The 60,948-nt window shown below is 39.1% G+C and overlaps 6 protein-coding genes, 1 long non-coding RNA gene, 1 other non-coding gene and 1 pseudogene across 9 annotated transcripts; 5 read left to right on the top strand and 4 right to left on the bottom strand.

Annotated features, from left to right (window-relative positions):
• Positions 1-1,729: 1,729 nt before the first annotated feature.
• On the bottom strand, positions 1,730-23,312 carry LOC133713689 (uncharacterized). Of its 2 annotated transcripts, none has more exons than XR_009848196.1 (5): positions 22,960-23,312; positions 22,783-22,846; positions 22,526-22,706; positions 16,637-16,891; positions 1,730-1,807 (listed from the first exon to the last, which is right to left on the bottom strand). It is a non-coding gene; the product is annotated as an uncharacterized LOC133713689 (long non-coding RNA). The 2 variants fall into 2 exon arrangements; XR_009848197.1 differs by lacking the exon at positions 1,730-1,807 and adding an exon at positions 16,197-16,467.
• TRNAT-CGU (transfer RNA threonine (anticodon CGU)) lies at positions 13,436-13,507 on the bottom strand. Its single transcript has one exon. It is a non-coding gene; the product is annotated as a tRNA-Thr (tRNA).
• LOC133714397 (uncharacterized) lies at positions 19,693-21,685 on the bottom strand. Its single transcript, XM_062140506.1, has 2 exons — positions 20,587-21,685; positions 19,693-20,266 (listed from the first exon to the last, which is right to left on the bottom strand). Exons 1-2 carry the CDS (start codon positions 21,683-21,685, stop codon positions 20,142-20,144), a joined length of 1,224 nt encoding a protein of 407 aa, XP_061996490.1. The 3' UTR covers positions 19,693-20,141.
• Positions 23,313-27,650: 4,338 nt separating the features above from the next.
• On the top strand, positions 27,651-32,201 carry LOC133715170 (uncharacterized). Its single transcript, XM_062141559.1, has 3 exons — positions 27,651-27,905; positions 29,345-29,688; positions 30,089-32,201. The coding sequence occupies exons 1-3, from the start codon at positions 27,713-27,715 to the stop codon at positions 31,976-31,978; spliced, it is 2,427 nt and encodes an 808-aa protein (XP_061997543.1). The 5' UTR covers positions 27,651-27,712; the 3' UTR covers positions 31,979-32,201.
• Positions 32,202-33,635: 1,434 nt separating this feature from the next.
• On the top strand, positions 33,636-35,338 carry LOC133718710 (polyketide synthase 1). Its single transcript, XM_062145577.1, has 2 exons — positions 33,636-33,931; positions 34,136-35,338. The coding sequence occupies exons 1-2, from the start codon at positions 33,754-33,756 to the stop codon at positions 35,125-35,127; spliced, it is 1,170 nt and encodes a 389-aa protein (XP_062001561.1). The 5' UTR covers positions 33,636-33,753; the 3' UTR covers positions 35,128-35,338.
• A 9,531-nt stretch (positions 35,339-44,869) lies between these two features.
• On the top strand, positions 44,870-45,838 carry LOC133714569 (uncharacterized mitochondrial protein AtMg00810-like). Its single transcript, XM_062140703.1, has one exon. The coding sequence runs from the start codon at positions 44,870-44,872 to the stop codon at positions 45,836-45,838; it is 969 nt and encodes a 322-aa protein (XP_061996687.1).
• A 1,391-nt stretch (positions 45,839-47,229) lies between these two features.
• Positions 47,230-48,994, top strand: LOC133718713 (polyketide synthase 1-like). Its single transcript, XM_062145579.1, has 2 exons — positions 47,230-47,517; positions 47,721-48,994. The coding sequence occupies exons 1-2, from the start codon at positions 47,340-47,342 to the stop codon at positions 48,710-48,712; spliced, it is 1,170 nt and encodes a 389-aa protein (XP_062001563.1). The 5' UTR covers positions 47,230-47,339; the 3' UTR covers positions 48,713-48,994.
• A 279-nt stretch (positions 48,995-49,273) lies between these two features.
• Positions 49,274-58,262, bottom strand: LOC133714566 (cinnamoyl-CoA reductase CAD2-like; annotated as a pseudogene).
• Positions 54,398-56,122, top strand: LOC133718712 (polyketide synthase 1-like). Its single transcript, XM_062145578.1, has 2 exons — positions 54,398-54,685; positions 54,892-56,122. Exons 1-2 carry the CDS (start codon positions 54,508-54,510, stop codon positions 55,881-55,883), a joined length of 1,170 nt encoding a protein of 389 aa, XP_062001562.1. The 5' UTR covers positions 54,398-54,507; the 3' UTR covers positions 55,884-56,122.
• Positions 58,263-60,948: the final 2,686 nt, after the last annotated feature.

Raw genomic sequence — 60,948 nt, 5'->3', positions numbered from 1 at the left:
CGGTTAGATTCTCACGAATCGCCTTCCGAATCACTATTTCACAATTATACGAAGATCCAACGGTCGGATCTTCGCCCATGACCACACAAAGCCACTGGGACAGTCATAAGATCAACATAACAAAACCACAAGTCCATCGGACGGTCCGATCTTCACAGATCACAGATCATAAAATTCATAACTTAATCATACGATATCCAAAAATTGCGTATAATATATCGAAATGATCGTATTGAAATATAGAATCTGAAAATGTACAGAAACCATATTTTTGATCCCCGGAGGTGGCCGGAAAGGGCCGCCGGAGTTAGTGGCAGAGCCGCCGCCAACCACCACCAATGGTGTCGGGGCCGGGCTGCTCTTCTTCCTCTCATCATGCTTAACAACTTTCATAACTAGCACGAAGTCTGAAAATGACCGGAAGGGGTCGAAAATTACCTTGAACAGTATGAAGGTGGCCGGAATTTTCCAGAAACCGGCGAGAAACTGCAGAAAACGGCGAGCTCCAATTCGACGTAAAAACGTCAATTTAAGGCTTCGATTCCTTCTGAAGAGTTGTTAAGAAACTCAAGAAGAACTCACTGGTTCAAGAATCACAGAAAAATATGGTCTGTAGCTCGAGATATACCGATCGAAAGCTTCTGTGGTCGGAAAAATTCCAAAATTTTGCAGAATCCGGCAAGGCTCGATTTCGACGTCAAAGCTTCAATTTCAGGCCTCGATGCCTTCTAGAGAGTTGTTAATAACATCAAGGGGAACCCACTGGAAAAAGAATCAATCAAAACGATGCACTACAGCTCGAGATATACCGATCGAAAGATTTTCGTTTCGGATTGAAAACTTACCGAGCTCCGACGAACGTGAAACCGGTCACTCTAGGTGCAATCCTCCTAGTATGATGATCAGCAGGTTGAGGGGAGTTCATGGAGCCAAGGATCGGAAGTTTTGGTGGCCGGAGCTAGGAGAAAACCGGCGTTGACCAAAATCGAGCTTAAATCGGACCGGGCTTGCCGCCGCCGCTACAGGCCGCGCCGCCGTGAAAGGCTGCCACAGACAGGTGCGCAAGGACCATACGAAGCCAATGGAAGAAGTTTGGTGAGGATCGGTGGCCGGAGGAGGAAGAAATCGTCGATCGAAGTTTTGGAGGCGATTTCCGGCGGGGAACTAAAATCGCAGCCGATTTTCCAATTTTGGAAAAATCTGTTTTTATTTTTGGAAATTTCCAAAATGGAAGCTTTATACTAAATTGGAAACTTTTTCAAAAAATCATAACTAATTCATACGAACTCCGATTTTTGCGTTCCATATATGCACGCGATCGTGTCGACGAGCTCTACAACTTTCATGAAGGAAGTTTTCCCAAATTCCATACGTATAAAAAGTCGATTTTCGCGTGCCCCTAAATAACGTACGTTTTCGAAAATTAATCGTTCGAACTAATTCCACAACTTCTCAGAGCCTCGTACTCGCTCCCACTATTGTGAAATCATTTCTAAAAATCCACGGAAATTAATTTGGATTTTTCGGGGTATTACATTCTGAACGTGGAAATTAAAATTTCTCTGTGGAAAAAAAAAAGGAAGGAATTGATTGTCTGAATTCTTCACTTCAATTTTCTACAAAAGTGCGTTTGGATGAGAAAATTATGAAATCCGTAGAAATTTATAAATGATGGAATTTTTAACTCCATCAATTTAAAATTCCATTAATTGCAATTTCTATTGTTTGGCAAAGGTTCCTATCTAGACTTCTTCGAACCTCGTCTTTTTCGCGTTTTCTGTCCATTCTGTCCACCAGGATGATCAAGCTTCACCAATAAAAATAAGAAAGTCAGCTACGCCACATTTAAGAACCAACTTCTCGTTCTTGAAAAAAACAAGAAGCATGCACGTGCAATGAGAAGGAGAGTAAAGACAGATTTTACAGACTCATGAACTTGAACTTAATCCTTACAAATGATATTGCTACAATATATCACCTGAGATTCTTTGACAAGAGAGACGCAGCTAGACACTCCTTCGATTTGAGAGTAGAATACACAGCCTCACAGAAAACATTAAGATTTTCTAGTCTCTTCTCCATCTCTACGCGATTTTCTAGCGGACAATCTCTTCTCTACAGTATCTAACGAACACTCTACTTCTGTCAGCTGTTTTTCCTTGGCTTTCCTATATTCATCATGCTCAGCTTGCATCGTGTCAAAAATATCTTTTAGCTGCAAACAAAGCTTCAAAGTTAGCCTTAAAAATGCTGGTTTTCATTTCAAACACACCGAAACATATATGTATATGTTTAAAGAATCCCTAAAGCAAATTTAGCGTGAGAGATTGCTGATAGAGTGACTAAAGTAGAACACAAAAACAATTCTCATATATCAACATATATCATACATTGAAACTAGGAATCTGAAACAAGGAAGTCGACTTCTCCTCACGTTTCAAGGCATTGTTCAGATCGTTGAGTTCCTTTTCAAATTCAGATGTTTGGACCGAATGTCTTCTGATCAGCTACAACTCTTTCTTTTGTCCGTTCCATAAGTTTAGATTTGTCAGGCCACCACTGTTTCTCCTGCAATAGCTGCAACATTTCCTCTTGGCATTCAATAATCTGCCGCAAGCATTGCATCAGTTACTAAGTACGTACTCAAGGGTGATAGTTTACTAAGTACGTACTCAAGGGTGATAGTTATTACATATAATCAGATATAATCATAAACCTTGTTTTTAAGCTTTGAAACCTCTTCGTTCTTGCTTGACATCCTGTGTCACGCCCCGAATTTTGAATAATAAATTCAAATCCGAAACATGAATAATTACAATTACAAAATCCAAATCTCGAAACTTCGAGTTCATTATTACAATTCACTCTCACAAGCAATATTGTAAAGCTCAAATGAGCATAACACACCTCACAACGTACAATTGCTGTAAAACTCTAACAATTGCTCTAACCGCACGATCACCGTCCTGGTTCTCCTGTCCTGTAGGATTACCCGCTACACAATTGGAATAGTGTACCGGGAGTTGCAACAACACAAAACCCGGTAAGCTTTTGACAGCTAGTATGAGTAAACAAGAAAGAACTGTTGATTTATTAAATTACAAGACCACCACAAACCCACGTTACTTTCTCACTCTCATATATATATATATAGACACTTATGAGTTACTCTCAATTTCCCCCATAAGGTCACTCAATATTTGGCAGACAGACTAGAGCTCTAACTGATCGTTTCCACCTACCCGGCGCGAGAGCGTGGTTCACGATATAATACTATTCAGTTCCACCTACCCGGCGCGAGAGCGTGGTTCGCTGATAGTATGCCATGGTCACCCCGTGACCTATTGATCTCCACAGATCACAACAATTTATTGTTCCTCAACAATAAAACTCAACATCTCTCTCAATATATTGTTTCACAACAATAAACTCAATACCCCTCACAATATATTGTTTCTCAACAATAAACTCAATACCCCTCACAATATATTGTTTCACAACAATAAACTCAATACCCCTCACAATATATTGTTTCTCAACAATAAACTCAATACCCCTCACAATATATTGTTTCTCAACAATAAACTCAACACAACTCCAACAATACATATTATTTCACGTAATAATATATATACAGACATTCACACAGGAATGTCTAATACACCAACAATAGTTCATATGATTGCAAAATAAAGCAATTAAATATATTGGGTTCGTAATATGAACCACGTGAGGTTTACTCACCTCCAATTCCAGCTGCGTCTTCTAAAAGCCACATATCCATCTGAATCGTCCACCAACTCGATTCGTCAATCACCTAATCAGATACTATCTTGACTTAGTAAATTACTCATAAACCACACATATACTGAAATCCAACGGTCGGATTCTAATTATATGATGATCCGACGGTCGAATCTTAATTTAATGATGATCCAACGGTCAGATCCTCACGGATCGCCCTTAGGATCATCCTCCAAAATTATAATGAAGATCCAACGGTCAGATCTTCTTGAATCGTCCTTACTAACATCTTCACAAAATTATACGAAAATCCGACGGTTAGATTCTCACGAATCGCCTTCCGAATCACTATTTCACAATTATACGAAGATCCAACGGTCGGATCTTCGCCCATGACCACACAAAGTCATCGGGACAGTCATACGATCAACATATCTAAATTTGAAGTAAAACCGATGGTCAGATCTTCGCAGATCGTAAACTTAAGATAAAACGTAAAAACGTTAAATAGTAACGTAAAAACGTAAATCCACTATTTATCAACTTTTTCTAACCTAACCTTGTAATATATCAAAACGCTCGTATGGATGCGTAGAACATAGCCTAGATAATAAAAATTCAAAATATGGTCAAATGCGCTGCCACAAGCGGTGGTCAGTGGGCGGTCAACGCGGCGGTCAACGCCGGTCAACCACCTCAGATGGCAAAGTGACCAACTACAAACTGGTTCAAAATGAAAGGGTGATCGACTTCCATACCTGGAGCTAAGTCTGGTTTGGCCTAGATCGTCCTAGATCAAGCTTGGAAGTCGGATTAATCCTGTGCGTCCGATCAGATTTCAGATTAAATCAGGGACGTCGAAAAAGTCAAACCATGATCTAGCGTTCTATACACAAAATCGTGATGAAAGGCTTACATGGGGATGATCAGGGGGAAGAGGAGATCACGAAAATGGGAACGATCGGCCCATGCAACGCCGGAATCGGGGATTTCCGGCCGGGTCGGGTTTGCATGGCTGGGGTGTCTTCGATCTCCATCTGGGGGCAGCGGCGGGGCAAGGCGGTGGCAGGGAGCGGCTGGACGGCTCGAGGCGACCTCGGGGAGGGCCGGGTCGTGGCCGGAGGACGAGCGACGGCGCCGCTGGCGTCGGGTCGGGTCGGCGGGTCGGCAAGGGTGGGAGGGTTTTGCGCGAGAGAGAGAGAGAGGGGGGGGGACTATTCCGCAAAAATCAGATTTTTTTTCGTCCTTAATGAAAAAAATCAGATATTTTTCCTATTTATAGAAAATTCCCAATTTTCAAATATTCATAACTTAATCATACGAACTCCGAATATTACGTTCCACATATGCACGAGATCGTATCGACGAGCTCTACAACTTTCATGAAGGAAGTTTTCCGAAATTCCATACGTATAAAAAGTCAATTTTTTGAGACGCTCCTAAATACGTACGATTTCGAAATAAAATCGTTCAAACTAATTCCACCACTTCTCCAAGCCTCGTACTCGCTCCCACTATCGTGAAATCATTTCTAAAAAACAACGGAATTTAATTTGGATTTTTCGGGGTATTACATTCTACCCTCCTTAAAGAAATTTCGTCCCGAAATTTGAGCGTAAGTCAATTCCTCTCGATTAAGGTTGACCTAACCATAGAATCTCCATCTTTTCCAAATCTGTAGAAATCTACAAAGCCACAGCCCCTTGTATAAAAATACATTCCTATGGCCACTAAATCCTTTCATCACAATGTAAATTCACAAAACAACTGCTCAACAACACTCCACATCACATACACAAAATCGTCACATGGATCATCTCATAGATCCTCACATAGATCATCACATAGATCTTCACTTAGATCATCACTCTGTACTGGCATACAAGCACAGTAAACATTCCCACAAAGCATTTTGCTACTCAATTAGCATCACGGTAAATCTCTATAGTAAAACTTAAGCATGCACTATTCTACACAACAATAGAGATGCATCACTCAAAACAATTCATCCCCAAAAGCACGCCAATAAAATATGTCACCCAGCGATGATGACTTGGGCTTGCTCAATCCTTGGGCTAAGCATTAGGGCTGGCCATTTGGGCCGAAGAAACCGAACCATCCAAATTTCGAACCGGCCCAAACCAATTTGGGTTTAACATTTGGGCTTACTATTCGGGCCGAACGATTGGGCTTAACATTTGGGCTTACTATTTGGGCCTACCATTCGGGCCGAACAATTGGGCCTACAAATCGGGCCGAACAATTGGGCTTACTATTTGAGCTTACTATTTGGGCCTACCAATCGGCCCACCAACTTCCAGCTCGGCTACGGTATGAAATTGTACATACCGTATATACGTATGCATACCGTACAGACCGTATATACGTATGCATACCGTACAACTGTATATACGTATGCATACCGTACAGACCGTATATACGTCCGTATATCAAGCATATACGAGATCCAAAAATATTTGTAAGAGGTAAGGTTCGAACTCCCGACCTCGAACACGAAGGTTTTGCTCCCAACCACTGAAGCAAGAGTTGCCTTCATTAATATATGCTCACGTGTTATATTTATTATGTCATAAGCGACATAAATAAAATAACGGGGAAGGCAAGGTTCGAAACCTCAACCTGCCGCACGAAACCTTTTTTCCCCAACCACTGGAGCACAAGCTGTGCTTAATATAATGTGTACCAATGTTATACTTATTATGTCATAAGCGAACATAATAAAAAAAAACGAGAGGCAAGGTTCGAACCTCTGACCTCTTGTACAAGAGCCTTGCTCTTCAACCACTAGAGCACCAGCTGCTCTCGTTACTATCCATGCAACTTCTTTTATTTATTCTATCATAAGCGATAGAATAACAACAAACTGTCGGTACACTCCACGTGCCACGACACGTCTCTTCCGTGATTTACGGAAAGCAAATCACTTTCGGCTAAAGCTGTCTGCCACAGCGTCTCGAGGTTCGGCCTGTCCCCTTACACGCTCTCCACGCGCCAACAACTTTTCCGGGTTTTCGGATGACTTTAATCCAACGCGTAGATTGAATCTCAGAGATCGTCCATCCAACGGTGGAGATCTGCTCACCTCGTTCTATAAATAGGTGCATCCTGGAGAAAAACTGTTCACACCAAAGAAAAGAAATTTTCCCCAGCCATTCTCTCTCAAACTCTGCAGCCTTCCTCTCGAAACTCAAATCCTTTCTTCATCAATTTCAATCCTTCTCTTCTGATCTTCTCTCCCATTTGAAGATTCGATTTCATCTTTCCTCTGAGAATCTCAGATCTCCAATCACCAGTTCAACAACTCCAATCCTTCTAACAAAATCTCCCTCAAACACTAAACCATGTATTCCTCGATATTCACATCCTCTCACCTCATGACCCAAGAGCCACGAACTCTGCAACTAATGGAGCTCCAAACCCCGCAACAAATGGAACCACAACAACAGCAACCAACAGAGGAGGGAGGAAACACCCAAGCAGCTGGAAGTAGTGCCAACATGGATTTCTGGCGAAGCCGTACCAGATGGATTCCTACTCCAGAACAAATAAGAATCCTCAAGGATCTTTACTACGTCAAGGGATTTAAGTGCCCATCTACAGAGCACATTCACGAGATCTGCCTCCAGCTGAACCAGTATGGACATGTTGAGGGTAAGAACATTTACTTTTGGTTCCAGAACGTCAGGGCTCGAGAGAAGCAGATGAATAGGTGTAATCAGGCTGCTCCAGTGCCCATGGGAACTAGTTCTCTTGGTACTGGTGGATCCATCGATCTCAATTTTGGGTCCACTGGTTCTACTGGTGCTGGTGGATCCATCGACATCAATTTTGGGCCGGCTGGTGGATCCATTGACATCAATTTTGGGTCCACTAGTTCTACTGATGATGGTAGATCCATTGATCTCAACTTTGGTTCCACCTATTCTACTGGTAATGAAGGATTTCTTGATTTAAATTTTGTTTCATATTCTTCCTCACACTTCAACACTAATACCAGTACAACTCTTTTGGCACAACAGGAGGACAAACATCCCTGCAACAACGAGGAGGAGATCACCAGGAGGTTCAAACTCTTCCTCTGTTCCCCGTGCACGGCGAGGACGTCTTTGGTAACCTGAAGGCTACTTCCGAGGAAGGTAGCGCTTTTGGTTACTATTCTGGTGGCTCAGGCGGTTACCACAGTGGCTCAAACGTTTCTCTTGAGCTCAGCCTCAATCCATCTGGAGCTGCTGACTAGGCTTAGTATAGCATAGTCCTCGTTTTCCTTTTTTTTTTTTTTTTTTTTTTTTTTTGTAATGTAAAATCAATAAGATGGTGTGCATGTTTTCTTTTCTTTTTGTTTAACCAACAACAACACCAAGGATCGAACCTTGGTCACCCAATACTATTTTCAAAACCATAAACAACTCTACTGCACACATCTTTCATAATGATGCAATAAAAACAATCACTCAAAACCTAGCAATCAATTTAGTCACACAGAGGTCAAGCTAGTATCCTCTGAGTCAAACCAAACACAATAATTTCGTCGCTAGAATTAGGGATTAATAAAGCTAAACACTTCCTGAGTTAGCTAGGAAAAACCCACATCTTTAGAGTTACACTTACAACTCTAAAAAAAAATCTCGATCATTCCATCTATCAATTGCTTCAACAAGCAATATGTACCATCTTAGCATCTACTAATCGATAATGGTACAACACTCAGTATCTCACCCACAAATCACCTCACTGCTCATTTGGTGGTAAGTCAACATCTAGTGGGTCAAAATTCTGTGATTATAGCACTTCACACTAACCACGTCATAATCCATAATCTGTCCTCACAACAGTATCTGGTCTCATAAATTAGTTATACAACACTAGCACTCCTAGAGTTGAAAACAACGTTATTACCTAAGCTCATACATCAACACAATGTCTCTTCACAGTCAATCCTATCACGAGGTCATATCAATCTTTCCATAAGTCAACCATACACAAAATCCATCATAGTAACAACAAATTATGCATTACTACTCAACAATAGTCAGTGAAGCAGCACTCCACAATAATTTCCAATACCATCCGCAGACCTCAAACCACACCCCGACATTTAGCTAATATATAGTAGCTATCCTAAACACCAAACAACTGTGCATGAATGAATGCTCCATTATAACACAATTCCATCACTAAGCAACCAATAACTGCTAAGTATTCTTCAACTCAAAACATCTGCATATCCAACTAATGGAAAGTATCACAACTACTAGTCAAATACTCGTAACGACTTTAGATACAAGCATTGGTCAAACACCATGACCCCAACAACCAACGACTACAATGCACATAAGGATACTGTTTTTCGTGGAAACCATCCTCAATAACTCCACCAGAGTTTAATCCAAAGGTTCCCATTCCTCAAAGGTTATAACTCAAAGAAGCTACACAAACTCCACCACTTCACTTACAAAGTCAACCTATGCCATGATCACTTAACATACTACCCTTATTAAAGGTAACATAAGTATCTCCCATATTACATCACTACACTCGTACACCAATATAGTCTTGAGAATTCTGTCTCATAATCTCTCACACTCCTATCATCTTGAGTTGGTGAGATCAATTCTCTTTTCAACTATTCCTAGGGTCTCAATCTCTTTCACCATTTCAACCCAAGAATAACATCCATCACATCAACTACAGGTAGACTAGGCAACTCAACCTCTAATGCCTCCACCTCATCCTCAACTGTCTCCATAGAAAGATCCTGTCCCTACATCAGACTCGACCTCTACCTCACCGACTCATCAGAGTTAAATCCAGAGGTTCCTATTCCTCGAAGATCACAACTCGCGGAAACTAAACTTATTCTAATACGAACTTAGTAGACAACTCTACCGTCCTACGGACTTACACGTTGTCTAGACCCCATACTAAGACATACCCAATGATTATACCAGTACCGAAGAGTATATGATGGGGATCCGCTGCAGACGGGCCATCACTCGGGAGGTACTGATTATCACCAAATATGTACCTTACGCTCTGATACCAAACTGTCACGCCCCGAATTTTGAATAATAAATTCAAATCCGAAACATGAATAATTACAATTACAAAATCCAAATCTCGAAACTTCGAGTTCATTATTACAATTCACTCTCACAAGCAATATTGTAAAGCTCAAATGAGCATAACACACCTCACAACGTACAATTGCTGTAAAACTCTAACAATTGCTCTAACCGCACGATCACCGTCCTGGTTCTCTTGTCCTGTAGGATTACCCGCTACACAATTGGAATAGTGTACCGGGAGTTGCAACAACACAAAACCCGGTAAGCTTTTGACAGCTAGTATGAGTAAACAAGAAAGAACTGTTGATTTATTAAATTACAAGACCACCACAAACCCACGTTACTTTCTCACTCTCATATATATATATATATAGACACTTATGAGTTACTCTCAATTTCCCCCATAAGGTCACTCAATATTTGGCAGACAGACTAGAGCTCTAACTGATCGTTTCCACCTACCCGGCGCGAGAGCGTGGTTCACGATATAATACTATTCAGTTCCACCTACCCGGCGCGAGAGCGTGGTTCGCTGATAGTATGCCATGGTCACCCCGTGACCTATTGATCTCCACAGATCACAACAATTTATTGTTCCTCAACAATAAAACTCAACATCTCTCTCAATATATTGTTTCACAACAATAAACTCAATACCCCTCACAATATATTGTTTCTCAACAATAAACTCAATACCCCTCACAATATATTGTTTCACAACAATAAACTCAATACCCCTCACAATATATTGTTTCTCAACAATAAACTCAATACCCCTCACAATATATTGTTTCTCAACAATAAACTCAACACAACTCCAACAATACATATTATTTCACGTAATAATATATATACAGACATTCACACAGGAATGTCTAATACACCAACAATAGTTCATATGATTGCAAAATAAAGCAATTAAATATATTGGGTTCGTAATATGAACCACGTGAGGTTTACTCACCTCCAATTCCAGCTGCGTCTTCTAAAAGCCACATATCCATCTGAATCGTCCACCAACTCGATTCGTCAATCACCTAATCAGATACTATCTTGACTTAGTAAATTACTCATAAACCACACATATACTGAAATCCAACGGTCGGATTCTAATTATATGATGATCCGACGGTCGAATCTTAATTTAATGATGATCCAACGGTCAGATCCTCACGGATCGCCCTTAGGATCATCCTCCAAAATTATAATGAAGATCCAACGGTCAGATCTTCTTGAATCGTCCTTACTAACATCTTCACAAAATTATACGAAAATCCGACGGTTAGATTCTCACGAATCGCCTTCCGAATCACTATTTCACAATTATACGAAGATCCAACGGTCGGATCTTCGCCCATGACCACACAAAGTCATCGGGACAGTCATACGATCAACATATCTAAATTTGAAGTAAAACCGATGGTCAGATCTTCGCAGATCGTAAACTTAAGATAAAACGTAAAAACGTTAAATAGTAACGTAAAAACGTAAATCCACTATTTATCAACTTTTTCTAACCTAACCTTGTAATATATCAAAACGCTCGTATGGATGCGTAGAACATAGCCTAGATAATAAAAATTCAAAATATGGTCAAATGCGCTGCCACAAGCGGTGGTCAGTGGGCGGTCAACGCGGCGGTCAACGCCGGTCAACCACCTCAGATGGCAAAGTGACCAACTACAAACTGGTTCAAAATGAAAGGGTGATCGACTTCCATACCTGGAGCTAAGTCTGGTTTGGCCTAGATCGTCCTAGATCAAGCTTGGAAGTCGGATTAATCCTGTGCGTCCGATCAGATTTCAGATTAAATCAGGGACGTCGAAAAAGTCAAACCATGATCTAGCGTTCTATACACAAAATCGTGATGAAAGGCTTACATGGGGATGATCAGGGGGAAGAGGAGATCACGAAAATGGGAACGATCGGCCCATGCAACGCCGGAATCGGGGATTTCCGGCCGGGTCGGGTTTGCATGGCTGGGGTGTCTTCGATCTCCATCTGGGGGCAGCGGCGGGGCAAGGCGGTGGCAGGGAGCGGCTGGACGGCTCGAGGCGACCTCGGGGAGGGCCGGGTCGTGGCCGGAGGACGAGCGACGGCGCCGCTGGCGTCGGGTCGGGTCGGCGGGTCGGCAAGGGTGGGAGGGTTTTGCGCGAGAGAGAGAGAGAGGGGGGGGACTATTCCGCAAAAATCAGATTTTTTTTCGTCCTTAATGAAAAAAATCAGATATTTTTCCTATTTATAGAAAATTCCCAATTTTCAAATATTCATAACTTAATCATACGAACTCCGAATATTACGTTCCACATATGCACGAGATCGTATCGACGAGCTCTACAACTTTCATGAAGGAAGTTTTCCGAAATTCCATACGTATAAAAAGTCAATTTTTTGAGACGCTCCTAAATACGTACGATTTCGAAATAAAATCGTTCAAACTAATTCCACCACTTCTCCAAGCCTCGTACTCGCTCCCACTATCGTGAAATCATTTCTAAAAAACAACGGAATTTAATTTGGATTTTTCGGGGTATTACATCCTGCCCCTACCTATTTGAGCACCAAAAACAGTTAACGACATCAAAAGAACGAAACTCTAGCCTAAACTCGATCCAAATTCCAATTCAAACCACAAATTAAAAACGAAAAAGAGGATATCTTCTTAGAAGCTGATTTCAATCTCTTTAGAGAAACCGCTGGCACCAAATTTAATTGCGCTGAACGCACTCTGCTCTCTCTCTCTCAATCTTTACCCACACTTGTCCCCCTCTGCTTTGCGCAGATCACTACAACGTTCACCCAAAAGCGTAGAACATGAAGAACAACTACAAAACCCTCTATCTCCCAACATGCATCAACCACCTTATCATAATGAAGAAACTAAAAAAAAAAAAATGAAACTGAAGAAAACTTAGTCTTATCATAAATAATATCATTGTATTACTCAGTATTAGATAGAACACCAAAAACAGATTCTACCTAACTGCCAAATACATATGGAAGAACTCAACGAAAACACAGAACTCCATTGTTCTAGAGAACTCGGGTTAATTCAGTATCCCTTAAGGATCGGATCATATAAAACCAAATTTCACATGCCATATTGCACACTCATTACGTATGAACTAGTACTACACCAGTTGTTCTAAAGCCCTATGGCCATGCTGATGCTATATATCCATTTCCTGGAGGAAGAATTGTATGGATCATTTTCCAAATTTCCATTTCACAAGTATGTCACGCCATAAGTGATTCCTCAAACACTTGACTCGATCTGGACAATCTATCAGGAAGCATTATATAAAAAGAAAGGACCAAACAATGAAAGTGGAGCTAGGCTCGTCTATAGTCCAATACAAACTCCTCTCAAGAATTAATGCAGATTCTAAACCTGCAGCATAATGAGACTATAAGAGGTGAAGCATACCTCACTAATGCTGGGATCAAAAATTGTCAAATTTCTTGTGCACAAGGACGCATCAACCTATATAAATTCAATACTACATTTTATAGTGTTCGCTTAAAAAGTTTGTTTAGGTTTAGTCCAGAGACAAAGGATAATAATAATAAAGAACTGCTGTAAAAAATAGAAGATAGATGGAACTAGCTCCCAGCGAGGATCGAACTCGCGACCTTTCGCTTACGAAGCGAACGCACTGCCACTATGCTATGGAAGCCAGCTAATATTTTAAATTAGTTTTTAGGATAAAGAATATATGAAACTCTCCCCTTCCTCCCCATCTAGGGTTTTAGTTAGGGTTTTGTTGAAAATAGGGGAAGGATGTCAATTGAGGCAGGCACCATGGACGACGAAAAGGTTTTGAAGCTCAAAGAGAAGGTTTGCACTATTTTGCTCATGTATTCTCTAATATTACTATTAGCTAGATATCGTTATTATTATGCATTGACCGGTGGTACTGCAAAATCTGTCAGCTTTCTGAATGCCGACTCCTAAGGAAGCAGCTCTTGAAAGAGAGAGAGAGATATGGACGATCAAGGAGCGGAAAATAAACGAACTACAAGAAGAACTCAGAGTTGAAATAGAAGCGAATTCGCGTGCGACTACTGAATTTGAAGAAAAAAATAAGCCACTCAAGGAGGCCTTTCAGGCCAAGAGGCAGAGTGTACGTCAGGTAACCTATTTGGTAGATCTCAATATGATTTGGCAGCTCCATACTTCATATGTAGGCTGATAAATGTATATATTACTGTCGACATGCTAGTTTAGTCATTCCCACCTGCAATTTCTGATGGTAAATATGCTTCAATGTCTCAAAGTTTTATTTAAGTTTCTGGTTTGATGCTTTTTTTGTCAGGTCAAGAAGGCATTGGATGAATTTAATGCTAACCGAGATCGTGAATTCCATTATAAGGGAGCACAAACAGCCAATGCCAGTGACAGGTTTGATAGATTGCATGCTGAATTAGAAAAGAAAATTAAGTGGTCACAAGCAGAGAGAGATAATCTGGACACGCTACAGTCAAAGATAGATGAGAAATGGGACAATTTAATTACTTTTCTTGAGACTTGTCGGAAAAATTCAAAAATCACTGATGATGTGAAGCCTTGCCTCCGAGTCCACTATGATGCATACATTAAAACACTCAAGAGTGACGATGATGATTGTAAAATGTTAAAAAAGTATGTGCATTTTGTTGATTTGTTCTACAACCGAGTTCTGCTCAGAAACAGATGTTTGCCGGGGTTGATTTCATGGCTCCAATTTCTGCTGCAATATCAAATTTTTTTAACTTCTTCAAAGGAAAAGAGACGAAGTCCAATACTTCTCTTATCTGTAACAGAAGCTCTACCAACAGAGATCCTAAGGTGATATATTTTGTGCACAATCACTGTTGTATCATTATTTATTTTTGAAGACATTCTTGCATATCTGCTGTTTCTCTCTTTCTCATTGTACATGTTTTTGGTTTTTTCAAGAACTGAGAAGTTGGTTTTTGAAAGTGGCATAGCTGACTTTTGATGTGCCTTTTCTTTTACTGGTGAAGCGTAAACATCCTGTAGGAGGAAGAGTGGACAACGAGTCTGAACATCAATAGGAAAGAAGCTTTGGGACTTCATCATAACATAAAAGGATGAGGACCTATTTGGAGTATGTTGACTCTAGATGGAAGAGAACACAAGGAGGACATTTAGAACGTTGAACTTTCTCATAAGTCATAACATCAAAATTTAGGACTTTTAGTTTGTTTACCCTGATTGTACATAGAAGTACTGGAGGGTGGAGGGATTGGTGTTCTTGGTTGGCCTTATGTTTCTTAATTATGTATGCGGAATAAATTGAATTATATCCGAGGATACTCTTCTTGAATTTGCCTCTCTCTCTCTCTCTCTCTCCCCGTCTCCCTGTATGAATTTTGTATGTGAATAGCACATGTTCAGGAGATATTTGTTTCTCGGTAATTGTGGTTATTTAGGGACTGGATTGACGATGATGGACTTCTTGCTCGTGTCTGGGGTTTCAAATTACCATCTTGCTTTTCAGGTAATAATTGTCTAGAAATTTTGAAGTCTCTCTTGTAGACATAAGTTATTTATATCTTATTCTTATTGACAAGGTTTAGTTGCATGAACACTGCATGTATATTATTCATTTCAGCTGATTTTAAATTTCGTTTGGCAACTATTTGGATTGATGCTATTTTTAATACGTTGTGCGAGGAGTTGAAGACAGTTGAAGTCTTGAAGACATAGTGCAAACCATGTAAAAGCCTTTCAAGGAAGATAATGTATAAAACTATAAATGCATTCAAAATTATTATAAATATAAAATCACTACTGTACAAAAGCAGAACCCTTTAATATTCACATTAATTAGTATTGAACTGAGTTAAGCTTTGTTACTGATAGTTCTGGGTTAATTATGTGTGTCTTTGCATGTGACCGTTCCTTGTAATCTATTTATCAAGTTGGCAGGGTAAACAGTTTTCAAATAAAGAAAAGCTCTTTATGTTAAAATTAGATCTGCTCAAATTTAAAATCAAGTAAAATTAGATCTATTTATCAAGTTGGCAGGGTAAACAGTTTCTGCTCAAGTAAAATAATAGACCCTTGACGTTTCTCCTCCAGAGGGAGTGGCCTAGCAGATCAAAAGCCTTCCTCTTTATTTCTCTCTTCATCTTCAACCTGATGACGATCTAAGCTTCTTGAATGGTGTTTCATAGGCACCCAATTAAGTTGTTCAATTGTTTGTTGTGTAATTCTGGATTATACCATAAGAGTTTCAATTGCTTTGCTTAGCTTGCTGGTTTCTTCCTAGTGCGAGTCTCTTGGACTGGGAATTTTTCATAATGTGAAGCTTGTCAAAATCTTGAGGAAGAGATAATAGCATGAGGTTTGAGGTAAAATCCTTATTTGCTCGCAGCAGTGTCAAAAGGGTAGAGATAAAATAAGAACAGTTTGAACATCTAGCAATGCGGCAAAAACATAAGAGACAACTAAAATTCTAAATGTAAAAGAAAACGAGTAAACAAAACTCTGATATCTGCATGGTTCCTAGTACACTACACAGCCAACATGCTCCAAACAGGTCTTCAATATTTTATATCAAGCAAAGGGTCCTATCGAGACTCGCCTTCTTCGCATTTTCTGTCCATTCTGTCCAACAGGATGATCAAGCTTCACCAATAAAAATAAGAAAGTCAGCTATGCCACATTCCAGAACCAACTTTCCGTTCTTGAAAAAAAAAGAAAAAGAAGAAGCATGTGCAATGAAAGAGAGAGGAAAGACAGCTTTTACAGACTCGTGAACTTAATCTTTACAAATGATATTGCTACAATATATCACCTTAGCTTCTTTGAGAAGGGAGATACCACTAGACTCCTTCGATTCGAGAGTAGAATACATAGCCGCACAGAAGACAAGATTTTTTAGTCTCTTCTCCATCTCTATGCGTCTTTTGCACAGTTCATTGACTCCTGACTCATCAGACACGATCTCCTCTAGCTCAACTAAGTTTCGCTCAATTTTTATCAGCTGTAAATCCATAGATTTCTTATATTCAGCATAGCTAACTTGCCTACGGTCAAAAATCTCTTTTATCTGCAAACAAAGTGTCAAAGATTAGCCTTACGAATGCTGGTTTTCAATTCAAACACACCGTTGCATATAATAGATGTTTAAAGAATCCCTAAAGCTATCAGAAAGAACAAGAATGTTGAGGGAATATCATGTTGTATTTGATCTCTACGAACAGAGCATATATACATCTACAAAACTCTACTATTACAAAAAACAATATCCCTAATATAAGACATGATTTAAGCCAGCTTTTCGGGGTGTGTCGGCCACCTTTGTCGGTTCAACACTCCCCCTCAAGTTGGTGCATACAGATCACGGATGCCCAACTTGTCAAGTGAGTCATAAAAGGCTTTACTCGATAAAGCCTTTGTAAGAATATCCGCCAATTGCTCTTCAGTAGGAACGAAGGGAAACAAAATGACCTGTGCATCCAGCTTCTCTTTAATGAAGTGTCGATCTACCTCTACATGTTTCGTACGATCATGCTGAACTGGATTATGAGCAATTTCAATTGCAGCCTTATTATCACAATAAAGCGGCATAGCCTTTTTTTGTATGAACCCCAAATCTCTTAACAAATTTCTCAACCACAACATCTCACAAAGTCCTCGGGCCATTCCTCTATATTCTGCTTCTGCACTGGAGCGAGCCACCACCTTTTGTTTCTTGCTCTTCCAAGTAACCAAATTACCACCCACAAATGTGAAGTAGCCCGAAGTAGACCTGCGATCTGTAATATTACCTGCCCAGTCTGCATCTGTATATCCGGAAACATCCAAGTGACTGTATTTTGAAAAAAAATAATCCCTTCCCTGGAGCAGACTTTAAATACTGCAAAATACGAAATACAGCATCCATATGGGCTTCACTGGGATTATGCATAAACTGACTCACCACACTAACTGCATAAGCTAAATCTGGTCTAGTGTGGGATAAATAAATCAACCGTCCAACTAACCTCTGGTATCTCCCTTTATTTGTAGGTACTTGATCTATATACTCTGCTAACCGATGGTTCTGCTCGATAGGAGTAGCAGCCGGTTTACAATCAAGCATACCTGTTTCTGCCAGCAAGTCTAGGACATACTTTCTCTGACTCAACACAATACAATCCTTGCCACGAGCAACTTCAATTCCCAAGAAATATTTCAAATTACCCAAATCTTTCATCTCAAATTCAGAGGACAATTGACATTGTAACCTTTGAATTTCCTCAATGTCATCACCTGTCACAACCATGTCATCAACATAAATAATCAAGGCAGTCACTTTACCACACCGATGTTTAAGAAACAAGGTATGATCTGAATTGCTCTGTCGATACCCAATTTTCTTCATGAACTTTGTGAACCGGCCAAACCAAGCTCTGGGAGACTGCTTCAAGCCGTAAAGCGACTTCTTCAATTTGCACACCACCTGTTCTCCAGTGGAAGTACCATATCCAGGAGGCAAATCCATATAAACTTCTTCATGCAGATCACCATGCAAGAATGCATTCTTAACATCAAACTGTTGCAAAGGCCAATCAAGATTAGCAGCTAATGAGAGAAGTACCCGAATTGTGTTAATTTTGGCCACTGGTGCAAATGTCTCATCATAATCCACTCCATACTTCTGAGTATAACCTTTAGCCACTAATCTCGCCTTGTACCGATCCACTGAACCATCCGAATTATGTTTCACTGTATACACCCACCGACAACCAACTGTCTTCTTCCCTGGTGGTAATGACACCAACTCCCACGTGCAATTCTTCTCAAGAGCATCCATCTCAGCTGTCATTGCTTTCATCCACTTCTCATCCTTCATGGCATCCTGTACTTTACTAGGAAGAGACACAGAAGATAATTGATTCACAAAGGCTACATATGGTTTAGATAACCTATGGGTCGACACATAATTAGCAACAGGGTATTTAGTCTTAGCACTTAGAGTAGGTTCATAGTGTTTCGGAGGTTGACCACGGGTTGAACGACTGGGTAAGGTTTTGGTAGGAACACTACCTGACACAAAAGGACTTTTAGACAAGGAAGGATTGGGACATACCTCGGGTGATGATTGAGCAGGTGAGACCGCTGAAGAGGAGGGAGAGACTGAAGAATTGTCTAAAACACCATCTGAAGACGGCAGAACATCATCCTCCACTTGATCAAAAATTGTCTCCCCAGCCGACTGGTCAGACTGATCCGGTTGACCAGTTGGTAATACATTGCTCAAAGCTTCTTCTCTGGATGAACCCCTGTTTTCCCTATTTTCCTTCTCAATATTAGACGATGGGTCCTCCAACTCTGAGAACTCATATGCCAGACACTCATTTTGCCTATTAGACAAATCTTCATAATAACAAGACTTCTCCCCCTTACTAGGAGTCACAGGAGGCAAGAAATAACAAACATCTTCACTGAAAGTAACATCCATGGTAACATAAAACTTCTGGGATTGAGGGTGATAACATTTGTAACCTTTCTGATGAGACCCATACCCAACAAACACACACTTAAGGGCTCTAGCATCCAATTTTGTCCTTTGATTTTTATACAAATGAACATAGGCAACACAACCAAAAACACGAGCAGGAAGGGTATTAGATGATGGGATAGAAACATAGTTAGACAAGACCTCAAGTGGAACACAACCTTGAAGAGGAGCAGATGGAAGGCGATTGATAAGATGAGAAGCACACAAAACAGCTTCTCCCCAAAGGTACTTAGGCATGTTAGCACTAAGCAAAAGAGATCGAGCCATATCCAAAAGGTGACGATTTTTCCGTTCAGACACCCCATTTTGCTCTGGTGTCTGTGGACAGGAAGTTTGATGGATTATGCCATGGTGTTGGAAATATTCATGAAAAGAATGATTAATAAACTCACCCCCATTATCAGAACGAAAAACCTTAACATGAGCATCATATTGAGTACGAACAAGACTATGAAATGCTGTAAAGGCAGAGAAGACAGAATCTTTGGACTTAAGTAGAACCACCCAAGATAATCGGGTAAAGTCATCGATGAATAACACAAAATATCGCATTCCAGAAAGGGTAGAATGTTTAGAAGGACCCCACACGTCTGAATGAATTAACTCAAAAGGCATAGTACTAGAATGAAAGCTCGAAGGATAACTAGACCTATGACTCTTAGCCAAAGCACAAGTTTCACAATGCAAGCTAGAATCACTTATTCCCAAAAATAACGAAGGCATGGACTTCTTCATAACTCCAAAAGATGGGTGACCCAAACGCCTGTGCCACAACCATAACTCACTCAGTCGATCAGAACTCGATGTCAGGGCTAAAGGTTGTTCTGGTTCTTGTGTTTGTCCTGCGTACATGCAATCCAAATGAAACAGTCTCCCCCTCAGGTCTCCCTTGCCCATGATCACCCGATTGCATAGATTCTGAAAAACAACATACATTGGATAAAAGGTTACTGAGCACTTATTCTGTGAATTCAATTGAGATACAGATAACAGATGATGAGACAACGAGGGCACATAAAGGACATCATGTAAAACAATGGATGGTGTAACTTGAATAGACCCAATACCTAAGACCGGAAAAGACACACCATTTGCATTAGAGACATGAGATATAGAAGGAGATGACATAGACACAAAGAAAGACTTGTCGTAGGTCATATGATCGGACGCACCAGAATCAATTATCCATGTATCACTACCAGTAAAATCAGAAATATGTAAAGCAATACCAATTTTACCTCGAGTTTCCTTAGTCAAGGAAACATTACCCTTAGAGAGGTCTTGCCCTTCGACACCATAGAAATCAGGTTCTGGCACCATTTGGATTGCTGCTTTGCCTCTCTGACCTCTACTTCCTCCAGTATTACTTCCTCCTCTCCAACCGGAATTGTTAGAATTAAACCTTCGCAGCTTAGGGCATTCATTCTTGAAATGACCAACTTCCTTACAATAGTTGCAAGTCATTTGGTTATTAACCGGAGCCAGCCCTCGGCTATAATTCTTATTCTGTTGGTACACCTGACTCTGAGGTCGATAGTGACTTAGAGATGGAACATGAGATGAACTCCCATACTGAGGAGACAAAGATTGAGGTGATCTAGCCTGGACTGCTAAAACTGAAATGTCAGTATGAAGACCCTTGGCAGCAACTTTGTTGGCTTCATCTTTTCGAATATAAGCAAAGGCTTGCTCCAACGTTGGAGGAGTTGCAAGACGCAATAACTCATTCTTTGCCCCTTCGAAATGAGGATCGAGACCAGCAAGAAAGACATGAACACGCATCTTATCTTGCTCACTCCTGTAAGTAGTGATGTCTGCTTCACAAGTCATAGGATTAGGATTTCTCTGATCAAGCTCCTGCCAGATTGTCTTCAAATTTGCATAAAATGTTGCAACAGGCTGTCCACTTTGAGTTATTTTGAAAGCTTTGACATTTAATTCATGAACACGGGCAAAGTCACTTCCATCATAATAAGTAGCAGCAACAGAGTCCCAAATTGCTCTGGGAGAATCAAAATTAGCAAATAACTGCATTACCTCTGGAGTCATTGCTTTTAGAAGAATTCCCATCACGTTAGTATTTGCCGTGTCCCATTCATCAGCTTTTGGTCCTGCAGCAGGTCTTGCAGTGCTACCAATAACATAACTCCACTTTCCAATTCCTTGAATGTGGATCTTCATAAGTTTGTGCCATAACTGATAATTTGTGCCATCAAGCTTGACGCCAAAGCTTGAGTTATCTGTTACATTTTGAACAATCACAACTTCACGAGCCACAGATGTAGATGTAGATGTAGCTCCTGTAGCCTGAGGGTCACTTATGATCAAATCCACCATCTTCTTCTTCTTTTTTTTTTTTTTTTTTTTTTTTTTTTTTTTTGAATAAATAAATTCAGGTTTGAACTTTGTAGACACACGGGTTGAATAAGTCCACTACTTGATCATCATCTTCACCGGTCACACCACCTCATTTCTCAAGTCTTTGATGAAACCAGGTCGAAAAGAGTGAGCCTTTTCAACTCACAATGGACTCCAAGTCGGTGCGGCTCTTGACCCACCAGTCCTTCTTCTCCGCCGTTCGATCCGGCGACCTCGAGTCGGTGACGCAGCTGGTGGGAGGTGATCTTGATATGAACGCCTAGTCAGCTGGTGCGATGAGAAGCCGGTGCGATGAGAAGCCTGGGCTGCTGATGCGCTGCTGTGCGGACTGAGGAGGCGCGCTGCTGCAGTCAGGAAGGTGTCCAGTGAGGGCTTTGTGCTCTTCTTGAGAAAAACCGGGTACTCAAAAGAACCCGATCTGTATTAATCAAAAGAACCCAAAATACAAAAGAAAAAACACAGCAGATTCCAAATTGGATCTCTGCTCTGATACCATATCAGAAAGAACAAGAATGTTGAGGGAATATCATGTTGTATTTGATCTCTACGAACAGAGCATATATACATCTACAAAACTCTACTATTACAAAAAACAATATCCCTAATATAAGACATGATTTAAGCCAGCTTTTCGGGGTGTGTCGGCCACCTTTGTCGGTTCAACAAAAGCAACTTTAACAAGAGAGATTGCTGCTAGAGTGACTAAAGTAGAACACAAACAGAACTCTAAAATCAACATATCATACATTGAAACTATGAAGAGAACATGCCACAGTCTGCAACAAGGATAAGTCTTACCACGGATTCATTCTCCTCCTCATTCTTCAAGGCCTTCTTCAGATCCTCGAGTTCCTTTTCAAATTTAGATGGTTGGATCGAATTGCATAGTTTTTGTCTTCTCAGGTCAGCTTCTGTCCAATTCAGACCACATCTGTTTCTCCTGCAATAGCTGCAGCGTTTCGTCTTGGCATTTAATAATCTGCGGCAATCATTGCATCAGTTACTAAGTACTGAAGGGTGATCCTTATTACATATAGTCAGATATAATCACAAACCTTTCCTTTAAGATTCGAAACCTTGCCCCTGCTTGACATCCTGCCCCTAATTGAGAGTCCGAAGCTGAAATAGATGTTCAACGACAACCAAAAAAAAAAAAAAATTTGAAGCATCAAAAGAACGAAACCCTAGCCTGGACTTGATCCAAATTTAAAAAGAAAAAGAGGACATCTTACTTATTAGAAGCCTCCGTCACTGAAATCTAATTTCAATCTCTTTAGAGAAACCGCTGGCCCGGACGTGAATCGGAATTCCCTACTTCAATTGCGCTGAACGCACTCTGCTCTCTTTCACTAATAATAATACCGATTTACTCTCAGCCTCTTTGATTAGTAGGCGGGTGGCCTAAGCCTCCTACTTACAGATCTTAATGAATATAAGTAAGATGGTTCTTGACAACAAGATAAGGATCAACGCCCAGAGATTGGATCAAAAGAACCTGCGTGTAGATTTTGCTCGTGAAAAGAACAGTTAATTTCATGAATGCCACCACCACCATCACCATCTGTTCGTGCAATCTCAGTCCAAGTTACCATCATTGGTTTGATCTCATGGCCTAGTTACCCTTCAAATCCGGCTGGCGGCTGCTAATTTATTTCATTTGCTTCTTCTATTTATTAGTTTTTTAGTTCCTTCGTTATACATGTCATTATAGTTGTTGAGAATATATACATCCCACATGGGAAAAATGGGACTTTGCTAATGGGTTTATAAGAGTTTGGATCACTTCATTCATTGCCAATTGATTTTGGATGTGAACCCCAGATTACTTTATCATGGTATCAGAGCAGGTTACCCACGTGTGCATGCCTCATGGCCACACATGCTTCACGTCACCCAAAGTTGTCCACGTATACGGCTTGAAAATTTTGCCACACGTGTGGGGACGTGTTGAGATTATATACATCTCACATAGGAAAAATGAAAAATGAGACCTTGCTAAGGGTTTAGGTCACTCCATCCATTGCCAATTAGTTTTGGATGTGAACCCCAGATTACTTTATCAACTGTTTCGTCTAATCATTTCTCATCTAAATCAATCACAACACTTGCTTTCACAAATCTAAGCCTTTGTTCTTGCTTGTTCTTGAGTTTTGTGGATGTGTATGGTGTTTTGGGTTGTAAAAATCAAGAATCTCATACCTTGAAGCAATTCTCTCATCATTTGACATCTTTGAGAGCTAGGTAGGAGCCTTGAGATCTCGGTTTGACTCTACCATGAGTCAAACCCATGGGTAGTTCTTCCTTTTTCCGTTCATTAATTCTCTCTTTAATTTGATGCTTATGGCTTGTATTTGTAATTACATGCATGTGTTGTGAGTGGTTGGATTTGAGGTTAGGGCAAACTTTATGTGCAAATAATGTAAATTTCCATGTAATTTTATGTTTATGCATGTTTTGAATCTATAGGCTTCTAAACTTTAATGCTTACTAAATGTGTTTGTTAGCTTAGTCACCTAGAAAGCATGTTTAGGAAACTAATGAATCGAAAACTTGAAATTGACTACTTCTTGAATCCGTGAGCATGTGTAGCCTTTAGGTGGTATACGGGAAATGTTAAGTTTCTTGAATTTCTTATTCTAAACTTAATGCATGTATCGTGAGTTTAATTACTCTAAATGGGTGTTAGGCTTGCGGTTCATAGCCCACTTGTGTTTTAATGAAATATAAATGGGACTAAGGTTGTGTAATTTAACTTAGCTAGTTTCACCAAAGTTTGTTGAATTGCATGATTAGTTGGTTTCTTGGTAGCTTCACCAAAGCACTAAGGGGAAGTTTGTCAAAGCATGTTATTACATCAAATATGGGTTACATTTTGTGCATAAGTAAGGTTAGGTGTGATGTCTCTACTTCTCTCATTGATTTAGTTTCTCTATTTTAATTTGTTTGTTTTATTTTTGTGCAACATAATTGTCTTTATCCAAATTAAAATCAACCAAGCCACTCACTACCACAATTGTTAATACCATCATCATGATCTTTAGCTTCGAAAGGGTTAAGGTTGTGAACTTGTAAAAAAGTAGACTTTACATGTGTTTTCTAGGTTTCTTTTAACGGTGATCTAGCTAGGGTAGAGTTACTCAATCCCTTGGGTACGATACTCTCACTTTCCTTTTACTAAAACTTGACATCCTAATCTTGGGAGTAGGTAACATCACACAAATTTGCACATATTTTCATACTTGTGATGCAACCAACAAGTTTTTTGCGCTGTTGCCGGGAATCGAACCGGGGTCACCCCCGTGATAGGAGGGAATAGTTCTTTTTGGAAGCTGAAAAGTTTTTATGTTGTAGACATGTATTTAATTTTCTGTTGTTTTCTATGTTGTAGTAGCTAGAGGTCTCTAGAATCCTTGTGTGTCTAGAACTCTCCTCTTAGTCATTTAAGTGTCCTAGCTAGTTTGGTTTGGAGAACACCAAAAGACCAGGTCGTGTAGCTCTCCCTTGTATTAATCAGTTCTGTTTTGAGTAGTGAAGATTGTCATTCAACCATCATCTCTGTGTTTCTGGTTTCTTCTTCTTCTTCTTCTTCTTCTTCTGTGTTGTTATTATTGATCTTGGGCAAGAGAAAATTCTCTGCTATTTTTCTTTATTGTGGACGTGAGTCACTTCCTTAGCGAAATGAATTTGAAGTCAATTTCTTTGGAGCTTGTCATTGACAACAACAGTTATTCACTGCCTATCAGTTAATATGGTGCAAGCTAGCTTCATCTCCAAGTTCTCTCTCATTTTTCAAATGGGAGACAATGTCTAGATTATTCTAGCTAGACAATATTTTGTGTGAAGTTTTGTTGCAAGTTTTGTTTTGTTCTCTGAGGCTTGCTGTTTCGGCACGACCGGCCTCTGGAAGTATGCAGACATCAAAGGAACAATTTCAACTTGGTCGATATACCAGCATTGGGGACCTCAGTTAGTTCTATTCTATGCAAACAATCTCTTTTTTGCTATGTTGTGAAGGCTTGATCAAATGTACAAGCATTAGGTGGCTTATGATCGAGGTTTCAGGCGATTTTTGGTGTGGATCATGCTGATAATTTGATTGTGGAGGTTTTCGATCTTGAAGGAGACTCAACGTCTTAGACTGACAAGCATTCTTCTGATAACACGGTCGGTGGGTAGTTTCCATTTTCATTGGCCTATTTCGTCGTCGAGTTCTGTCACCAGTGGTGTGCAGGCGCTCATCGAGCAGTTACTGGTGTTACAAGCAGTTCTCCAGCGATTTCTTAGCCTACCGTGATATTCTGACCTTTTGGATAAGAACAGTTGCGCAACACCTTTGCTTTTGGGTCAATCTTTAGGCCCAGGCCTATCTTGTGATGCTGTTAGCCCACAGTTTGAAAAGGCCCTCAACACTTGATTATCCATGGACACACAAGCTCTTAATCTTGGAGAGTGTTTTTTTTTAGAAAATCTGATGAAGGTTATCAACAACTTTTTTTTTTTTTTTCTTCTGCTTTTGGTGTCTCTACTGGTAATACAAAACCATTTTGATGGAGGTCTTGTCTATGAAGGCTACCTTACATGTTGAAATCGACTTTTCATTGTTTCCAGGCCTTTGGACTCAAACTTGCAGACTCATACTTTCTTACGCAATGCGTACATTTGTGTAATTTGTTTGTAGGTGGTACTATTTCCTCGGTTTTTCCCATGCATTTTATTTGAACAAAGTTTTAATGAGGGCACCACCGTTTGTGTATCTTCTACCAAACGGCTTTTAGATTAGGTTTAAGAGGAGAAGTGAAGACCTTTTTCCACTTCTTCTGTTTTTGGGTAAAGTAAATATTATCATGAAAGATATAGGCAGCGCAGCTAGTTAATAATGAGTGCAATTTTGTTTCATGGCTTTCATATTAGGTTGCAGATTGTCTTTTTTGACTCTCCTATACTTATATCATGTACTTGTATCTAAATTGCTTATAAATGTAATTCCTTCATTCTTCCAAAAAAAATGAATGTAAAATATTATGGCTACAGAAACTGTTAAGGGTAGTTCTTTTCGAAACCCATTCGATTCTAAAGATGGGGCAATGTGCGTGAAATCATCACGCATATAGCTATGATATATGATTAATAATTCCAAACACGTACACATAGGTAGGATATGGAAACAACCGCATATAAATTTATGAAAATATTGAAGTAATGGTAGTAAGCTCATTGATATGTGTGTCGAGCAAGATGTCTAGATTGACTTGAATATTGATGTCCATTCGCACAATAAATATTGTAGATGCAATTACATTATTTGAATTGTGCATATCCTCGTCGGTTGACATATTGGAGAATATCATAGGAATTAAGAACAAACAAGTTAAACTCTTAGATCAAGAGTATTGGTTATTAGGAATGAAGTTGCACCATATGATTCTTGAATCTCCGAGAGTTTATACTAGAGAATCGTGTTGATAACGTGTTATAAAATAAGCTAACTTAGGAAGTAAAAAATATGAAGAGAGAATAAATTGGGGAAAGTGGTGTTACTACTTCTCATTACTCCCGTTTACATAGGAGTAAAGTTACTTGATGATCACTCACAAGATGACTGGTGATCAGTCTCGAAAGTTACTTGGTGGCCACTCTAAAGGTTTATAGATAGTCATTCTCAAGTTTCCTTAATTGACATCAAATGGATTATGTTGACAAAAAAAAAAAAAATTCTAACCAATAAAAATTACATGTTGACCATAAAATAATTACGTAGACAGTTACATAATTGTAGTATCTATAAAAATAAAAATAAAAAAAATTTATTATTATAAGTATTAAGTTATTAACATGAAATGAAATTTGCCAATCTCCAACAAACAGCACACGTGTGGGATGCGAAGAAATAAATAAAATTTTATTTACATTACCGAGTTTACCCCTCACACTCTGATTAGCAGCAGCTCTCTCTCTCTCTCTCTGAAACCCAAACACACCACCACCATGGAAACACAAAACGACACCGCTTCATGGAGCTCTGCAACAAAATGGTCCGTCGCCGCTGGCTCTCTCGTAAATCGCGTCACCTTCGAGTCCTCCTTGTCCCCGATCGACGGCGACGCTCTAAATTCCCCCGCCGGATCCCCCCTTATTCTTCACCCTCCGTCGCCGGATTCTGGACCTTGCGAGATCACCAGTATGTTTCACAAATTTTCCTTCTTTTCCGAGAGATTTACATTTTCCGCAGCAAAATTGATTGGATTTTGATCCCTCAGTTGCTTTGTTGCTCGAATCTAGTTCCAATTGATACGTGAATCCATTAGAAAAATCGACCTAGTTGAAATTGATTCCTGGATTTCAATTTAGCTCATACCTGAAATTGATACCGGAATATATTGTTGTTAAATCAATTCATTTATTAGTATTATTTGTTTTCCAGCTTGAGTTAAATTCTATAGTTGAATATTGTGAAATTAAGGTTCCTTTGTAGGGCAAGATTTTTGAAGCTATCAAGTACTATTAAGGATAATTAAGGAGTTAAGGACCATGAAAGATGGTGATTAATAGTTTGGGAACATAGTCTATAGGGATGGATTAAGGACCTAGTTTCGACCATTAGATCAAATGTATACTCCTAAGATGCCCTTTTCTTTTACGGAAGTTCTTATTAGGTGATCCCAAAAAGAGAGTCTCGTTAGAGATGTTATACATGTGTTCGATTTTTCTGTAATGGGACTAAGATTTTCTGGATGTTGTTAATGGCAATGCTAAAACGGACTTCAAATTAGGTAGAGATAACTCAGATTGTGCGGATTAGTGTCAAAGAGAAGTTCAACTAAGAATATCTGATGGGACTTATTGAAAGAGGAGTTTTAATTTCTTAAAAGTATGAACAATGTCTGTTAGTGCCTAGGATATTGCAGGGTGGTGTGAATGGCAATCATATGACTTAATTTTTTTTTGCTTAATTGTTAAGAAGCCATTCATATATATACTTGTAGCAATTTTGAAAAAAATATGATTCAATCTTATTCAAAAATTAGTTGATTCTGTCAACCAAGAAAGAGGTATTTGATTCTTGAAAAGCAAATGTCACTACTTGATAACCATGACATGATCATGTTTATGAAAAAGAGGAAAATGATTATAGAAATACTTTGCATGTAATCGTTAACTTAAAAGTAGAAGAGAATCGATACTATTGAAATCACTTATATTTGTACTTTTAAAATAGATCTGAACTTGGGACTTATTTTGTTAATATGGTTGTCCTCTGATCGAAACAGTTCATCACTTGGTAGATGCTACAAGTATTTCAATCTTAGCTCTCTCTAAAATGCTATTTTGTTGACAATAGATGATTGTTCTGCAGATGACAAGGCGCTATAGATTATTTTATTTTTTGCAAATATGTGTTCCTTTGCATTCATAAGCCTCAGACTTTATTTCCACTCTTTGCGTGTTTTGGGGGTTACTTTGTTTTTGTCAAAGTGTTTTGCATATAAGAACTTCTCAACATCCTCATTATACCGAATCCATCAATGTCCCTGTTAAGAAAAGTGTAATGGTCAAGTAGAAGAGAATCAATACTTCCGTGTCCTATTTACAAATGACCAACAACTTCTTGCCTTGCAGTTAATTTCACACAAAAACATGAGGTCCAGCAAATTTATGTTCGGAGTACTGCCCGAGTCTATGAGATATACTATGCACCTGATTTGCAGAGTGACAACGAATATCTATGTACTGTTCGCTGCGGTATTGCTGCCAGAGATGAAGAAGTGCTTCACACAGAGGATAATGAAGAAGTTCGTTCAGCAAATTCAAATGGGTCTCCTAAGGACATATCTGAAGAAAACCTAAGAAATGGCAATAACTTGAGCACCAGTGAAGATGACTGGGTTGAAGTGAAAGTCCCAGATAGTCATGCGCTTGATAAAAAAATCAGCTCCTTGCCATTCAAGTTTGGTTCTGAACAGGTATGTTGGTCCCCCTCCTCATTCTTTTAGCCACTTATAACAAGTCTTGGTCCATCCTCCCTTTACAAGAAAAACTCATAACAGATTTATAATTTTTCTAGACTCTATTCGGTTTTATTGCGGATACTAATTTGATAAAGGAGTCCAAACTACCCAAGCGTTAGATCAGCTCATTGAAATTCTTCAGCCAATTTATGTTTCATGTTGCCAACAATAAAATATATCTTTGGCTGTTTCCTGTCACTTGTAGTGCCCCTTTTGCGTTTTGTTTACATAGATTGGCAATGGGCCAGGGGAATGGGGAGAAGTTTTTATATGATAAGTGGGTTATGAGCGAGTGGTATGAGTGCACTGATGTCTATTGATTATTATGTGTGCTGATCACTGTACAATTTTTCAGGCTTTGTATGAAGCTACAGCACAGATGAGTGATGTAAATCCTTGTATATCTCTAACACTTCGTCTACTGTCGCTTGAAAGGAAAGGTTGTGTTTATGTTGATGAGATCTATGTGTTTGCTGATCCTGCTGATTCAGTGGATTTGGAAAACCAAGCGAGTACAGCAGAAAGCTCAGCTGGAAGTTCTCTCATGGCCATGTTTATGCCGACCCTCTTGCAATTATCTAAAACAAGGAGTGTTAACCAAACCCAAGACTCCCTAATGATTGGTTCAAAAGCATCTGATTCTACCAGTGTTGCAACTAAGATCCAGACAGATATTAAACCCAGCATATCCGATCATCAAGAAGTAAAGTTTCAGGATGTGAGTGGGGATACATTTTGTAGCACCCAATCACAGATCCCTCTAGAGGTTCCTGTTACAGAAAGCAAATCTGATACTGCATGTCATCATGTTGAAAGATCTATGGACCTGCTTTTTTCACGAATGGAAAGAATAGAGGATCTATTATTGAGGTTTGAAGACAAAATGGTAAAGCCCATAAGCAGCCTTGAGGCAAGGCTTGAGAGGGTTGAGCAGCAACTTGAAGTACTCAGCAAACAATCACAGAATTCTGGATTATCAACATGCTCAAGATTCTGTGCTCCTTCTTTCTCATGCATTGAGTCTGATTCCAACTCTTTCTACAACAGCGGAAATGACTATCCCAGTTGTGAGGCAGTTATGTTAGGTAACAAGGACGCTCAATCTGAGGCACTCCCTACTACACCTAATTACATGTCTGATTCAGGAAATCCTTCAAAGTTGGTCTGTGGTCTAGTAGTAACTGCTCCTGAATTTTCAACTGATGATGAGGAGGAAGAAGATCAATCATCAGGTCTAGTGATACATCCTTCAACGAATACACCAAGGCCTGCTTTGACAATTGATGATGCCCTAGCATCTGCACTAGCTGGGTTCATGTCTCTGACTTCTACTCAGCCTCAGAAGTGTGCTCAAACTTTTTCAGTTAAAGCTCCTGAGTTCTTAAATGAAGAAGATGGTAGCCCTGACACAAAAGCTTCAGCGAGAGTTGTAGAAATAGGGACAGAGCCATCCATGTGCTTTGATGAATCTGATGGGATACAAAATGTGAATGATTCACTTGCTGATTCATGCAGAATTTCTTCATATAGTGAGGAGAATGTTGAAAGATCTAATGATGAGCACTCTGTTAAAGCAGACGGAATTCATGTGCAGCACGAGCATCATGAGGGCGGAGAAGAATACAAAGCTGATGGTAAGAGCGGTGAGAATGCCGTTGATCTGGCTAATCATGGCATGGCTCGAACTGATTCCTGTCAGATAACAGAAGAGATTGAGGATGGAGTAGTCATCACTGAGATAAGCAACATTGCCAACCCTGATAAAACTGATATTCCAAACGGGTTGCCTCAAAATGAGACTGATGATGGATTTAATAGCACTCAGGATGATGCTAATACAAAGGAAGTGACAGAAGAGAATTCTGACAAAAATGTTTTGAAGAATATCCTTGAATTCTCACGTGCTTCTTCTGTGGTGGATTTTGAAATTCCAGTGTTGGATGTGAAATTTACTTCTCTTGAAAGTTGCAAGGCCACTTGTTCTCTTGCAGCCCTTTTGTCTGAATTGCCGGAATCAATGACTGAAGCACCTTGTGTGAGGCAAAGTGATGATGTGCCCCCGGTCGGCGAGGAGTCTAGCTTGATTTTTGTGGAAGATGGGGAGCCGGTTGGTCCTGCTTCTGATGGTAATTTTTCTGTAGATATGGATTTCTATAGTGTAGCAGAACCTTTGAGCACATGGCATGCGAATCTGCAGTGCGAAACATCCAATAGCCATGAGACTTTTGCAGCAAGTCTCATTTGATAGCTTCTGTGTCAATAACTTTGTTAGTATGTACATAAAATTGGGCTAGACAAGAATTGGTTGTGTACTGTTGTGTGATTTTTCCTTGCTCTAGTACCCATATAAACCAATTCAGAGAAAACTGGCTGCATATTTTAACGAGTCTCTGAATACTTGAATGCTAGACTGGTATGTATGTTGGTGGCATATCACTTCAGGGATTCTTCTCTTCTTTAACTTTACGCATCTTGACATTTTGTTATATACAAAATAAGGTCTTTAGGGTGAAAGTAAATGGCTAAAGCTTTTACGGTTTTACCATAGGTCAATTTTCATAGCTCCACAAGTGAATTGAAACTGCTCATAAGCTTTATGTTTATCCTCCCCCTTTGGCGACTTTGTTGGGGAATTAACTCGAACCGACCACCAAACTCGAACCCATCTTCCATCATTTATAATACAAATTTGCGATCATTTGTTCATCCAATTATTGTGACACTCGGCTACCACCCAAAATATCGGTCACAGTCCCGAACGCATTGTCACAACAAATCGTGTCTCTCGCATTAAACACGGCTAGAAAGAAGAGTTGAACCCACAATTGGCTCGTCCCAAAAGGAACTAATAGCCTTCATTTTCTGATTTAGCTCACGAGACATGAATGCTATAAATAATTGCACTCGTAGAGGCATTCTTGTGTCTTTTTCTACAGTTGTAATGAAGCTCAGAAAAGTTGATGAAAGTGAGAACTGAGAAAGGCAAGGCATTTGGTAGTTGAGGTATTTGAGAGCATGATCACCATGCATTGCAGCTACCACCTCTCTTTTTTCCTTCTTCCCATACAAATAAAACCAACTCTTCTCACCTAAGTCTATCATCTTTATTTATGGCAGCTCTTGCTTAATTAGCTAATCTATATTACATTATTGATCTATAATCTATGTCACTCTGTCTACCTACCACCCCAAAATAAAACTGATAATAGTCAATTTGCTGATATTTTTTGTTTTTTGTTTTGTTTTTTTTTTTTTTGTATTGATTCTTTTAAATTAAAATGACTTCACTTTTTGTTTATATTTTTTATTTTATTTTATTTTTTTAGAAAAAGTGGGAAACTTTCATTATCGGTTATTGATGACAATTAAGCCATTAAAACCTCTTATTAATTATCTTTCAGTTCGAGTAAATTTGAAACGGTGTAAAATTAAAATATGATCGTATTCTTAAATGAATAAAACTCCCTTAATAATAGTCATACTTGAATCACATCCACGAAGATAAAATTCTATTCATTCAATCTAACCGTGTTTGAATTGATAGAGTTTGATTATGATTATGTCTTTGTCGACATTTTGGTTTGTAAATAAATGTGCAAGGGCGGTATGGTACTGTTGCTCTATCAAATTCAAGTTTGAATTAAAAAAAAAAAAAAAAAAAGACTTGATATTTTGTGCGCTTTGTTTGGTAGGTAAAACGAGAGTACAAACGCATTCCAAATCATGCGGATTTTGATAGGCAACACACACCACAAAAAACCGTACACGATGCACGTGCCATTTGCCGGGGGTTTCTAACAAGGTAATTGGGCAGGCACGTGATCTCCCAGCTACCCACCTCTCGCTTCCCTTCTCAACTCCTTTTCCATGTATATATACAACCCCTTTATCTCATACCATTATATTCTAACATTTTTGCTTTGCCATTGTAACGCAACAAAAACTGCTCATTCCATCCTTGTTTCCTCCTCCTAGCCTCCCCATTTTGATCTTCTCTCGACACTTCTCCGAGATATCAAAATGGTGACCGTCGAGGAAGTCCGCAAGGCTCAACGCGCTGAGGGTCCGGCTACCGTCTTGGCCATCGGGACAGCAACTCCTCCCAACTGTATTGATCAGAGCACGTACCCCGACTACTACTTCCGTATCACTAAGAGCGAGCACAAGGCTGAGCTCAAGGAGAAATTCCAGCGCATGTGTAAGTATCATCACCTAACTACTGATCCATGATTTCTTTCTTCCTTATTTCTTTGTCCTTAATTCATAACTTATCCATTTTTGTGTTGGAATCATATAAACAGCTTACCATTTAATCCTTTATGCATGATTTAATTATAAGCAGTAATATATGATGGTAGATAATAAAACGCTGATGGCTATAGGTGTGATGTTGCATTTTCAGGTGACAAATCTATGATCAAGAAGCGCTACATGTACTTGACTGAAGAAATTCTTAAAGAGAATCCTAGCATGTGTGAGTACATGGCCCCTTCACTTGATGCAAGACAAGACATGGTGGTTGTTGAAATTCCAAAACTTGGCAAAGAGGCTGCCACTAAGGCTATTAAGGAATGGGGTCAGCCCAAGTCCAAAATCACCCACTTGGTCTTTTGTACCACTAGTGGCGTCGACATGCCCGGGGCCGATTACCAGCTCACTAAGCTCTTAGGCCTCCGCCCGTCTGTGAAGCGTCTCATGATGTACCAACAAGGGTGTTTCGCCGGAGGCACGGTGCTCCGGTTGGCTAAGGACTTGGCCGAGAACAACAAGGGTGCACGTGTTCTTGTTGTTTGCTCAGAGATCACTGCCGTGACTTTCCGTGGGCCTAGCGACACCCATCTCGATAGTCTTGTGGGCCAAGCCTTGTTCGGTGATGGTGCTGCGGCCATTATTGTTGGGGCCGACCCATTGCCCGAGGTTGAGAAGCCTTTGTTTGAGTTGGTCTCGGCAGCCCAAACTATCCTTCCTGACAGTGACGGAGCCATCGACGGGCATCTTCGTGAAGTTGGGCTAACATTTCACCTCCTCAAAGATGTTCCCGGGCTGATTTCAAAGAACATCGAGAAGAGTCTCAACGAGGCCTTCAAACCTTTGAACATCACAGACTGGAACTCACTTTTCTGGATTGCACACCCAGGTGGCCCTGCAATTTTAGACCAAGTAGAGGCTAAATTGGGCCTGAAGCCCGAAAAGTTAGAAGCCACAAGACAGATATTATCTGAGTACGGCAATATGTCTAGTGCTTGTGTGTTGTTTATTTTGGACGAGGTGAGGAGAAAGTCTGCAGCTAATGGGCACAAGACCACTGGAGAAGGCCTGGAGTGGGGTGTCCTATTTGGTTTTGGGCCAGGGCTCACCGTTGAGACCGTCGTGCTTCACAGTGTGGCTGCTTAAACTTGAAGGGTTTCACTTGAGTGATCTGCTCCTGGATTTGTTCTTATAAATGTATTGTTTCCACTCTACTTTCCTTGTTAGATTTCCTTTTTTGGATTTATTTTTCTGGTGAATTTCACTTGGGAATTCTGAGGTAAACTTAGATGCTGTCCCATGTAGCAATATATGTAATGATGAATAATATTATTCCACATATTTCATACAAGCAAAAGTTCCTGCAATAATTTAGTTAGAAGTTGACTTTCCCGGAAGATTTAGAGCGGGGAAGATATCTCCCACTAGCAGAAAGATTATCCGGGGATAGAGTATGTTCATTGGCAACATCTCTAAACTTCAACTCTTATATGAGCTACGTTTGGGAAGATTTCAGTTCCTGCATCATTCAAACCAAAGTTTTGATAAGCAGATAAACCTATCTTCTTTGTATTAGCATGAAAGTGTAACAACTAAATATTTCAACCGAGGAAAATATGCTATAGTATTAGTTGTCAATGTAGCATATTGATGTTGATAACAGAAAGAGAATGGAAATGACACCTGCATAAACAAGTAAATGAAATGATAAGCCCAAGAAACTTAGAAAGTCTCAAACCATAGCTACACTTGCTTACAAGATAACAGATCTTCATACCTAATAGCCTTGGAGGCAGGGGTAAAATGTAAGTCCAATCTTTTGTACCAAAAAAAACAAGGTGCAGAAGTCTGGCTGCTGTCAACACTGATTTTACATTTCTGGTATGATAGCTAAAAGTGATACAAACGGGTATCATTATCTTAGATTCGGTCACTTCATGTGCTTATATATACAGTGATATATTCATCACTAAGTGCGAACTACAACCATTCAACCAATCAACCATAAGCCTAAAATTTGTTCTATGCTGTGGTGGCTAACATGAGTCCACAAGCCTTCTTAATGTAAGAAGAACAAGCAAACATGTATTTCATTATCAAATTTTCTGTAACTTCACTCAAAAAATATAATCCTTTGAATTTCAAAGAGTAGTTCTACAATTCCCAATTTGAGTTTCAAAATAACGTGGCGTCTAATGTGGTAGATGATGCATCATCATGTTGGACATTAATATGTTAGCGAAATGAGGACAAGACATTTAACATGATAGATGTCACATCGTTTAATTCAAATTTGGTACCCACATTGTTCTGTAGATACTGCTAAAACAAAGTCGCAAAAGATTATTTTACTTTTTGCAAATAGCCAAAGGGGTCATCATGCATGCCTGGCATTAGGGATAGAGAGATTTACAATTCACAACTCAAAGGAGCTTATAGTAGGATTAGTAGTAAAGATTATATTTAAGTTCCATAATATATAAGATAGTACAGATCTGACATAAAGATCAATTTTTAGAAGCAATAAGATATCCCACATCCTTTCTATTTATACAGTAGTTTCAATCTAGCTGCTTGTTTTCTTGGAATAGTCCAAGCACATTAATATCACTACTTAATGCATGGCAACTGTCTAGTTCGCCTCCTCTAATATGTGTTTCTTTGCATCCGTAACACAAAGCCAATGACTTTATTTTTGATTTGGCTGGTTTTTGGGGTTACGTACTGTCTTTGTTTTTGTCAGAGTGCCTATAAGAACTTCTTGAAATCCTCATTATACCAAATGCATCAGTGTCCCTTTGAAGAAAAGTGTAATGGTGAAAGTACGTCGAAAAGAATCAATACTTCCATATGATGAACAGAATCTTCGTGCCTTGCAGATCAAGTCCAAATATTCTAGTTGATTCTAGTCTTGGAGGCAAAGTCTACTTGATGTAATACAAATAAGGCAATACAATATATGGTCCTCTGTGTGTGAGGTTTTTCCCAGACTTCTCTTTGTTATTCATCTATCTTTCATGGTATTACCGCCACAACACTAAACAACAATTGATCCTCTGTTTTTTTTTTCTTTCCAACCTTTCCCCTCAGACCTCAGTAACCAACACTACCACCGTGGCTTCCTCATCCTCTTCTTCACCTGCTATTCCCACAGTCACTAATCTTCTCTCTGTCAAACTAGACCGTACCAACTTCTCTCTTTGGTTGGCTCAGATTATCCCTATTTTGCGGATTCGCAATCTTATTGGTTTTGTTGATGGCGCCAATAAATGTCCTTCCCAATTCAAAACTACTGCTGATGGAAAACCCACAAAGGAAGTGAACCCAGACTATGATGATTGGATCCTGAATGATCAAGTAGTCCTTAGTTGGATTAATGGCTCTCTCATGCCTTCTGTTCTTCCAACCATGGCTCGCTCTACCTCATCTTGTGCCACCTGGTCATCATTGGAGAAACGTTATATGCTTCTCAATCTCAGACTCAAATTCTTCAATTACGAAGTGAACTCCTTCGCACTACTCGAGGTGACTTGTCTATGTCTGATTATCTTGATAAGATCAATAGTGTTGCTAATAATCTTGCTCGTGCTGGCCATCCTGTCTCTGATGATGATCTTGTTGCCATTATCTGTATAATTTGGGCCCTTTTGTATGAGAATACTGTTAGTTCTGTTCAAGCAAGGGACACACCTATCACATACGATACTTTTGAAGCTTTGTTGCTCAGTGCTGAACGCAAGCTTATTAATGCTCAAACCTCTCTAGTTGATTCTGGTACAACTGCCATGGTTGCTTTCCATCCTCGTGGTGCTGGACGTGGTGGTCGTGGTTTTCAGTTTGGAGGAAATCGTGGTTCCTTCTCAGGCCGTGGAACTTCTCATATGTTGCCGTCTATACCTACAATTGGTGGACGTGGTTTTTCTTCTAGCAACCACACTAGTTCTATTCTTGGAGCTGCTCCCTCACATGGAAACTCTTCTCATGGTGGTCCATTTAATCAATTTCAAGGTGCTTCCAATTCATCTTCTTAGTCTCAACGCATAACTTGTCAAATTTGTGGCCGTGGTGGTCATTCAGCCTTAAATTGCTTCAACCGTTTGAATCTTTCCTATGAAGGACGTGTTCCCACTCGTCGCCTCAGTGCTATGGCAGCTCAAAATTCCTCCCGGTTTTCCCCTGGAACTTGGCTATTAATTGGATAGTGGAGCCAATGCTCATATAACTCCATATTTGAGTAACTTGGATAATCCTCGTGAGTATGAGAACGTTGGTGGTGTTGTTCATGGCTTCGGTTTGCCCATTAAACATATTGGTTCTTTTTCCTTTTCTTCTCCATTAGCTTTTTCTAAGTTTTAAACTCAATGATATCCTTCATTGCCCAGAAGCTTCCACAAATATTCTTTCTCTTACTAAATTTTCTCATGATAATAAATGTTATTTTCTCCTTCACCTGAATTTCTTTTGTGTGAAGGACTTGCAGACGGGGAGGACGCTTTTCCAAGGGAGGAGTGACGATGGTTTCTATCCTGTTCGTCTTCATCAAGGACATGTTCCTAGTCGTTTCTTTGCTTCTCTAGGTGTTCTTGTCAATCCTCAACTCTGGCATTCAAGACTTGGTCATCCTTCTTTGCCTGTTTTGAAGCATCTTATGTCTATCAGTCCGTTACCGTTAGTAGGGTCTAGTTCCTTTGAGTTTTGTTCATCATGTCAGTTAGGCAAAAGCACTAAGTTGCCATTTCAATTATTAGAATCTGTTTCACATAAACCTTTTGAATTAGTGCATTCGGATGTTTTGTCTTCGTCTCGTTTATCTATTCAAGGTTTCAAATATTATGCTCTTTTTGTGGATGATTTTTCTCGTTATTCTTGGATTTTTTCCAGGAAGTTGAAAAGTGAAGTTTCTTCTCTCTTTATTAAGTTTTATAATTATATCTCCAACTTATTTCCTATTGGTATTCAATATCTTCAAACAGATGGCGGAGGTGAGTATCTCAACCGAGAACTTCAAAACTTTCTCACCTCCAAGGGCATCCATCAACGCATATCTTGCCCTCATCATCCCAAACAAAATGGGCTTGCCAAACGCAAGCATCGCCATCTTGTTGACACTGGACTTACACTCCTTGCCCATGCATCTATGCCTACTAGTTATTGGGTTGAGTCTCTAAACACTTCTTTGTATCTTATAAATCGTTTGCCCACACGAGTACTCAATAACCTCTCTCCCTATGGAAAGCTTTTCAATTGTCTCTCTAGGTATGATTATTTGCATGTGTTTGGATGTGCTTGCTACCCTTATCTTCATCCTTATAATTCTACTAAGCTTCAATTTCACTCTAAACAATGTGTATTTCTCGGTTACTCTTTAAGCCATCATGGGTATCATTGTCTTGATATGTCTACAGGGAGAGTATACTTGTCTCACCATGTTGTCATTGATGAAAATACGTTTCCCTTTCGAGGAACCATTGGTGCTTCGACCACGAGGATGTCACATGATCATGCATCCTCTCCTCTGGAATTCTTCTCTGTGCCCAGTACCTCTCCACCTCCTCGACCTCTCCAGGTATATATATACTTGTAGTCCTAATAGAGAGGTTGTTGATTATAACTCTAACTCTAATGTTTCCAGTCCCTTCCAACACCTCCATCTTCCTCTCAAGTCATTAATCCCACCTCAAAGTCAGTGCCTACTAACCGAACGAACATCTTGCCATCTTCACCACCAGAAAGTTCCCTACCTTCCTTCTCTTCCACATCTTCTGCTCAACCCTCATCCCTGTACTATACCCATTGAGCCACCTCCACCGGTTGCATCTTCAGAGCCATGTCATGTTATGTCCACTACTCACACCATGCTTCCACGGGGTAAAGATGGTATACGAAAACTCAACCCCAAGTATGTCATTCATGCTTCTATTTCAAATGATTTGGTTGAGCCTTCTGTTATAGTCAAGCTATTTTAACAGGAACAATGGCATCATGCTATGAGCGACGATTCAATGCTCGTCAGCGTGTTGGCACTTGGACTTTGGTTCCTCCTGCACCTTGGATGAATGTGTTGCCTAATAAGTGGGTTTTTCGCATTAAACGTAAGTCTGATGGTATTATTGATCGTTTCAAAGCTCTCTTAGTAGCTAATGGATTCCATCAGTAGGAGGGGGTGGACTATGGCGAAACCTTTAGTCCCGTTGTGAAACACTCAACCATTCGCCTTATCCTTGCAGTTGCGGTCAATTTTTGCTGGCCTATTCGACAACTTGATGTGCAAAATGCTTTCCTCCATGGTTATCTCTCTGAGGATGTGTATATGAAGCAGCCGACAGGTTTTATTGATCCTCAATTTCCTAATTATGTTTGTAAGCTACGGCGTTCTCTCTATGGTCTAAAACAGGAGCCCCGTGCTTGGTTCTCCAGTTTTTCTTCCTACCTTGAGGAATTGGGATTTGTTGCATCGATCTATGGCTGATTTGTCCCTCTTTGTTTATCAATCTGATTCAATGTTGCTTTATTTACTCATTTATGTGGATGACAATTTGGTCATTGGGAATGACACTACACATATTCAGACTCTTATAGTCTTATTCAGGATTTGGGTCGTTTGTTTTCAATGAAGGATTGGGTCCTTCACATTATTTTTTGCTGTTGAGGCTACTTATTCTTCTTCTGGTCTTCACTTAATCTAAATACACTCTTGATCTCTTGCGACGTACAAATATGATTGATGCCAAATGACCAACAACTTCTTGCATTGCAGTTAATTTCACACAAAAACATGAGGTTCAACATATTTATGTTTGGAGTACTGCCCGAGTCTATGAAGATATACTATATATGCACCTGATTTCCAGAGTGACAACAAATATCTATGACCTGTTCGATGTGGAATTGATTCTAGAGATGAAGAAGTGCTTCACGTACATACTTGATAACGAAAAAGTTGGTCTGGCAAATTCAAATGAATCTCTCAAGGACGTATTTGAAGAAAACCTAAGAAATGGCAATAACTTTAGCACCAGTAGATGATGGATGGCTGGGTTGAAGTGAAAGTCCCAGATAGTCATGTCACTCAAGTGCCCCTTGATAAAAAAAATCAACTCCATGCCATTCAAGTCTGGTTCAGAACATGCGATAAGTGGGTTATGATCGAGTGTGTGGTATACGAGAGCACGTATTGATCGATGTATATCAATTATTATTTTTACTGATCACTGTAGAATTTTCCAGTCTTTGCATGAAGCTACAACACAGATGAGTGATGTAAATCCTTGTGCATCCCTAACACTTGGTCTACTGTCACTCGAGAGAAAAGATTGTGTTTATGTTGAAGAGATTTATGTGTTTGTTGTGTTGAGAATATTATGTAATTAAGAATAGATTTCTTGTATCTTTATGAAATCATGTACAGTAGGATTTGTATCCCTAGATTATAGGATTTCCTTGTTTATCAAGGTTGTACATCTGTATATATATTCATGATTATCAATAGAAGGAATCCCATTCAATCACAATTATAACTTTTTATGGTATCAGAGCAGGCAACGTCCTGACTCTTCTTTCTTCTGCAAATTCTTTTGCAGCCTTTATCCTTCTTCGTTTTCCCTAATCCTTCCTGGCTGGAAACGATATCTTTTCTGAAACTCCCAATGGTGGTAGCGGCACCAGCGGCACCTCCTCTGATGAATCTGCAAATCCGCTATTCCTCCATCATTCAGACCATCCCGGTCTCATCCTTGTCTCCAAGAAATTGACAGGAGACAATTACAACTCATGGTGTCGCGCCATGAGGATCTCCTTGAGTGCGAAGAATAAGACCGAATTCATCACCGGTGCAATCAAAGAACCCTCTGCAATCAAGAAACCAGAGGAGCATGCTCTATGGCAGCGATGCAACGACATGGTCTTGTCCTGGATTCTCAATTCTCTTGAACCAGACCTTGTTGATTCGGTCCTCTCCTACACAACACCTCATGCTATTTGGGAAGATCTCAGGGAACGCTTCGCATTGGGAAATGCCCCACGTATCTTCCAGGTTCAAAGAGACATCTACAAGATTGAACAAGGCCAGTTGTCAATCGCAGCTTATTATACCAAGTTGAAAGCACTTTGGGACGAACTTGCCTCATACAATACAGTGGAGAATTGCAATTGTGGGGCACAGACTGACCGCACCAAACTCATGCAATTCCTTATGGGCTTGAATGAATCATATGCAGGTACTCGTGGTCAAATTTTGCTAATGAATCCATTACCTTCCTTGCGACAGGCCTATGCTTCAGTAACTCAGGAAGAGAAGCAGCGAGAACTTGGTGTTGCTGCCCTTGCTCCATCCAACACAACAGCAATGGCCATCCGTAACAATCCCAGGCCGCAATCTTTTAATCCGGGCAATCAAGGCAGCAGTTCTCGCAATCGTACTCCAGTTCAATGCACCTATTGTAACAAATTTTATCATACTGAGGAGACTTGTTACAGGAAACATGGCTTTCCACCTGGTCATTGGCTCTATAAATGCAATCAACAACAAGGAAATCGACCTCCACCACGGAATGATGCCTCTGCTAGTCATGTTGATTGCACACCATCATTTAAGGAGCCGCAAGCCACACTTCCCAACCTGACTGAAGATCAATACACTCAGGTCATTGCTGCATTGAATCCTAAGCCACCAACTCCTCAGGCTAACGCCGTTTCTGCTACAGAGTTTGCTTCAGGTTTGTCTTTGGTGGATCCTAATCGATGGATAATCGATAGTGGAGCAACTCACCACATTATTAATTCACCACATCTTTTTACTAGCCACAAGAATGCATCTTTTCCTTCTGTTTCTTTGCCTAGTAGAGCCAAGGCAAACATCACTATGAAAGGGTCAATTACCATTAATAATGCAGTTTTGCGTGATGTGCTTTGTGTTCCCTCATTCGATGTTAATTTGATGTCTGTTGGACGCACTATAGATGATTTGCACTGTTCAGTAACCTTTTTCCCTTCTTGGTGTATTTTGCAGGATTTGGCTACGAGGATGATGATTGGTGTGAGTAAGCGACGTAGAAATTTGTACTATCTTGTGGCGTTGTCTTCCACCATTCCTACCACACATCCCTTTGCCGGTCATATTACCATCTCATCTGATCTCTGGCATTGCTGCTTGGGACACCCCTCTCTTGCTCGTTTACAATTTCTAGCCAAGAATTCTCTTTCTTTTGTTTTCGATTCTAGTCATAAATGTGTGGTTTGTCCTTTAGCTAAACAGACCCACCAACCTTTTTCTTCTAGTTCAATAAAAACTTCTCGATGTTTTTCCCTTATTCATTGTGATATTTGGGGACGTCATAAGATGCCTTCTCTTAATGGTGCTCATTATTTTTTGACTATAGTGGATGATTTTTCTCGTTTTACATGGGTTTTTCTCATGCGTCACAAAAGTGAGACACAACATTTACTTCGACATTTTTTTGCCTATGTTAAGACTCAATTTAATACCCATGTTCAGCAATTTCGTTCCGATAATGGCGCTGAATTTCTTTCTTTACGCAACTTCTTTCAAGATTAAGGAGTCATTTTTCAGCATTTTTGCGTTTACACACCTCAACAAAATGGTGTTGTTGAGCACAAGCATCGACACCTCCTAGAAGTTGCTCGAGCTCTTCATTTCCAATCTCATTTGCCTCTTCAATTTTGGGGTGAATGTCTTCTCACCGCTGCCTACACAATTAATAGGCTACCCACTCTTTTACTCCACAAGAAAACTCCTTTTGAGGTACTTTACAATAAACCTCCTGATTATTCTCGAATGCGTGTTTTTGGATGTGTAGCTTTTGCCACTTCTGTCAATCCTTCATCAAAGTTTTCTCCACGTGCTCATAAATGCATTTTCATTGGATATCCGATTGGTCAGAAAGCATATAAGTTATATAATCTTGAAACGAAAAAGATTTTTACAAATCGTGATGTTATCTTTTTAGAGGATACTTTCCATTTTCAGTCCTCTTCTCAAGGGATTTTGTCATCTTCTCCTCCTTCCTTGCCGCTTCCTGTTCCTATCCTTGACAACACCATCTCACCTCAACCATCTACACCACCTCCCGCTCCTCCCTCTTCCTCTCTAGAACCTGCACCGCCCAAGATTGATACCTCGTTACAATCCCCGCCCAGGATTGATACCTCGCTCCAATCCCTGCCCAGGATTGATACCTCGTTGCAATCCTCTGACGAACCAACATTAACCTCCCCTCCTTCCTCTCCTCTTCCCATTGAACAACCTGCCATTGAACTTCCTCCTTTGGCTGACCTAGATCCCATCCTTACTCCGCGACGCTCACAACGTACCCATGTTCCTAATGTCCGTCTCAAGGACTACGTCTGCTCGCAAGTGATTTTTCCTCCACACACTTTGTCATCTCCTCCGCTGAATCCTCTAAAAGGTACATGCTATCCTCTCTGCAATTTCATCTCCTATCAGTGTTATTCACCGCTGCACCTATCCTATGTTACTGCCATTAGCAGGGATGAGGAGCCTACCTCTTATGCTCAAGCTGCCTCTGATCCTAAATGGCAAACCGCCATGGATGCCGAGCTTGTCGCTCTTGTTGCCAATAATACTTGGACTCTTGTTCCTCTTCCTCCTGGCAAACGCCCTATTGCTTGTAAGTGGGTATACCGGATTAAATGTAAGGCAGATGGTTATATTGAGCGTTATAAAGCTCGTCTGGTTGCCAAGGGTTTTACACAGGCTGCAGGTATCGATTACCATGATACTTTTTCCCTTACTGCAAAGATGATTACTGTCCGTTGTGTTCTTGCCCTTGCAGCCTGTCAAGCTTGGTCCCTTCACCAACTTGACGTTAATAATGCCTTTCTTAATGGGGACCTCCATGAAGAGCTGTAAATGTCACCTCCTCCTGGTCTTCGGCGACAGGGGGAGAATTATGTTTGTCGCCTCAACAAGTCCTTGTATGGTTTGAAACAGGCATCACGGCAATGGTTTACTAAATTTACTGAGGCTATACTTTCTGCTGGATTCACTCAATCAAAGGCCGACTATTCTCTCTTTATTCAGAAGGTTGGTAATTCCCTTACAGTAATGTTGATTTATGTTGATGATATTCTCATCACTGGAAATAATCTGGATTCTATTAAGGCTCTTAAACAGTTTTCGCATACCCGCTTTAGAATTAAAGACTTGGGTGATCTTAAGTATTTCCTTGGGATTGAAATTGCTCGTTCAGGAAAAGGTATATATTTATCCCAAAGGAAGTATGCGTTGGAAATTATCAAGGATACCGGTTTTTTGGGTGCTAAACCCGTTGAGTTTCCAATGGAAGAAACAAAATTGTCAAATAAGGGAGAATTGCTTAAGGATCCGGCAGCATATAGGCGTTTGGTTGGCCGCCTCATATATCTCACCATCACCAGACCTGACATTACCTATTCAGTTCATGTTTTAAGCAGATTTATGCATGAGCCACGTCTACATCATATGGCTGCAGCACTTCGGGTTGTTAGGTATTTAAAGTCATGTCCCGGTCAAGGTCTTCTTTTGCATGCTGGAAACGATTTAAGTTTGAGAGCTTTTTGTGATTCTGATTGGGCGGGTTGTCCTATTACTCGCCGTTCTACCACTGGTTATTGCGTGTTCTTGGGAAAATCTCTTATTTCATGGCGCACCAAAAGGCAGAAAACAGTTTCTTTATCAAGTGCTGAAGCTGAATACAGAGCCATGGCAGGTACATGTTGTGAACTTACTTGGTTGCAAAACTTGTTTGCTGATTTGCACATACCTATTGCCAAACCTGCCATGTTATATTGTGATAATCAAGCAGCTTTACACATTGCTGCAAATCCAGTTTTTCATTAAAGAACTCGTCATATTGAGATGGACTGTCACTTCATTCGTGACAAGATAATTGATGGGTCCGTTCGCACTAGATTCGTTGGAACCTTGCAGCAATTGGCAGACATTTTTACAAAAGCGTTGAGCAAAGAAAGGTTTAAGAATTTGCTGCACAAGTTGGGAGTTCTTGACATCCACTCTGCAACTTGAGGAGGAGTGTTGAGAATATTATATAATTAAGAATTGATTTCTTGTATCTTTAGGAAATCATGTACATACTCCCTAGATTATAGGATTTCCTTGTTTATCAAGGTTGTACATCTATATATATATTCATGATTATCAATAGAAGGAATCCCATTCAATCACAATTATAACTTTTTATGCTGATCCTGCTGATTCAGTGGATTTGGAAAAACAAGCGATCAGAGTGAAAACTCAGCTGGGAATTAAGTTCTCTAGCTTATGGCTATGTTGATGCCTAGCTTCCCGGCTGCCCTCTAGCAATTATCTAGAGCAAGGAGTGCTTTCTATGCAGCGTAGTCACATTACATTCCAGTGAAGGACAAGGCATTTGAACTTTGTAGTTGAGAATTGCGAGGATTTTGCAATAACAATGCACTGGTCAAGTACTTGAATTGCAGCTACCACGCACCCCTCTTTTTCCTCTCCCCATCTAAATAAAACCCACTCCTCTCACCTACGCCTATCATAATGATCCTCTAGAGACGACAATTGATATATGACTGCGCTGACATGCGCTTGCTTAATTAGCCATCTGCCCATCTATATACTATACAATAAGCTAATAAGCTATGTCACTCTGTCTAGCTACCACCCTGAAATTAAATTGATAATAATCGATTTGCTGATGTCTTTTGATTTTTGGGTATTTTTATTCAAAACTAAAATTACTTTTACTTTATTTATTTTTTTGGGTCAAGGAGAAGCTGCACTGTTATTAATGACAATGAAGTCATTAAAACTCACTCAGATGAATAAAAGCAATGTAACATTAAAATATGATCGTATTCCTAAATGAATATTGAATAAAACTCACACATTTATATTTGAATCACATATATCTTTAATATAGGTGAAATCTCAATTTTATTGGTTATGATCCGTGTGGTACTCTTGCTCTATCAAAATTAGTTCATATGTTCAATCAAAATTTGAATTAAAAATAAAGACGACTGTTGAATTTTCCATGCCCTTTTGTTTGGTAGGTAAGACGAGAGAACGGATACATTCCATATCATGTGGATTTTGATCACACAAAATCACCATGCACGTGCCATTCGCTGGTGGTTTCCAACAAGGCAATTGAGCAGGCACGTGATCCCCCAGCTACCCATCAATCCCCTCTTTTTTTCATATATAAATACAATTCCATTTCTCATACCATTATATTCTAACATTTTTTGCCTTGCTACTGCAACACAACACAAACAGTTCAATCCATCCTTGTTCCTCCTAGCCTCCCCATTTTGATCTTTTCTCGACACTTCTTCGAGATATCACAATGGTGACCGTCGAGGAAGTCCGCAAAGCTCAACGCGCTGAAGGTCCAGCCACCGTCTTGGCCATCGGAACAGCCACTCCTCCCAACTGTATTGACCAGAGCACATACCCCGACTACTATTTTCGTATCACCAACAGCGAGCACAAGGCTGAGCTCAAGGAGAAATTCCAGCGCATGTGTAAGTAACAGCACCTAGCCACTGATCGATGATTTCTTTATTCTCCATTTATTTGTCCTTAATTCATAACATGTACACTTTTGTGTTGGAATAGCTTACTCCTTAATCCTTTATGCATGAATTAATTGTATGGAATGGAATGATTGTAGTATACGTGATGGAAGATATAATGCATATGGCTAACTGTGATGTTGCACTTTCAGGTGACAAATCCATGATCAAGAAGCGTTACATGTATTTAACTGAAGAAATTCTCAAAGAGAATCCTAGTATGTGTGAGTACATGGCCCCTTCACTTGATGCAAGACAAGACATGGTGGTTGTTGAAATTCCAAAGCTTGGAAAAGAGGCCGCCACCAAGGCCATTAAGGAATGGGGTCAACCCAAGTCCAAAATCACCCACTTGGTCTTTTGTACCACTAGTGGTGTCGACATGCCTGGGGCCGATTACCAGCTCACTAAGCTCTTGGGCCTCCGCCCGTCCGTCAAGCGTCTCATGATGTACCAGCAAGGGTGTTTCGCCGGAGGCACGGTGCTCCGGTTAGCTAAGGACTTGGCCGAGAACAACAAGGGTGCACGTGTTCTTGTTGTTTGCTCAGAGATCACTGCCGTTACATTCCGTGGGCCTAGCGACACTCATCTCGATAGTCTTGTGGGCCAAGCCTTGTTCGGTGATGGTGCTGCGGCGATTATTGTTGGGGCCGACCCATTGCCCGAGGTTGAGAAGCCTTTGTTCGAGTTGGTCTCGGCAGCTCAAACTATCCTTCCTGATAGTGACGGAGCCATTGACGGGCATCTTCGTGAAGTTGGGCTCACATTTCACCTCCTCAAAGATGTTCCCGGGCTGATTTCAAAGAACATTGAGAAGAGCCTCAACGAGGCCTTCAAACCTTTGAACATCACGGACTGGAACTCACTTTTCTGGATTGCACACCCGGGTGGCCCTGCAATTTTGGACCAAGTAGAGGCTAAATTGGGCCTGAAACCTGAAAAGTTAGAAGCCACGAGGCATATACTATCCGAGTACGGCAACATGTCTAGTGCTTGTGTGTTGTTTATTTTGGACGAGGTGAGGAGGAAGTCTGCAACTAATGGGCACAAGACCACCGGAGAGGGCCTGGAGTGGGGTGTTCTATTTGGGTTTGGGCCTGGGCTCACCGTCGAGACTGTTGTGCTTCACAGTGTGGCTGCTTGAACTCGAAGGCATATGGCTTCACTTGGCTAATCTGCGCCTGGATTTGTTCCTTTATATGTATTGTTTCCACTCTACTTTCCTGGCTAGTTTCCCTTCTTTGGATTTATTTTACCGGCGAATTTCATTTGGGCATTCTGAGGGTAAACTTAGATGCCATCACTGTGTCTACTTTCATATTGCTAATTACTAGATTAATGAAGAAAACAAAAGGGCTTGTCCCATGTAGCAATTAATATATGTAATGATGAATAATATTATTCCACATATTTCATATGATTAAAACTTCCTGCAATAATTTAGTTAGAAGCTTACTTTCCCCGAAGATTGAGAGCAGGGAAGATATCTCCCACTAGCTGAAGGATTATCCCGGGCAATATGTTCAATGGCAATAACATCTTTAAACTTGAACCCATATATGAGCTACGTTTGGGAATGTTTCAGTTGATCCTGCATCAATTAAACCAAAGTTTCAATAAGCAAAAGAACCTAGCTATCTTCTTTTAAGCAACATGAAAGAGATACGATTAAAGATTTCAACTGAGTAAAACATGCTATACTCTATTAGTCGTCAACACAGATAGTGATGCTGGGAAGATATCTCCCACTAGCTGAAGGATTCTCCGGGGCTAGAATATGTGCATTGGCAACATCTCTAAACTTCAACCCATCTATGAGCTACATTTAAGAATGTTTCAGTTCCGGCATCATTTAAACCAAAGTTTCGATAAGCAGATATACCTATCTTCTTTGTATTAGCATGGAAGTGTCACAATTAAGGATTTCAACCGAGGAAAATATGCTATAATATTAGTTGTCAATGCAGCAAATTAATGTAGATAACAGAAAGAGAAGGGAAATGACACCTGCATAAACAGGTAAATGAAATGATAAGCGCAAGAAACTTAGAAAGAAAGTCAAACCATAGCTACATTTGCATGCAAGATGTGCTGGAAAAATAACTGATCTTCATACCTTACCTTGGAGGCAGGGGTAAAATGTAAGTCCAATCTTTTGTACCAAAAGAAAAAAGTGCAGAAGTCGATCTGGCTGTCAACACTGATTTTACATTTCTGGTATGACAGCCAAAAGTGATACAAAAAACTATCACTATCTTCAATTCATTCACTTCATATGCTTATACAGTGATATATATATTCATCATTAAGTATGAACTACAAACCATTAGCCTAGAATTTGTTCTATGCTGAGGTGACTAACATGAGTCCACGAGCATTCTTAATGTAAGAAGGACAAGTAAATATGTATTTCACTATCACATCTTCTATAACTTGACTCGCAAAATTTAATCCTTCGAATTTTAAAGAGCAGTTCTACAATTCCCAAATTTTTGTACCAAATTTGAATTTCAAAATGATGTGGCGTCTGATGTGGTAGATGACACGCCATCATAAATATGTTAGAAATGAGGACAATAAATTTAATATGGTAGATGTCATATCTTGTGACTCAAATTTGGTACTCATATTGTTCCGTGTATAACACAAACAAAGTTGCAAAAGATTATTTTACTTTTTGCAAATAGAAAGGGCTCAGCATGCATGCCTAGCATTGGAGCAAGATAGATTTACATTTCACAACTCAAAGGGGTTTTATACTTAGTTTATAGGAGGATTAGTAGCAAAGATTATATAGAAGTTCCATAGTATATAGTATGGTACAGATCTAACATAAAGATCAATTTTTAGAAGCAGTAAGATTTCCCACATCCTTTCTATTTACATTAGTATCAATCTAGCTTGTTGTTTTCTTGGAATAGTCCAAGCATTAATGCCACTACTTGATGCATGGCAACTAGCTAGTTGGCCTCCTCTAATATGTGTTTCTTTGCATCCATAACACAAAGCCAATGACTTTATTTTTAATTTGGCTGGTTTTTGGGCTTACGTACTACCGGCTTTGTTTTTGTCAGGGTGCCAATAAGAACTTCTTGACATTCTCATTATACCAAATGCATCAGTGTCCCTTTCAAGAAAAGTGTAATGGTCAAAGTAGAAAAGAATCAATACTTCCATATTCTCCTTACAAATGAGTCATGACCAAGCACTGCAGTTAATTTCACACAAAATTAAAACATGAGGTTCAGCAGATTTATGTGCGGAGTACTGCCCGAGTCTATGAAGATATACCATATATGCACCTGATTTCCAGAGTGACAACAAGTATCTATGTACTGTTCGCTGCGGAATTGCTTCTAGAGATGAAGAAGTGCTTCACACAGCTGATAACGAGGAAGTTGGTTCGGCAAATTCAAATGAATCTCTCAAGGACGTATTTGAAGAAAACCTAAGAAATGGCAATAACTTAAGCACCAGTGAAGATGATGCATGGCTGGGTTGAAGTGAAAGTCCCAGATAGTCATGTCACTCATGTGCCCCTTGATAAAAAGAGAAAATTAGATAAAAACTCAAAAAACAAAGCTCTTATTAAGAAAAACTCATCCCTATATTTTCTTTTAATCTACACCCAATTCACATAATTGAACATTTCTTATAGGTTTTAAATTTATAATTAACATTTTTCACATTTTTTAGTTTGACTTTTTTGCCCTTCTGATTGAATAAATAAAATATTCCCCTCAAATATAGCTGTTGACTATTTTTTGAATTTAAATATTTAGAATTTAATACAATCAATTTAATCCTTGATTTTTCTCTTATTTGAAATGATTAATTGCCTTAATTATCCTATATTTCTTCCTTTCCGATGTGATCTATATATTTGCTATTGTGTATCATCAGATTCTGTTATATTCCTATTATATAAATATTTTTCTTGCTCGACATGATTAAACATCCTCTCATTAAGGTATGTTATTTTGCTTATCCGTTCTAATAGGTGTAGTTATACAATCATTCCATATTCATTAATTTTCTAAAATGGTCGAGTTAATGTAATTAGCCCATGTAAAATGTACTTGATGTAGATTGATTGCTTTAAGATTTTTTTTTTCCGCCCCTACATTTTTCTCCACATAGGTGCCTGATTCTATGAGGTGGTCAAGGACCACATAATAGTTATGTGTAACTGTAGAGTTTGCTTAATATATAATTATCCCTTAATTTTGGCACATTGAATAATTTTGAATGTGCAAGAGTTTTTGCACTATAATTTAGCAAACTCATTATTATCATTCATTGTTTTACAATTGAAATTGAACTTTACAATATTAAGAAGTTTATTTCTAATATCAAGATAATTTAAATACACATTCTTTTTGAAGGAATAAACCTAAAAATTTATTGAAATAGGGACAATGAGTACAACCATAAATGATGTTCATCCAGTATTGAAATAAACAATTTTAAATTTGTTTTTACAATTGAAATATAAACTTTACATTTTCGAACATAATATAAAGAACATTATAACACTTCATCTGTCATCTCGACTAGCACTTTGCAATGTAGTCCATGATCTTCATAAATCTCCCAACTACTAGTGCCCTGCATGTTGTGATTCCTTATACAATTGCAAATTACCTTCATAGATCTATTTCAAAGGTAAAACTCTATTAGGATTTAAATACATATATCCAAAATATAGATATATTAATTGTCAATACTATAGGTTATGGAATAAACAACCTATGACATAGAGTCATACAAATAATTTAAAACTACAAAAACAAACATCTAAATCATAGGTATTACATATTAAAGCAATCTAAGTATCAGGTAATTAGAAACAACGATTCTATTTTGAAGGAATGAAACTAAGTTTTGTACCATATTCATAAATTGAAATTTCTAATTACTAAAAAACCATCCAATTCAAGCTTTACACAAAATCAAAAGATTAACAAAGATATTATACTAAATAAATCTGATGAATAGGTAATTTGAATTACGAATATGATATATGTACCTATTTGAAAGAAAGTCTCTAACCCATAAGAAAATGATGAAATAAACCTCATGAATAGGTCGTTTGAAATCATCCTTTGAAATCATATGCAACTTTGTGAAAGGTCTCCATCCAAAGAAAAAATGATGAATGAATTCACTAGCTTCTATATATAGGAAGAAACATACCAAAAATTCATCATTATATGATAATAATGACATTAATGAGTACTGATAAAAACCTAAAGTGAAGGTAATACCAACAATAACGTCAATCAAACTCCATAATATTTGCTAGATGATTTTGACTATTAATCCTATTTAATAGGTGAATGGGGAATTTGATAATGGCAGCTTCAGTAATTCTTAACAACATTGGGTTTTAATATTTACCCTATTTAATAGGTTTTTTTATTTTGAATAAACCTAATTAATTGGTTTGGGTGTATATTAAAACACTCTTATGGATGAGTTTATTCTAAAAGGGGTGTGTGAATTTGGGTGTAGAATCAAATTCCCCTTAAAAAAAAAAATCAGTTCCATGTAAATCAAGTCTGGTTCAGAACAGGTATGCGATAAGTGGGTTATGATCGAGTGAGTGGTATACGAGAGCACTGATCGATGTAATATCGATTATTATGTTTGCTGATCACTGTACAATTTTCCCGTCTTTGCATGAAGCTACAGCACAGATGAGTGATGTAAATCCTTGTGCATCCCTAACACTTGGTCTACTGTCACTCGAGAGGAAAGATTGTGTTTATGTTGAAGAGATATATTTGTTTGCTGATCCTGCTTATGTGGATTTGGAAAACCAAGCGATTAGAGTGAAAACTCAGCTGGAAATTCTATAGCTCATGGCTCTGGTTATGCATGCCCGGCTGCCCTCTAGCAATTATCTAGAAACAAGAGTGTTTTCTATGCAGTGTAGTCACATGAGTCACATTATACATTGCAGTGAAGGACAAGGCATTTTGGATTTGGTAGTTGAGACTTGTGAGCGTTTTGCAATAATGCACTGGTCAAGTACATGAATTGCAGCTACCACCTCTCTTTTTACTCTCCCCATGCCACATAAATAAAACCCACTCCTCTCACCTACGCCTATCATAACCATCTTCTAGTGACCCCAGTCAATGACCTGCACTTGCTTAACTAGCCATCTATATACATACTATAATCTATGTCACTCTGTCTAGCTAACACCAAGAAATAAAACTGATAATAATCAATTTGCCGATATCTTTTGATTTTTTGGTATTTTTATCCAAAAAATAAAATTACTTCAATTTATTTATTTTTTTATATATTTTTTTTTTGTGGAGTAGCAGCACTGTTATTAATGACAATGAAGTCGTTAAACCTATAATTAATAATCTTTCAGTTTAAGTAAATTAAAAACAGTGTAACATTAAATTATGATCGTATTTTTAAATGAATAAAAACTCACTCAATAATATTTAAATCACTTATATGTTTGATATATGCGAAACCTTCTAATACAATTTCATTGATTATGATCCGTATGGTACTGTTGCTCTATCAAAATGAATTCATATGTCAAATTAAATTTTGAATTAAAAATAAAGACGACTGTTGAATTTAAAGTTTAAACAGCCCTTTTGTTTGGTAGGTACGACGAGAGACCGTGCACATTCCAAATCATGTCGATTTTGATCACACAAAAAACCATTCACGTGCCATTCGCTGATGCCTGATGGTTTCTAACAAGGCAATTGGGCAGGCATGTGATCCCCCAGCTACCCATCAATCCTCTCTATTTTTCATATATAAATACAACTCCATTTCTAATACCATTATATTCTAACATCTTTCCTTCCTACTGTAACACAAAACAAACAGCTCAATCCATCCTTGTTCCTCCCGCCTCCCCATTTTGATCTTGTCTCGACACTTCTCTGAGATATCAAAATGGTGACCGTCGAGGAAGTCCGCAAGGCTCAACGTGCTGAGGGTCCGGCCACCGTCTTGGCCATCGGGACAGCCACTCCTCCGAACTGTATTGACCAGAGCACATACCCCGACTACTACTTTCGTATCACCAACAGCGAGCACAAGGCTGAGCTCAAGGAGAAATTCCAGCGCATGTGTAAGTACTATCACCTAGCCACTGATCGATGATTTCTTTCTTCTCCATTTCTTTGTCCTTAATTCATAACACGTCCGTTTTTGTGTTGGAATAGCTAACTCTTTAATCCTTGATGCATGAATTTAATTGTATGGAATGGAATGATTGTAGTATACTGATGGAAGATTATATAATGCTCATGGCTAACTGTGATGTTGCACCTTCAGGTGACAAATCTATGATCAAGAAGCGTTATATGTATTTGACTGAAGAAATTCTCAAAGAGAATCCCAGCATGTGTGAGTACATGGCACCTTCACTTGATGCAAGACAAGACATGGTGGTGGTTGAAATTCCAAAGCTTGGGAAAGAGGCAGCTACCAAGGCCATTAAGGAATGGGGTCAGCCCAAGTCCAAAATCACCCACTTGGTCTTTTGTACTACTAGTGGTGTCGACATGCCCGGGGCTGATTACCAGCTCACTAAGCTCTTGGGCCTCCGCCCGTCTGTCAAGCGTCTCATGATGTACCAGCAAGGGTGTTTTGCCGGAGGCACGGTGCTCCGGTTGGCTAAGGACTTGGCCGAGAACAACAAGGGTGCACGTGTTCTTGTTGTTTGCTCAGAGATCACTGCCGTGACTTTCCGTGGGCCTAGCGACACTCATCTCGATAGTCTTGTGGGCCAAGCCTTGTTCGGTGATGGTGCTGCGGCCATTATTGTTGGGTCTGACCCATTGCCCGAGGTTGAGAAGCCTTTGTTCGAGTTGGTCTCAGCAGCCCAAACTATCCTTCCTGACAGTGATGGAGCCATCGACGGGCATCTTCGTGAAGTTGGGCTCACATTTCACCTCCTCAAGGATGTTCCCGGGCTGATTTCGAAGAATGTCGAGAAGAGCCTCAACGAGGCCTTCAAACCTTTGAATATCACGGACTGGAACTCACTATTCTGGATTGCACACCCGGGTGGCCCTGCAATTTTGGACCAAGTAGAGGCTAAATTGGGCCTGAAACCCGAAAAGTTAGAAGCCACAAGGCATATATTATCCGAGTATGGCAACATGTCTAGTGCTTGTGTGTTGTTTATTTTGGACGAGGTGAGGAGGAAGTCTGCAGCTAATGGGCACAAAACCACTGGAGAAGGGCTAGAGTGGGGTGTTCTATTTGGGTTTGGGCCTGGGCTTACCGTCGAGACCGTCGTGCTTCACAGTGTGGCAGCTTAAACTTGAAGGCATCTGGATTCACTTGAGTGATCTGCTCCTGGATTTGTTCTTATATATCTATTGTTTCCACTCTACTTTCTTGGCTAGTTTTCCCTTTTTGGATTTATTTTTCTGGTGAATTTCAATTGGGCATTCTGAGGTAAACTTAGATGCTTGTCCTATGTAGCAATATATGTAATGATGAATAATGTTATTCCACATATTTCATATGATTAAAAGTTCCTGCAATTTAGTTAGAAGCTTACTTTCCCAGAAGATTGAGAGCAGGGAAGGATTCTCAAATGCTAGAATATGTGCATTTGCAACATCTCTAAGTATCATCCCATCTATGAGAGATCCTGCATCAATTAAACCAAAGTTTCAATAAGCAAAATGAACCTATTGTTGGAGTTGTGTGACTCGGTATAAATTAGAATGTGAAAATGATAAAATCTCACATCAGAAATGAGATACAACAACATAAAATACATAAATGGTTGAATTATTCTTAATAGTACATAGGCATTTTTGGGACAAAACCCCACACCGGTTGATGTAAGGTGGTTAGTGAGGAAAATAATACTGTCTCACCTAGGAATCGACCACGAGACTTATGTTGCCACAACACGTATCTTCTTTTAAATTCCATGAGAGTAATACAATTAAAAACTTCAACCGAGGAAAACATGTTGTACTATTAGTCATTCCAAGTTTCCAACCGTGGAAAACATGCTATACTATTAGTCACCATGAAAGCAATACAATTAAAGCTTCCAACCGAGGAAAACGTACTATATATTGATGATGATAACAGAAAGAAAAGGGAAATGATACCTGCATAAACAAGTAAATGAAATGATAAACCCAAGAAACTAAGAAAGAAAGTCTCAAACTATAGCTACATTTGCATACAAATATGTGCTGAATATAAGCTAATAGCCAAATAGCCTTTGAAGCAGGGGCATATGTAAGTCCAATCTTTTGTACAAAAGAAAAAGTGCAAAAGTTTTGGCTGACAACACTGGTTGTACGTTTCTGGTATGACAGCCAAAAGTGGGACTAACAAAGTTCTGTTATTTGAGATTCATTCACTTCATAATTTCATATGCATATACAACGATATATGTTCATAAAAAAAAAGTATGAATTACAACACAGTCCTATAACTTAACATTTAATCCTTCGATTTTCAGAGAGTAGTTCTACAATTCTCAACTTTTTGTATCAAATTTGAGTTCTAAATGACGTGACATCTAATTTGGTGAATAACAAATCATCATGCTAGACATTAGTAAGTTAGAAATGAGGACATGACAGATGCCATATCATTTGTGACTCAATTTTAGTCACATATTTGACATCTCAAGTGTTTTCCCTTTTCAAATATCATATGAATATTCTAACATTTGAAATCTATTTCGTATCTGTCTATAAATATAGAAGAAAGCATCAACAAGATTTTATTGGTGCTAGATATGGTAATCAAGGACAAGATACATATTGGGGAGTGCATGACTAGTGTAACATACATACATAGTCACACCCACGCACATCTACTATTATTATCCTCTGTATTATAAACAGTTAAACACCAAGCCTAGCAGCTGAGTATAATGTTCTTTTCTTCTTTCTCTAAGAGAGTAAATCTCCTATCGTGAGACTGCACTAGTTCTATTAAACTGACAGGTAAGTGTAGAAAAAATGTAACAAACACATCAGAATTCCCTTAAATTATTGGATCTTATCCTCAAAACAGGTTGTTCCATAGAGATTATGGCACATTGAAATCCTGAAATGAGATTGGTAATACCTTCTTTATTGTACCGTTTATGAGTCTTAGAAGGGGCTCCATGCCTGTGTTCACAGTTGGCTGTAAGAGAGGGCTACTCACTATTCATGCATGTACTGTAAGTGTAAACATATCAATTCTGTTTTGTTTTGCAAATTCCCAAGCAGCTTCCTCAGCTAAGATATTTGAGGCCACACACCAAAGCTGATGAAAACCGAAGTGGCAATTATTGAGAATGAGCCAATTGTCTTTTCAATAGCATGAAAGCAATAAGGTTTGTCCAATTATGTTCTTATTAGAAGAGGTATCCTAAGCAAAACCAGGAAACAACAGAAATTAATAGCATGCAAAAATATTTAGAGTTATAAGAACTACATACCTGTGATCTTTCACAAAATGCTGGATCTGAAATCCAAGTTTTATCAACTGTACGTAACATCAGGAAATCGAAAGAGGTTTTCCGTTGAACAAAACTGACACGATAGAGGATGTTATAATAACCACCCTTTTGCGCATAATCCGAGGACATTAAGGGTTCCCTTTAAATCAGGATCAATTAATTCTGCCGGACAACAGTAAGGGGTCTTGAGTTTAGTATTTACAGCTAACATTGAATTGCATCTGTAACTTGTAGCAAATTAAGTATCAAATAAAATGCATTCTACACCCCATTGGCAAAATGCTACAAACAAGGAATGAACATTACCATACAAGTGAGGAGTTAAACAACTAATAACTGCAAGAAATAAAGAGATAATCGAACCACTGGGTCAGTAACTGAAACAAGTACAGGGGATCCATGAATTACAGGACCAAAAGAGTGACCCTTGTTCTAACAAGTCTGCATTGAACAAATGAATCCTTTCTTTTGCTCCATCAAGTGGCAGACCAACCCTTCTGTCTTCTTTTGATCATCTGCGACATGCAAAAACAGAACTGGTCAGATTTTTTACGGTAAAAATTAAAACCGAGAAGTTGATAATGAATTTTCTTGAAGGAACTGGCAATCTGGGCAAGTTTAATTCAGGGAACAAAAAGAAATAAAAAGGGGGAATGAACTGACTTGGGCCAGAAACAGTGGCTTTGACAGTATAACCTCGTTGCAATAAGGGCTTCACCAGCCATGAATGGACTGTCACAAAACCTTCCTTTCTCCACAACTCGGTCTCACTGGCAACCTCTCTCGGTCTCTTAAAAAAAAACTAAAATGAATTATTTCAAAAGAAAGAAAAACTAAAATGACTTATTTCAAAAGATAGAAAACTAAAATGACTATATTACCGTTTTACACGAGTGTTATTGTGACGCCTCGATTTTTCAAGCACAATTAATAAACAAATGTACAACACAAATACTCCGGACGTGATGGTTCAGACACTAATACAAAACACTAAGAAAAATTCTCATTAAAGAACAGCAAGTAAAGATGTTCTGAACCCACAATGTCAATACAGACTCATTCTTTAGAGTCTTATATTACATTATATTACGTCAAGTTTACAAACTCAACTGAATAACAATTCAATAAGTAAACAGCCCCACCGCACTCACTACACAGTGGAAGACTAACAAGTGCGTGCAATAATTAAGTTCCTAAACTCATGACTGCAACGGCAAGGGACCACAGCTCCATCACGTTCGCCCTAACATGCAGCATGGACCCCTACACCATTGAATACTGCACCAGGTTGAAATAACAAACCATGTAAGTTTATAAAAGCTCATGTGAGTAAACTCAAAACAACAAGGAAGAAGCACATGTTTAAACCATCTCAATCTAATAAAATCGTTATACAACTATCATAACAAAAACATCAAGTTCATATCATATCATATCATGCTCACGTACGTTAACTCAAAATCTAAAACCACATGCTCTGACTCTCAACTGATGCATTTAATTTTACAATGGTTCAACTAAACAATCAAACTTAAGTAACGTTTTAAAACATTAAAAACTCTAATAATCCAAAATCATCCTCCATTTATCTCAATCAAATAATTGTCACCTCAGTGACTTTTCAAAAACATTAAAATCTCAACAACCACTTCTCGAAAAAAGAAAGCACTCAAAATTCAAAATCAAGTAGAAAGTAATCCCTGCATGTGAATTAGTTCAGGAGATCACATCAAAAGTACATCAAGCAAATCATAGTAATCCCTGCATATCGTTTAGTTCAGGAGATTACATTAAAACCAATCAATTCAGAAAACAGTAATCCCTGCATATAATTTATTTCAGGAGATTACGAAAGAAAACAAGCAAATCAATAATAGAAATAAACTAAAAATCAATACCATTCAATCTACTAATAACACCAAACACCACCACATCAACAATCTCAAACATCAATCACTCAACAATAATCCATAACCTTTTCATAACAATCATCACATCAATTATCACCACCTCGGTACTACTGTATAGATTATCATCACCTTGGTTATCGCCACTTTGGTACTATTGTATAGATTATCACCACATTGGTCACCACCTTGGCTACTGTATAAATTATCACCACATTGGCTATCGTCACATGATATATAAATTCACCACTCTCAAAACAATATCGAAAACTTTTTCAAAATATTGATTGCACACCTCAACATTTTCACAAATCGTACATATTCCTTTCAAAACATAAATCTAACAACACCGTCATTTCCCTTTTCAAATTCATTTATTTTCTTCAAAATCACCTCTCAACCCAATAGTGATAAAATCACGCAAAACAATGTTTTCACTTCTCCAAACAATTCCAACTATATTTCACAATCTACTTAAACCAAAAATCATTTGTAATAAATCCTTGTTTTTACTTACCCATGAACCTTTGACGATCTAGTTCATATAATTTTAAACAAATATTCTACATATATGATTTTACAGCTAACAAAATATTCTACTAAATATCACTCAACTAATTTATCACCCAAACAATGTGAGATTTACTCGCCTCAAAATCCTGCTGCGTCTTCACACATAACTAAGACAAGCATAGAATCATCAAACTCTGTTCAATCACCTAATCACATCAAGGTCACACTCAATACGACACAAAGTACACAAGCATTTAAATTCGAAACACGTGAACTATAAATCGAATAATACGTCAATCGAGGCATAACTTTGTCCGAGACCACCAAAGTCTCCGGAACACTCATATGATCAATATGTCAAAGCTACAAGTCGATTCAACGGCCGGATCCTCATGGATCGAAAACTGAGACAATCGAAAATGGTAAAAATCCTAACAAATTCATACGAACTCCGAAAATTACATATTAAATATCAAA

Source organism: Rosa rugosa, chromosome 6 (genome assembly GCF_958449725.1).
Source record: "Rosa rugosa chromosome 6, drRosRugo1.1, whole genome shotgun sequence".
Classification (NCBI taxonomy): Eukaryota; Viridiplantae; Streptophyta; class Magnoliopsida; order Rosales; family Rosaceae; genus Rosa; species Rosa rugosa.
This window is presented reverse-complemented; position numbering and strand designations above follow the sequence as displayed.

Coding starts and splice junctions, on each gene's coding strand:
- LOC133714397 (XM_062140506.1), bottom strand. CDS start 21,685: ATGGTGGATTTGATCATAAGTGACCCTCAGGCTACAGGAGCTACATCT. Junction 20,267..20,586: donor CTTGACTAAGGAAACTCGAG/GTAAAATTGGTA, acceptor GTTGTTTTTCAG/AATCTATGCAATCGGGTGAT.
- LOC133715170 (XM_062141559.1), top strand. CDS start 27,713: ATGGAAACACAAAACGACACCGCTTCATGGAGCTCTGCAACAAAATGG. Junction 27,906..29,344: donor TGGACCTTGCGAGATCACCA/GTATGTTTCACA, acceptor CTTGCCTTGCAG/TTAATTTCACACAAAAACAT. Junction 29,689..30,088: donor TCAAGTTTGGTTCTGAACAG/GTATGTTGGTCC, acceptor ACAATTTTTCAG/GCTTTGTATGAAGCTACAGC.
- LOC133718710 (XM_062145577.1), top strand. CDS start 33,754: ATGGTGACCGTCGAGGAAGTCCGCAAGGCTCAACGCGCTGAGGGTCCG. Junction 33,932..34,135: donor GGAGAAATTCCAGCGCATGT/GTAAGTATCATC, acceptor TTGCATTTTCAG/GTGACAAATCTATGATCAAG.
- LOC133714569 (XM_062140703.1), top strand. CDS start 44,870: ATGTCACCTCCTCCTGGTCTTCGGCGACAGGGGGAGAATTATGTTTGT.
- LOC133718713 (XM_062145579.1), top strand. CDS start 47,340: ATGGTGACCGTCGAGGAAGTCCGCAAAGCTCAACGCGCTGAAGGTCCA. Junction 47,518..47,720: donor GGAGAAATTCCAGCGCATGT/GTAAGTAACAGC, acceptor TTGCACTTTCAG/GTGACAAATCCATGATCAAG.
- LOC133718712 (XM_062145578.1), top strand. CDS start 54,508: ATGGTGACCGTCGAGGAAGTCCGCAAGGCTCAACGTGCTGAGGGTCCG. Junction 54,686..54,891: donor GGAGAAATTCCAGCGCATGT/GTAAGTACTATC, acceptor TTGCACCTTCAG/GTGACAAATCTATGATCAAG.